This window comes from Eutrigla gurnardus, assembly GCF_963514095.1.
Source record: "Eutrigla gurnardus genome assembly, chromosome: 2".
NCBI classification, from domain to species: Eukaryota; Metazoa; Chordata; class Actinopteri; order Perciformes; family Triglidae; genus Eutrigla; species Eutrigla gurnardus.
In genome coordinates, this window is record NC_139916.1 from 25,059,301 (window position 1) to 25,131,389 (window position 72,089).

At 41.3% G+C, this 72,089-nt stretch overlaps 3 protein-coding genes and 1 long non-coding RNA gene across 6 annotated transcripts; 3 read left to right on the forward strand and 1 right to left on the reverse strand.

The window, feature by feature from the left end:
• Positions 1 to 3,084: 3,084 nt before the first annotated feature.
• On the reverse strand, positions 3,085 to 6,739 carry barx1 (BARX homeobox 1). The gene is made up of 4 exons (XM_084024254.1): positions 6,207 to 6,739; positions 4,873 to 5,158; positions 4,343 to 4,427; positions 3,085 to 3,558 (listed from the first exon to the last, which is right to left on the reverse strand). The coding sequence occupies exons 1-4, from the start codon at positions 6,406 to 6,408 to the stop codon at positions 3,388 to 3,390; spliced, it is 744 nt and encodes a 247-aa protein (XP_083880380.1). The 5' UTR covers positions 6,409 to 6,739; the 3' UTR covers positions 3,085 to 3,387.
• A 4,393-nt stretch (positions 6,740 to 11,132) lies between these two features.
• Positions 11,133 to 30,260, forward strand: ptpdc1a (protein tyrosine phosphatase domain containing 1a). Of its 2 annotated transcripts, XM_084024233.1 has the most exons (10): positions 11,133 to 11,330; positions 19,234 to 19,329; positions 22,704 to 22,875; positions 23,757 to 23,837; positions 24,026 to 24,144; positions 26,214 to 26,351; positions 26,827 to 27,902; positions 28,144 to 28,329; positions 28,930 to 29,040; positions 29,120 to 30,260. In XM_084024233.1, the coding sequence occupies exons 2-10, from the start codon at positions 19,242 to 19,244 to the stop codon at positions 29,231 to 29,233; spliced, it is 2,085 nt and encodes a 694-aa protein (XP_083880359.1). In that variant the 5' UTR covers positions 11,133 to 11,330; positions 19,234 to 19,241; the 3' UTR covers positions 29,234 to 30,260. The 2 variants fall into 2 exon arrangements, with proteins under 2 accessions (XP_083880359.1, XP_083880358.1); XM_084024232.1 differs by lacking the exons at positions 11,133 to 11,330; positions 19,234 to 19,329 and adding an exon at positions 22,105 to 22,579.
• A 1,563-nt stretch (positions 30,261 to 31,823) lies between these two features.
• On the forward strand, positions 31,824 to 36,093 carry LOC311026435. The gene is made up of 2 exons (XR_014598487.1): positions 31,824 to 31,860; positions 34,121 to 36,093. It is a non-coding gene; the product is annotated as an uncharacterized lncRNA (long non-coding RNA).
• A 1,875-nt stretch (positions 36,094 to 37,968) lies between these two features.
• wnt7aa (wingless-type MMTV integration site family, member 7Aa) lies at positions 37,969 to 48,963 on the forward strand. 2 transcript variants are annotated; one of them, XR_014597966.1, is made up of 5 exons: positions 37,969 to 38,494; positions 38,719 to 38,945; positions 41,998 to 42,269; positions 45,495 to 48,278; positions 48,341 to 48,963. XR_014597966.1 is itself a non-coding variant. In XM_084021324.1 (4 exons), exons 1-4 carry the CDS (start codon positions 38,424 to 38,426, stop codon positions 45,972 to 45,974), a joined length of 1,050 nt encoding a protein of 349 aa, XP_083877450.1. In that variant the 5' UTR covers positions 37,969 to 38,423; the 3' UTR covers positions 45,975 to 48,963. The 2 variants fall into 2 exon arrangements, 1 of the variants encoding a protein (XP_083877450.1); XM_084021324.1 differs by having other exon boundaries at positions 45,495 to 48,963.
• The last annotated feature ends 23,126 nt before the right edge of the window (positions 48,964 to 72,089 follow it).

The following is a 72,089-nucleotide window of genomic DNA, read 5'->3' on the forward strand; positions in this document are numbered from 1 at the left end:
CTTGAGGTGAAACTGAGAACGGTTATACAAGACGCGTAAATAAGAGGTGCACAAAGAAAAAAAGCAGAAGAAGAAGGTATTTCGGATGATTAGCAGGAAATTTAAGATTCCATAATTTTTACAAAGCAGTCAGTGAAAAATGAATGTAGAGTTTATTAAACCTCAGAGGCAACTGGATGCAACTAATATAAATATTATGAAGTCATAATTTCAAGGGTTATTTCATGCATGCAATAATTAAAAAGATGCCCTTTTTTCATCATAATGAGAAAGTCATACTTCACGGATATTGTAACCAATATTCACAGTGTTTACGCAGTAATGATGACAAGGAATGAAAGCAAACTTTAAATATAATGGAGGTGGATGCAGTTTTATTCCTTCATCTGAGTTCTGAGCCCGATTCAGTCTTCACATTTAGTATTTAATCTCGCGTTTGAAGTGAACGCTCTCTTGCTTTGTTCTTTAGTTTAGAGCACTTTGATGCACCCTGACGTTTGCCATATTATGACCTTGGTGATCTCACGCACTTCCAGCTTCAAGGTCAACGCCTTCAACTCAAAGTCATCGGGGCCCAAATAAAGCCTGTGGAAACCAGACATGTTGAACCGTAGCTTCTCAAAAACACTTAAAGCCTTTTTGTTTCCGGTGCTGGAGCTGAGCTTTTCATCACAGACAAGATTTAACAAACGTTTTCTGATGCAAAACAGACTGATGTCGTATTTCTGACACACTGAGGTGATAAAAGCAAACTTTATGCCAGTTTGGAAGAACGTTTCCTGCTATCAAATCCCTTCATCGTAATTCTGTCTACAACCTGTGAGTGAAACGTTTGCATTTCTGACATATTTACAGGCTGATCAGTTTGGACTTAGCGCAGAAAAGATTTGGTCATTCAATTATTGGACCATATTAATAAACTGTTTGAATTTTTAAAATTCTTAAAAAAGTCTTATTTAAGAGTGCCATCAAGGCACAATACTTATGTATTATGCATGTGTGATTTTAATATTGATCCGTGGGTTCTATTTTCTATCTTGTGTTATGTATTCGATGTATCTTATTTTTTATCAGGTTTGTTTTATTTTCCATCTCAGTCTCCATTCATCATGGGATTCTATCTATTTTTCAATGTTCATTCTTTGCCTATTTTCCCTTTATTGTAAACCACTTTTTTCTCTTGTATGAGAGGTGGTATACAATGAAATACATTATTATTATTATCAGAATTATTATTACTATTATGATTATTTTCAATTATTAATTTGTATTTATTTTGTGTGTGTCAGATTTTGGGGAAAGAGAGATGCTGTAAGAATGATGCCATAATAAAACTTGATAAGACAACCGCTTAAAAGTGCGTTTCCCCTTTTAACTGCGCTTTAAATCCAGATGTGTCGTCCACAGCTGCATCTGCTTTGTTCATTTACACAATCAATTGGGCGTTTTATAGTTTCATGAAAAGCGCGACTAAAGCGGATTACGTGAAACCAGGCTGCTGAGCTGATATGAGGCCATGTGACACTTACACTTGTCATGTTTCACATCTCTAGACGCGCGAGCGCAAAATTAATACTTTCGTTTCGTTTCCCTTCATCAGACAGCTCAGTAGCCGGACATATATTAACACCAACAATACAAACCAGAGGAGTGGAGGGAAACGAACCCGCAGCGACGCGCATTGAGGACTCTCTTGGGCCTGGAAGTGCGCACCGGCGGCTGTGGAGCGATTTGTTGTTTAGACTGTGATGTGGAAGCATTTCAACGTTTAGGGAAATAAATCACATTATTCTAAATTACCTTGCGTAAATAAAATACGATTCAGGATGAAAACGTCATTTCTAACAGACGCATTTTGGGTCTAAACACAGAACCCGCATGTTCCGATTATACACGACTGATTTACACAGAGTTTTGACAGTGTTGTGTTCTAATCTATTAAAGCTGGTTGGGTCTGTGGCGCGCGCGTGAGGAGGTATTACGGTTATAAGCGAAGGCCTCGCTGCGTCCGCGTGCTGTGACTGTTAACGTTAAAAACCTATTTCTTCTCAAAATAAAATAACTATCATGTCGCCTGAGGAAGAATTTGAACCACGGTTATTATTGTTTGAGGAACGTTAGGATTAATTTGCACATTGCACAGAACGAAAACAGCACAGGGAGGTTTTTAAAGCACTAATTATTGCAGAAAACAATGAGTTGAAGTTTGAGGAACAAATTGACGAACATGTGGAATGATAGAGATGTGACGGAGGAGTTACACCTCTGGGTCAACAATAAAATAGTTCAAATAAAATAAGTCTCAGCTGCACACAGCGAACTGACTCACAATGCCTCGGCCTCGTGAAGTGTGTCCATACCGCGCAGAGAGCGGAGTGGGCCGGTGGTGCTTAAATGTGTCGGTATCGATATCTCTCCGCCGCGAGGCAACGTTCAATGTTCACTCGTAAAAATCACAATCAGACCCGTCCAGTGAAACTGCTCTCACCTTTAAAACCGTATCGAAGTAGCTACCAACCAGAAAAAGTGACTGGTGTAAAAAAAAATCTAAAAATGGAAAAAGTGGAGGTTTCATATCTCTGCTGAAGCACAAACACTGTAGCACCTCGAAAAAAAGCTATGTAGCCTAACAGTGTAAATATAATATAACTATGTAAATTAAATTATAGCAAATGTGGGTATTCTGCCATAATAATAACACTTCAAATAAAACCTGAAGCGCTAAATGTTTCCTTCACCTGCAGCAGAATTGTTTTTAGAATAATTTTGAGGAAAGAAAAGACGTATTTCTCAGTGAGGAAGAGGCAGCATCACTTCCTTCCTTTCACACAACAACATAATGAACATTCGTACCAATGAATCCACATCTTACATGGAAAATCCATTAAATCAGGATCCATTTAAAGAGCCTGACTGTTGTTGTTGTGAAGGCCCTGATGACTGACTGCTGAGCCTGTCAGCTCAATCATCATCATCATCATCATTAAATACACTTGTACCGTACACACTGATTATCACATGCCTGCGTCCTTTTATAATAAACACAGAACAGTATTAGTGAAAATATATTTAATAATTAAACATAGTTACACAAAGGAAATGCAAATAAAACGGACGAGTGAGAGTGGATCCTTAGAATATAAAGGGTAGACCTACTGCAAAGGCTTGAGCTCCCTCCTCAACAGCATCAAGTTCACCATGAGGGGACAACGGAGAAAGAAAAAACACTGTCGGAGGGCGTCGGCGTGGAAACAGTTCAGGCTCCTGCAGGGCCTGCGAGTCTTTGGAGCCTGCACAAGAGGGTCCAGCTCCAGGAGCATCTGTGCATCCCAGCCTCGTGCAGGAGATCCACGGTGAGCGTCCCAGAGTCTCTGCACGTGTAGCATGTCATTCCTCCTGAGCGTTCTCGAGGTGGGAGCTGCTGGAGCCTTCGGACTGGCGGTCGGTGTCGGCGGCGGAGCGTTCCTGCTCAGAGAGCTGCTCGCTGCTGGGGATGGAGTTCTTCTTCGGGCGCCCTTTTGGCTTGGTGGGAGATTCCAGGCCTCCTCCCTGTAACACCTGCATTGTAAGGAAAGAAAGAAGAGATGTGTGACACATGGTTGAGGCACGGGACGATAGGAACATTTCATGTCAGGATTATCCAAAATAAAAATAATTCACAATATTTTCTCGATAATCATCAAAATGGGCCTTAAAGTTATAAAACAGAGTGGATTCACTTGACATTTTTTTGTGAAAAACAAATAATCTTAAATTTGATGTTCATAAATCATAAGGTGTCCCTGCATAAATAAAGTATGTATATGTATTTTGGTATCATGTTTCTTTTTTAAATCAGGCTCTATTTTTCACTTCTCTATCATGATAATGGACAGCTTTTACACTCATGATGATATTCACGGTTATCCCGATTATTCACCAGGGTTAACTTATTGTCAGTGGTATTTGTATTGCCATTAGATATTAGCCCATAGTGACATTTGACCTCTAGTCATCACAACAACACAGACAACACATTGTTTCACACAGTTGTTTGTGCTGTGCTTTTCCCACAATCCTCCACTACATCAACAAATTCCATACGAGCTCCTAAAAAGGTGGACTATCCCTGCAGAAACCAGCCTTTGTATGCTCCGTGACTGTGATGCATTCAGGCTCTAGTGTGTAAGTCTATAGCCATTCTACTGAACCACGTTTCCCATCAACATCCCTGTAAATAGAACAAAGGGAAACGGTTTCCTGTTCTGTTTGTTGTTGTATGCCTAACCTCATATAAAACGACCACTACTGCATCAACGCCATCGTCATCATCATCATCTCATCATCATGAAGGATAACTTACGATTTTTTTCCATTTCATCCTCCTGTTCTGGTACCATGTTTTCACTTGCAGCTGACTGAGGCCCAACGACTCTGCCAGGTCTATTCTGTGAGGAACAAATACATAATATATTTATCAATCAATCAATAATTCCACATCAGATCATGCAGATTTTGCCAACATCTGCATTTTGCTGTTTGGGCTGCTGATGATAATTCATCATAATTCGTTCTAAGTATTGACGTATGGGGATGCTTACGTCTGCTACGTGCAAACTATTTCACGTTATAATGCCCAAATCCACCAGATTAAAAAAACATGAAAATAATATAATTTGTGAAATAGTGGGTGATAACATAATGGACACATTTAACTTTCACACATGTTCCTACTTTGTTTCAGAATCCACATGTTTACATTTGGCTTCCCTTCAGACACCAACACAAACGTATTGTATTAGTAAGACTTTTCCTCGCCGTTGTAGGTGAGTATCTAAAGTAGGTCTGAGTCATATAAAATCAAACATTCGGTCAAATCTCCAGCAGACGCACCTATCAGGCGTGGACAGGTACTTCTGCTTCTCGAAGCGCTTCTCCAGGCCCATGAGCTGCAGCTCGGTGAACACGGTGCGGCTCCGGCGGCCCTTCTTGGTCTTGCTGCAGCCGTCGTGCTCCAGCTTCCCGCGGAGGTGCAGGTCCAGCGGCAGGTGGTGAGACGCCGCGCCGAGCTGCAGGCCCGAAGCCGCGGACAGCAGCGGGGAGCCGAGCGGGGAGCCGAGCGAGCAGGACAGCGGGGACATGGGGAACTTGAGGAGGCTCGTCTGGTCCGCTTTCAGCACTAGAGGGACAAACACGGAGCGGATTGGTTTCACGAACTACAAGTTCTCCAGGGTGCTGGTTTTTAACTGGTTTTTAACTGGTTTTAGCTGCTTTACGTGGAAGTCATTTATTTGGCCTATATGTAACAACACAGACCTCAGGTCAGAGTTCACAACATAACATTAGGAAAATACTCATCAGACATTTATGATAAATATGAACATGCAGGTCAAAGCAGCAACAACTGTATCGACCTGAATGACCTTAAACGGAAAAGACCCCCGTAGAATCATGTTGTTTCTACCTGTAGGCCTGTATCGTGTTCTATTTAAAACAAATAAAAAAACAGATAATGATGTATGATTGCGTCTGTAATTTAAATAAAGCAGGTGAGTATATATATATATATGAATAATAATTAAAGGTGTTTGATGACTTTTAACATCAATAACATTTTATGTGTGAACCGGACACTTGAATTAGTTAAACGAGGAAATCAGGTGGCGAAAAATTTTATTAATATATAAAGATTTAATAACGCAAGCTAAAATATCTTATTCTTCACTTTAAAAGTGTTTTCAAAAGTAATACGAGTAAACATTTCAATATCTCCCGATCAGGTAGGATTTTTAAAATGTTTCTGTTAATCCGAGGGGTTTCGTTATGAAACCCGACAGACAATCCTCACTTTCAACCACATATCGCATATTTAATCTTGTTTATTCCCGGCATGCATTTTTTTCTGAATACCAATAAAACGAGACATTTCCTCTTATTGACTAGGCCTACTTGAATAACAGACATTTACATCTGACTTATGATTCATTGTTGCTGTACGATTCTTTAAAACAGTTATCTTCCCGCGAAAGACGAGAAAATATTTTATATAGGCTATATATTTATTATTTGGAATCAAATGCAAGCTAAGTGGTCCTTATTATTACTATTATTAATATGAATATTATTTTATTAGTTATCATTAGTATTATTATGATTATTCCCTGCAGTGTTTGCAGCATTAAACCTCCTCACATTCACTCATGCATCCTTTCACAGCCGTCTCTTACCCAGTTGGTTGTGGAAAGGCCGGGCGGACAGGAGAGCATGGACCCCGAATTTCAGCAGCTCCCCGGCCGGAGCCGACGCTTTGTGCTCCGGGTGATCAGTGAGGATCTCCTCGATCATGAAACTCCGGTAGCGATGAGTCCTGTGGTCCGGCTGAACCTCCGGAGGATAGTAATGCGCCCCCATGTCCAGATGATGCTGCATGGTCTGGCCGTGCGGACACGAAGCGCGTACACCGATGATCAGCGGCCCCAGCCGGCTCTCATAGTCCCTCTGCGGCGCCTCTATAGTCCGGGCATCAACTGGAGAGCAAAGTTATCCTCAGGTCAGGTACGGGCCAGCCGACTCGAGGCCAGACCTGCTCCTCCTCGGAGAAGAAACGCGCAACCGAGAGCAAAGCTTTGAGCGAAAACTCCCGAGCCCGGCCGCGTTCATGCCCGCTGCGCTGCGCTGCGCTGAGTGTGTGTGCGTGTGTGTGTGTAGTATGTGTGTGTGTGTGCGAGCCGCGGAGGTCGGAGCTATTCGTCAGCCGCCGAGCGCGTCACCTTGGCAGTGAGTTGAGGAATAAGCTTTGGGTTTTATGGGTCTGGTCGCGTAGCTCCACCTCCTCTCCGGGCCAAAGCTGCATGCAAAGCCGCCACTCGATCCGCCTGGTCTGCATGCAAACGGGAAGGAAATAAGGACGGGCACTTGGAGTAACCTGCAGCTGAACCCGCAGACTTGTAGGGTTTGATGATGAAGAAGAGGGTGATTCTCTTCTAGTAAAGGTCTGTGGCCTTAACACAATGGGACGATATGGGATTTTATCGCGATAAAAAAACAACAACCTCATAATAAGTTGTTTGGGGAATTTAATTATTGTCGGGAGTGAATTGAAAATAGCTTTCATGGTGAAATAGTCTGATTTTAAAATATATATGATGATACATGATTCATGATCAACTTATTTAAGATGATTTGATGCTTTTTCACCAACAAAGGACGTTCACTAGACCAACACCTATCATGAGTGATACAATAAAGATAGTTTCTTAACATTACGTAAAGTAATACCAACGTGTTTTAGTGCTATTTCAAGAGTTACATTTTTGATCGGGATAATATGGTGAAATGCAATTATTTCGTCCATGAAATGTTCATATTGTCCCATGCCTACAATATGTTTTAATAGTATTACTATTATCAGATTTGGCATCAAATTACTGTGATAAAATACTTACTGTGTTGCTGTAGTGTTTCTGCATTGAACTGTGATTTTACCCATCAGATAATCAGAGTGGTATCCCACCATGCTTTGCAAAAGGTCAAACTCAGATTTCGTGTGTAGTCGTCTCTCTCTCCCACCTTCATTGATTTCACAATACAAGTTTAAGCATGTCAAGAAAATGATCACGATTATCGTTAGCCCCTTGACACGTGCGATTATGTGATATGATGTAATTGATGCAAAGTCATGACAGATGAATAAACCCTCAGCTGACGCTGTATCAGTGTTGTATCAGGCCCAGTGAAGCCAGTGAGGCCGCTCAAGGCCAAATATTTCATTCTAGAGGCTAAAAGAAGGAGCACTTATTTGGCTGAAATATTGTGAAACATCTCCCGAAGCATACTTTTAGCATGTCTCAGCCTCAACTCTGAGGCTGAAAACCTTAAAGAACCTTCCAATGCTCTAATGTTAGTGGTCTGTTTTTGTAACTATTTAAATCTTATTTTGTTGAACATTTTCATTCAAATATGACACACAGTAACATCACTGAACATGTTGGAAACTAATACATTTATGCGCATCACAAAAATGGCACCCTATACAAGCAGCATAAAATGGCATGTTGTAAAGAAGGAATGGCAATTTACTAAAGTTTTAAGTGGGTGATTAAGAATTGATCTGACCCCTTTAGAGACACAAGTGAGAGAACAGCATTTCCTAAAATAAACTCTAGTCTAGTCTACTCTAGTTTTGCCAATAAAGGAAAGAAGAACATGAATATTAGATATGATTATTCACACAAACTTTAAAGTGGAGCTGAAACAGCTTTTCCAGTGTGTGTATCTTCTATCTGGTGACGTATTTCTGGGTGAAGCAGGAGAGACAGGCGGGACATAACACTGGGAGGAATTTGATTTGATGGTTGAAAACATTAGCTCACGACCTTCTCTCTGTGATGCTAAAGGTTGCAGGTTGATTGATGGAGGGATATCATGATATTATTGGTTGAAATTGGTTAGCTGATGTGAGCATGCATCATGTTAGATTTTCCAGGAAGACTAAAACACTGGAATTTGATATAAAAATACAAAGAAATTAACTTTTTTGCATTTTTTTCCTGGCATATATTGTAGAATAGATGAACGATATGGCCGAGGATGTGATCCAAATGGGTTTAAAAGGGATTTTTCATTTCACCCAAATTCAAAGAATTAGGCGATTAGAGTCAACGTTTGAAAACAGTTTTGTTGTGTGACTTGCCATATACACTTGAGCTCTCATCATTCCTAATACATTTGCAAATGATCAGTGAATCGTAATCAGTGTTCATCTCTTCAATTGCACACTTAAACGATGTTGTTTCAGGCCAGGTCTGCCAAGGCAGTCAGATAGTTTGACTTCAAGTGCAAAAAGCTCTTCCAGTCCTCAGGGACAAGTATAATAATGGATTTGCTAAAGTTGTTCAAAGTGTGTTTTCATCTTTCATCTCTTGCTGGCTTTGTTTGAACACATCTTCCTCTGGTGGCCACTTGTAGAACTGCAGGGAGACTTTCCAGAGGAAGTTCATTTCTGTGCAATGAATGAAATACACAACGCCGAACGGAAATTGTTTCAACATGTTGGAATGGTATCAAATTTCATGTCATCATTATCCTGCCACAATAATTGCGATTCATGATATTATCGTGATAATCATCAAAATATGTTTAAAACTCCTAAAACAACACTTAGACATTAACATTTTGTTAGGAAATAAATATTTGTATTGCATCACAGCTAGAGACACTTTTTCTTCAGTGAACATCTTTTTTAGTGAAATACAATCAAATAATCTTAAAAAAAGATCTAAATCATAAGTTCTCCCTGCATGAATAACAGATAAATACACACACATATATATATATATATATATATATATATATATATATATATATATATATGTATATAATTTTGTATTTATTTTATTTGTTTTTATAAATAATCATAATAATAATAATAATAATAATAATAAAATCCTATATTGTCCCATCCCCAACATGACATGAGAGGTTTTAGAGAGTAAATGTGTATTTGCTACTCAGCGAATCCTGCACACTCATTCAGGTCTTTCCCTCACAGCTTTAGTCTGTAGTCCAGAAGTCGCTATGCTGATCTGCCACTTGCAACACTGCATCCAAATACTTCTTCACGCTATAGTTGCACATGAAGTGTAGATTTGATCAAAAAATCAACTGCGTTGCTCAAATCTTGTAACATTCCTGATGCCTTCGACGTTACATGCATACAAATTGGTGTGATATTCCTCTCAGGACATGCAATGAAATAACAACAAATGTAGCCATTTTGTCAGTGTTGTAAACTAAATGACCAGGCCAATATGTTGCTTTCACTTGTTTTGTATGTTAATTAAAATGTTAATTTTTTAGAGATTTCTGAACACCTTTACAGCTCACCTTTGGTGTGGCTATACAGGAAAATAACCTCCGGATCTGAAAAGTGAAGCCAGAGCTGTAGAGGTATGCTTAAGGGTGGGGCTCCCTTATTGACAGGTCGCTACCACGCTACAAATGCTGTTATCTACTAAGATGACTTTAACATAAGCTCTGAGGTTGACCTTGAATTATGAAGAAAACTTTGTTAACAGCTTCACACCAGAATCCAGATGGATCCAGATCCAGTAAGGTTGCTGCTCTGCTGCTGGTGTTCATCAGATCCACCCGTCACTCCTCGACAGTCCAAATATGGTCACTTCCTTCACTGGTTGCAAAGATTCCAAGATGGAGATGGCCAAAATCCAAAATGACAACTTGTTAAAAAAATAATAATTTTGGAAGCAATATGTCAAAGTTAAATAAACATCAACAATGAATTGTCTATGTGGCCCAGGAAAGGGATGTTTGGGGTCCCCTGCTGGAGCTGTTGTCCCTGCAATCCGACCCTGGATAATCGGTTGGTGATGATGATGATGATGACAACGATGATGATAAAATAATTGTCATTTTAATGTTAACTTTCAATAAATCAGTTATACAAGTATGGTATGGTGTGGTACACTTTGTCTATACACAAACTTCAAAACTGGTAAAAAAATGCTTATGACAATGATCCATAATAGAGGTCTCTTCTGCATGTTTGATATTAGGTACACAATCCAAGAATTTCAGACGAATAATGTGAAGAAAATATTTGTTTTTGCCACCAGATCCACACTGGGATGAACAGATTTTTTTTCATAAAATCCAGCCTTGTCTGTAACACTTAATAAGCAGCCACTAGGGTGCACCAGAGGACTTCAGAAAAAAAGGTACTAGCGGTCGTTTCTTTTTTTTCAGGGATGTTTATTGTTGCAGCCAGTTGCCACAGTAGAAATGTTAGAAGTAGATTTTTTTTTAAAGGAGGAACATATTTTCTTTGAAAGGCATATAACTGCCTCTATTGTCTGATGTTTTAGCATGACCGGGAACATTCTACATATAATATTGAGATAGTCAGGGAAATAGTTACAATATGTTTTTAAATGCATGGGGGTTTAAATAATGTAATAATAATAATAATAATAATAATAATAATAATAATAATAATAATAATAATAATAATAAAACGATTGGAAAACAAGGGGATAAGCGTCTAGAAATATGCATACAGCTGGATGAAACCATCCTACCAGCACACCACATAAACTGGGCTCACTGAGCTCTTGTCTGTGGTCACATGACGTAACTGGACGGCTCCCCATGACAACATGTCAGGTTGCTAAGTTAGCTAGTAAGCTAGCTGCACTTAGTAGACCAAATGATGTGGCTCGCGAAAAACCACGCTTTGCAACGTACCAGCGATAGATTAACCATGTGTTCTGGAGGATGAGTGGACCATATCAGTCACCGTAGAGACAGCCCCGGACTCAGGCGACAGGAAAACGGTGAGTGAGGCCTCCTCTAGCTACTATGCTAGCTTCGGCAAAGAGTACAGTACGGGGAGCTAACTAGCGTTAGCCTGCAGCATCAGCACCAGACGCTACAGACGCTACCGTTACACGGCACTCAACACGTTGAGTTATCGTTCGTCCCTAGAGACAAACTTGGTTCCTTTCACAGCACACGTCAGTGAGATTTAACGTTAAGCTAATGAACCAATGACCCTACGTGAATAAGCGAGCTGACGTTGGTGCATCTTGAAGATGCTTGTGTGCGGACTGAAGTGGCCAAACGTTGATTTGCATCCTCTCTGCTCCACTGTGGACACCGTCGTGACACTATGCTATCATGTTTACACGTGTAACGTTAGTCAGAGGAGGTGACGTGTCATGTCACTGTGAAGAAAGGCTCTCATATCATTGTTGAACAGACGTGTTGCTTTTTGTGTTCTCCTTCACCGGTGTCTTGGTTGAGTGGAATGTAATATTTGTAAATGCCGTCGCTCCTATAATAGACCTTTGTAACAGCAGGCTGTCAAAAAAGCATGGGTGTTATAACAGCACGATTGATGCTATTTATTACATATGTTTTGCCATCAAACGTCAGAGCCCTAATTACTATATAGTGTCGTGACATTTTATTTCAGTGTGTGAAGTCTACTGCGACAGTGTCCTTGCAAATATATTTAATAGGGAATAGTGAAGTAATTTCAGACAGTAAAGAATGTCTTCTGTTAAAGGTACAATATGTAAGAAATCTAAAGCAACTGGCCGTAAAATCATCCTAATATGTCATAGAGACTCAGAAATAATGGTCATATAACATACTGAACTCACCAACAACAACAGTACAGCCAAAATATTCGCATTTAAAAAGATCTTTTGCGGACCGCAAATCATGTTTATGTTTTGAAAACATGCACGTGGCGCCACCCACTGGTGTCTACAAATCATTGCAGTCAGTAGAGTCTCAGCTGCCGAGCAACCACGGGTTGCCAGTTCGACTGAGCTACAATGGCGGAGGCAGCGAAACCCAAAAGAGCTCTAGGAAGAAGGAGAGACTTACGCATTACTAATTATAACTCTACACTATGTTAATCAATCGCTGTTGACTCACGGAGCGGCTCCCGGGATCAACAGCTGAGTGGCGGCTTTTATGTCCGCGTCATAACGCTTTTGGTGCCTGTTTAAAACAGTAGGTTTACTTCAAAACGCGAGACGCTGTCAGAGCGTTTATGAACAGTGTTTTAGAGCTCCCCCTAAATGTTTCAAGTAGGCTTTCAGGTAATTTCGCGGCACCTTCCGGGTAAAAAAGACGTAGCCTACGGCAACATCTGGGATGAAAAATGGCACTGTTATTTAATTCCCGAATCCCATTCATTAACACAATATCTAATATCCGTTAACGATTTTTCGTTTTCCGTTTCTCCGTTTTTAAAACGAATAACGGGATACGAGTCATTTTTCCGTTTTTCGTTCTTTTATTTTGAAGCGAAAAACGGGAAACGACTCGTTATCCTTTTTGCGATTGTTGACTTCAAAACGAAAGTCGGATGTCCGCAACGTACACGGACCGTTTATCCACTTAATCATTGTGTGCATCTCTCCCCTGACCCTCCCAACAAAAATCCCGCCCTCTCAGAAAATAGTTCCGACGTCCATGAACAACGTTATTCATTTCGATCATAGAAACAAACGTTAGCAGCACAGCTAACGCTAGCATCATCAGCACTGTCCTGTTACGGGCATCCGGCTGTCCGTCCGCCGTCCAGCTTGCTGACGGAGGATACGCCAACAGCTCTGGCAACCTCAAGTCTGGAGGGGAGGGGGTGGAGGGGGAGGCAGATACGACTCGCCGCAGTGTTTTGAATTTGAGTGTCATACCGTTTTTGGCCACATTCTTACATATGGCGCCTTTAAAGTCCCAGTCGGCAACATTTTTTTGATCATATTCACCAAAGCCGACATTATTCTCCGATAGAACAACATAAATCATCCGGTTTTAGGAAAAAAAGGCGCGCGTGCACGTAGAGCATGTTTGTAGAGCGCCTGGATCATCCTGTCCAATCAGCACGCAGGGCTGTGTTCCTGCACACACAGAGCCCCTCCCCCCTCGGGTCGTTCCACTATCACAGGGGGGAGGCGGAGGGAAGTAGCAACAAGCTTCCAATTCCTCGTAAAAAACGAAACTAGGAGGTCCAAAACAACCAAGGAAAAGAAAACACAAAAGAAGGAAAAAAAGAAAGATTGCGACGGTGCCCGTGATAAAACCAGAGTCAACATCGGACCGTGTTTCAAAGGTGGCGTGATCTAAGGAATTTCAAAGGGCACGAAATCGAGGGGAAGGAGCTCAGTGGTCGTGGGGGAGGAGCGTGAGAATTGGAAACATTCAAAATCTGACCCTCTACCCGCCAGACTTGCCGACTGGGACTTTAAGAAATCCCATATTTTGCCTGGCTTTTGTCCCTTATTTTTTGTTTGCTGATTTCTTTTGGTTCATGTCCTCTGTTGTTCACTTTATTAGCTACTGAGAACACCTGTTGGCTTGAAACCAGGCAGCAACCAGTTTAACTCTTTACTGGCCATCAGGGGGCGACTCTTCTGTTTGCAAAAATGAGTCTGATTGCATGGAAGGCTATGAGAAAAATTACCCCACTTCTCACTTGATTTAGTACCTCAGTTAACATTGTAAACATAAGTTTATGGTCTCAATCTCTAGAGTCAAGTCTTCTTCAATACAGCATGATGTTCATTTAGTAGATTATGGTCCATATATACAGTCAAATAGACCATAAAGCAGGGTATGCTTTATTGTATGGCTACCTTGGGACACTACCACGGCCCCGCCAATGTTGCCGTACCATACTGGGGAAAACCCACAGCTCAAACAACTTCAACCATCATTTTTTGCCAAAGGTTTCTCAATATGATTAACCAAATACTTCTCCTCTGTCTATTTGTTAGAATTTCCCAGTCCCACTTTGCTCTTCTTGACCACAGAACATGTTTTAAAAAGAATGTTTTTTCTTTCTTTCAAGAAACAGCTCTAATTCTGCCAATCATTGTTCTACATTATGGTTATTTTATTTCCAATCTGGTCACGTTAGACCTTTTGTCCTCAATCCCGTGGCTACTGGTGGGATTCTGAAAGAGGATGATGGGAAGTGGCTTTGGTCTTATGAGCTGATTGGCAAAAATAAATACCAACGGTACTCTGTGTCTCCATGATTTGGTGAGGGATTTTGCTTCTGCCACTGTGACGGGTAGCAATGCTGTATTAATATGAAGGCTGTGTATTCTGCTCGTTTGTCCATTGTTCTGATCTTATGAATACATTTTATTCATCCATTTCTATTCAGTCTTTATTGGAAACATTTTTTTTCATTAATTGGTAGTTCACTTTAAACCCTAACTTTGCGCAAAGACCACATTGTCAACTCAAAGTACCTCTCCCCATTACTTAACTTGTTATAAATCACATAAAGTTGACGCCTTGAATATTCCCAGAATTTTGCAACCGTAGTTCAGACACATTCTGATTAAATGTTGTTTGATGAGCACCATATTTCTTTATTAACACACTCAGTGGAACTGGCTCTCACATCCAACACTCATGAGCAGCATCCGTGAGCGATATCTCTCAGACTTCACACCGTCTCGCTCATGTCCACCAACACACTGGACACGAGCGCATGGATCGGCCACAAATGTGTCAAGTGTTTCGGTTCATATGTTCTCAGTTAGTGGCTGAGATTCATTTGTAGTCGCTATATGAGCTCAGTTTCATATAATTGTTAATATTTGATGCACATACGTCACTTTGTCATGAAGAACACCTTCTCATTCGCCAGCTTGTTATCAAGAGCTTCCTACAAATGATGCCAAGTGGTGTCAGGCTCCGTTGGATCGGCTTCTTTCCGGCTGTAATGTTGGAGGCACTTCAACCAGTGTCGTACTACGTGTTGGTGTCTTTTTAGTTTGTAACAAGAAGTGTGGATTACAGTGTCAAAGAAGTCCAGAAAGAGTTGTGGATGGAAAAAGACAGGCTCTGCTTTTACTCCATCCTAACTCTTAGGGCATAGTGATATGAATGTCAGCTGTCTGTTTTTTTTTTTTTTATAATTTTTACATGGTGACTGGCAGAAAAATCACAGACCCAGGCAAATATACAGAGTCTATTTTTCGGATAGGAGCCCTTAATAATAGAAACTGCTGTCCTTGCATTAATGATTCCTACTTAATGCATAAAAAATCGCACACTGAACACCTAATAGGTGTTTTCACTTGTAGCTGATGTGTTTTGCATTGTTAACAATCGCACTTTTGAATGATTTGATTTGTTTTTCAGAACTTTTTTTCCTTCACTGTCTCAATAGTCCATCAAGGAAACATCAAAGACACATTATATTTTCCCTCCATTTCACAATTCCACCTCTCAGCACCAACATTATTCCTCTTTCACTTCACCATTGTTTGTAGTTGTGTGTAGGAGATCACTCCTATTATTCTAATTACTTTAGAATTATACTACTGCAACACTTGAATAGAGCAGAGCTGTCATTAATGTGAATAGAAACAGCTATGGTATTTCTGCTATAACTTTGTGAAAAACACCCATTAAAATATTATAGACTACTTGTGTCAGAGTTGCTACACATACGATTTTGTGTTACATAATTAGAATGATTTATTGTTAAAAAACAAACAAGAAAATGATGTGCAAATAACTCTGTACAGATTTCAACATGAACATTAAACATCATATCCTGCTCAGATGTTATTGTCAGGTTGTAGAAGTGTGTTTTGCAGTTCTTAACTAAATCGTGGTGAGATGTAATATTTTGGATTAAAGGGATAGTTCAGAATTTTGGACATAAGACCTATTTTCCAAGTGAGCCGGTGTGTTCGAGACGTCTGGAGATGTTTTCAAGAAATTTCATTCAGTTCTTCTAGTTGCCGAGTTCGCTTATGCTATGGCTAGCGCAAGTCAATCGTTCTTAGATAGCATGGCATTAAAAACAGTCTTGCCCACTCCACAGTGCACCCGAGGCAAATCCATTGTAACGGCAGACTATCGATGTACATATGTGTCCATTTTTAAGGTTTATGTCTCAGCAGCAGCAGCAGCGTGTCATACTTCCTAGTAGGCTATGGCAGCGGCGGAGTGATATCACCTAGCACTTATAAGTTACCGGTTCTATAATAGTTTGTTTACCTGCTGTCATTGCTACAGACGCAGAGTAGCCTGCAGTGCTAGTTTCTTCAATCTCACAGAAATGGACACTTTTGGAGAATATACTGAAACTTTTGAAGACTCTGATGAGGAGTTTTTTTCCACCCAAACCCAACCGTACCTGTACGAGCCTGAATATACAGAGGAAGAATTGCGCGAGAGGGATGCTCAAAGGGCAGAACGTGAACGAGCGTCTATGGAGACCGAGATAGCCCCCGCTGGAGCTGAGAACCGGGACCGAACAAACAGAGACTGGTGGTGCCAGGAGGGAATCCCCTGCAACGCGTCCGAGGGTTTACGGGTCTATGGACGGAGCAGTAGTCCGGGTTCGAGGTGCGTAATTGTGGCTTCGCGTGGCCGTGGCCTGCCCGGTGTTTGAGTGAGCTCCAAGGGCTTTTCACCCAGGTCTGGGGGCATAAGGGCCGGGAGTTCGGCGGTGTTTTTGTGTCTATTTACCGGAGGGATTCCCCGCAACGCGTCCGAGGGTTTACGGGTCTATGGACGGAGCAGAGGTCCGTCCATAGACGGGTGTGGGCGGAGAATTCCAGTCATTGGTTTTACCGATGAGAGAAATTGACGACGAACGTCATTTTCAGTATATCAGGATGTCCGTCGGGGCTTGCGACAACTGGCTTCGCCGGGTGGCTGCTCACATTAAGCATGGGAACTCGCACAATTCACCGGTGACACCGGCTGAGTGACTAGCGGTCCCCATTCGCTTCCTCGCATCAGGGATCAGTCATTTTTAAAAAGTTTTTTAATTTGTGTATGTTATTCACGGCACTTTCTGTGTACAATGCCCGACACTGCCCCCACGATTTCCGTTGGAACTGCAACGTTTGGTCCGTATCGGTACGCATCTGCAAGCTTGCAGGATACGGACAGAAATACGGACGAAATGTACGCAGAGAACGGATAGAAGGCTCCATCCGTATCCGTATGCGTGTCTAGCGTAGAGCACAAATGAGCCTTTAGAGTTTTGAGTCCGACGGAGCAAAGTAAAGTTCCGCTGCTGCTGAGAAACTAGTTCCTCAAAAAATGGATGATTCATGCGATGCGAGGTTAGTTTTTTTTTCAAATATTATTCTATCAACACAGATATGTACATCGACAGTCTAGTGTTTTAATGGATTTGCCTCGGGTGCACTGTGGAGTGGGCAAGACTGTTTTTAATGCCTGTCTAGCTAGAACCATTGACTTGCGCTAGCCATAGCATAAGCGAACTCGGCAACTAGAAGAACTGAATGAAATTTCTTGAAAACGTCTCCAGACGTCTCGAACACACCGGCTGACTTGGAAAATAGGTCTTATGTCCAAAATTCTGAACTATCCCTTTAATTCAAATTCACAGCACAGTATGAGATTTGATAACACATGGATGGCTATGACAACTATCATTATCCAGCAACTCTTTTAATCAGCCAGGAGGCAAAATAATGAGCAAGACCTGTTGTTAGTGTGAGCACATCACAGTACCAAACACACAGCCATCGTAGCTTCAGAGAGACGCCACTAACGTGACCTTTGGGTGTGTAGACTTTATAACATACGTATTTTCACAGTCTTATACTTCAACTGTTATATGACAAACTGCGACGTTGTTGACCTATAAATGTATCTTTAAAATTCACCAATGCATGGTACAATTCAAACAGCATCAAAACATTGTTTGTTTCTTGATATTGGCTACCATCCATATTTCTAATTAAATAAGGTCCAATGTTGGTCCACTGGTCCAGTTGGACCTCTCTAGAGGCATGACACCTTTTTGCCTTTCACAGTTGGGCAACTGCTCTCAACAATATGAAGAGAGATCATTTAAATTTGAAGTTGTTTGTGTGGTTAACAAGTCAAACTGGCTCATAAGCCAAACAGAGGAAGGAAAAAGGCAAAGATCAAGGAATCATTTTCCCATCAAAAAGTTAGTGTGTGCAGCGACCCTGCTCAATAGTTAATGGACCCCAGCGAGGAGCTGTGAAGGTGCAGAGTTTCACTCCTGCAACAGCAGTTAGCACAAGTGATGAGGCCCATTAGAGCTCTGTGTGTAACGTGAGAAAGGGTTGGTCTCCGCTGTTAAACTGACACACTGGGAGGTCTGAGGGACTCAACGCTGATATCGGGCTACATAAATCAGATGTGCAAGTCAAGAAGTATTGCTCTGAAGCTGCACAATAGCAGGTGGATGTGTTCACTTGAATAATTGATAAGCGTGGCATCAGCCCAATGAAACAGGAGGGATTTGTCTAATCCCTCCTATGCAGTTTAAAGTCCTCTCTTACTACTGAAATGGGGTTGTGGCTGAGTGATGATGACTCTGTTTCATGCTCATCTTGAAGCCTCCGTGTTGGAGCCGCTGAAGACGGTGTGTAACTCAGCACCTTGGATCTCAGATGTGCTCCCACCGTTGTCCCCGGGCCCTGCGCTCCAGCTCCCAGAGGTGCAGTGGTCAGGTTGACACATGAGCTGCTGACATGGTGGCTCACTTTGCACATTTCCCTCTCTCCCCTGGGTCACCTTGCCAGGCAACGCTGCTCTCGCTCCTCACATCTCATTTCCGCGGCACCTCGTTACTGTGTTATCAGCACGGCACAACCAAGGCTTCTGCTTGACAAACTGTTGTTCTGTTTTTCTTTCTCCGTCTGCCTTTGACACACAATGTTTATTCACACATTTCAGCCCCTGCCATGGCAGCTGGTGTCAGCATACTGAGTGACCTGCCTTACTCCACCAGTGGCGCTCGCAGTGGAGAGAACAGCGCAGAGATGGAGACAGGTAGGAGAGCTCAGCAACACAAACACAACACAAGGTTATTTCTTTTTATTTTGCACAGCAATGGCACAGGACTGTAGACTTGAAATGGTTTGACACAGTGAAGAGAATACGCCTTTTAATATCATGTTAAAGAAGAAACTGACTACAAGTCGGATAAGATTCTGGGTGAAAGGGTGGATGTTTGCAGGCCAGCTTTGCATGGAGACAAATATTCCAGGTGAGAAGATGTTATTCATGTAGCTGGACATGGATATGGTTCACTAAAAATGATGTTTACTAAAAAAGATGTCTTATCTGTGATGCAATGGAAAAAATGTTTTTTCATTAAGCACATTTTGATGATTACCGTGATAATATAGGAAATCAAAATTATTTTGGCCAGGATAATTGTGACATGAAATGTTCAAATTGTCTCATAGATATTGGTATTTATGAGGCAAGTGTATTATTTTGCATTTTTTTCACATCTTTTCAATCATTTTTTTTCTTGACGCAGTCTGAGCTGAAGTCGTTTATATAGATAGTTCGCCAATGCCTCTGCCACCAGGAAAAGATTAAAACAGTTTTGGTGTGAATTCTTGACAATGTGTCTCTGGAGCCGTTTTTCTAAGTTGGCCAGCTTTAAAAGTGTGCTTAAATTTACAGTGAAACATGTTGAACTGGTTATGAAACTATTCTTCTTTAGAGTTATTCTTAATGCTTGTAATTGCTGCCACCGTCTTCGATTCTGGCTAAATCAGAACATGCACCAGAAACTCCTTGTTCCTGCATTGAAGGAAGAGAGGCACGGAGAACCACAACCAGGACTGACGGTGCTTGGAAACACTACTGACTTTGTCCACAGGGAGTTGCTTTAATGAATGAACAAACAATGCACAACAAATCTGTAGACAACTATTCTATTTTTATATTATACAATTGAAACTCTAACAGTAACACACGTAAGTTATGAGTTTATGTAATGAGTACAATGACTTGGAATAAATGAATACCGTAGGTTTTTCCGACTCCATTACGTTATACATTACATGATGACGTTTCTTGTTTGCTTTTAGATCTTATTCTGTAGGGTATCTAGTGTTTTTTTTTAGGGATTTAGCAGTTTTTCTCTATCGGCACACTCATGCTTTTCAATGCTTATCTATTACCAAGGAATATTTCCCTGTCTCAAATATAAAGTGAATTAACCTCCTTTTGACTTTCTAAAATGTTCCAATAATTTTTATCTATTTATTATTAGTATTTAAAATGGTAAATGGCCTCATTTATATAGTGCTTTTCTCCAAAGCGCTTTACAGTAATGACTGACATTCACCCATTCACACACACATTCACACACCGACGGCTGAGTCAACCACGCAGGGCGACAGCCAGCTCGTCAGGAGCAATTAGGGTGAGGTGTCTTGCTCAGGGACACCAGGCACTCAGCTAGGAGGAGCCGGGGATCGAACCGGCAATCTTGCGGTTGCCAGCCAACCCGCTCTACCTCCTGAGCTAAACCCCCCTATTTCTTTGTTCCAATCTTTTTTAAAGCAGAAACAGTGTTTCTCTGGTCCTGATGTTATGATGGCGTAATAACCTGTGCAGCCAGTCATCTAATGCTTTCTGTTGCTGCAGCCCTCTCTCATCTTCCCTACTTGTCAGTCCGCCTGCTGCTCCCACACACTGACAGCCAGCACGATCACTTCACCTATTGGCTTCAGTTAGATGGTGTTCAAGCACAATGTCACTATTACAGATATATCAGCTTCTCTTAAACCAGTAAATATGACATATTCCATTGTTCTTGCTCCAAGCACTTTGGTATTGATATTCAAATATACAAAAATGTATATTAAATGAACAAACAACCTCAAAGGAGAGCTACGCATATTTTCAAAATTCATACATGTTAGTCTTCTGGTATAAGACAATCCACAAATATTAGAGAATGTTAACAACTCTCCCAAATCTAGAATCTACCATGCTAAAACTCAAATTAGTGATTTGTGTCCAAAATCATTCACTGATTTCCTACTCTCTATTCACAATGAGGGAGTTCTATGTCCCGGCACACTTCTGCTCAGCCATTTCAGACAGAGTGATCAGATCTCAGTGTGGACACTGGAGACACACATTAATGTAAACAGGTGTAAATGTAATCAGGTTAAATCATATCTACATACATCTCATAGGAGATTTATTTGAATGCAACACGTACGAGACTGTTATCACCACGTCACTTTCCTGAGAGACTCCTCGCCGGTTGGAGATAGGTAACCATGGTAATCTGTGCCAACCTTGTGTGACCAAGCAATTATTTTTGTGATTCATAACTCATTTAAAAAATGTATCACACCAAGCAGTGTAATCTTAATGACATAATGTAAAATGACGTTGATGCTACAGATTAATTCAGGTTATCTTCCCCTTTTAATTGTTATTGTTAGTAGCAGGCAATAGGTGTAATATTTTAAAATGTATGTGTTCCATCTAGTAGATCCAGCTTTAAATGTGACCCTTTTCTTGCTTTTCTTAGTTTATTTTCATGATTAAAACTGAATGTTGTCAGACAAAATAATCCATTTAAATTTGGAAAAAACTTTCAGGAAGCTTTTGTTGTTACATTGATTGTTGACATTTTTTAAACTAAAATACTTAATTAGTAGAAATGTGTTATTGCTGATTTGGTGAAAAGGCTGTTTGTTTGTGAAGATGCTGTGTGTTCAGGGCGGTACCTGCTCTCCACCAGCTGAAGGGCGTTTTCCTCTTTCTTTTACACGCCGCCTGCCTCAGATCTCTCTATTTGTGTGTGTGTGTGTGTGTGTGTGTGTGTGTGTACGCACACGCAACATTCGCCCCGTCTACCTCCCACTGAGGACTTTGGAGATGGTTGTCATGGTGACACTTCAAATGCTGTTGACGAACTGATCAGTTCCATTTGCCTCTCTTTGCCAACGGATGCTTGTTGTGTGCTGTGAGTCACTGCGGGCACAGAGCTGTTGAGCCAGGAGCTTTGAGTTAGTGCAGCAGCAGCAGCAGCACAGCCCGCACCGTGAGATGCAGCTGCACCGAGGACGCCGCGGCGTCTCCGGGGAGATGACGGGCAGCCTGAAGGGGAACAACCGCAGGCATTCTGCCTCGGACGTCCTGCTGGAGGTCCTGCAGCGCAGACGCAGCTCTGCCGTGGAGATGCTCTCCTCCTCCTTCCACAGAGTCATGGTGGCCGTCAGCGTGAACCAGCCTCCAACTGAGCGCAGGATCAGGAGATGTAACCACACTGAAGACATCACTCGCATTTAGGGCTTTGATGACGCCTGCTGCAGGAAAAGCAGGCACTGAGTATTCAAATGATTCTGATGTTTCTTTTTGTTGTCGTTTTTTCTTCCCACCAGCTACCGCTCGGGTCCCGACAGCAAAGTACACCAAGATGGGGGAAACCCTGAGGCACGTCATCCCCGGTCACATGCAGTGCTCCATGGCCTGTGGAGGGAAAGCCTGCAAATACGAGAACCCCTCTCGCTGGAGTGATGAGGAGCAAGCCGTCAAAGGACTCTACTCGTCCTGGTACGTTGGCCAGTCTTCATACAGTCCTCCGTTCACATCCTCTCAGCGCTGTGCTCGCTCACTTAATTGATTACATTTTTTTCAGTCAGTGTGGTTCACATTAGGTTCACATCAATAGTTACATGAAAAGCCAATACATTTGTTCCTGGGTTTGTTTTGCACCGTGGTCTGGGTGTTTAAAATGAAATCATTGAACCAATGAACTTTAGTTTCAGTGCATTAGTATGTTTGCAGGGATGCCTCTTTTAATTCAAGGTGAGACACCACAGGCAAAAACTTTGAAGCTGTTGAATGGGCCAAAATCTAAAAACTGAGATTTTGGGCCAATTTGTCAGACTAGTGGTAGAAAAACATCTAAAATACACATTGAGGTGTTTATTTTACTACATTTTCTATTTGCATCTGTAGATTTCTCCAAAATTCACCAAAGGTTAGCATTAGACGATGCATCATTTGCATATTTAAACATTTCAGAAAATTTTGAAAAAGAAAAAAAAAATGTCTTCAGGTAAGTAATTATGGTATTAGTTAATTTTCCTGTAGTCTTCAAAGCGTATGTAATTTACAATCCAATCTTTAAAGGGCATTTTCTCTAAACGAGTCAGAAATCTCCACGAGTGATGCAAAGAGATATCCAAACCCCCTCTGCAAAAACCTTTGACGCTAATATGTCAACAAAATGAAACAAGAGACAATTGTGAGCCTGGCTTTATCTAATGTTCATATTACTGAAAATGTGTGCAAAATGAGTAGGTTTTTGGTGTATTTTTGTGTCTCCTTTGAAGTTAACGCTGTTAACAGTCCTAATTCAACATCATCTTTTTATGATTTTGCCATATATAACACAACTCCCTCTAACGTGTCATCTTCTCCACTTACAGGATTACTGACAACTTGCTAGCTATGGCAAGGCCTTCTACTGAAATCATAGAGAAATATAACATAATTGAACAGTTTCAAAGGTACAGTAGTCTCCTTTTTTTCCACACCTTTGAATCTAAGATGAGCATTTGATTTATTTGATAGTTTATTAACATTTAGATTAACATTGGAATGGAAGTTGGAGCCTGTAGAATAATGTAGATGCTGTGTGGGCGGTTGACTGCTCGGATTGCTGTGCACACTCACACGGACCTGTTGCTGTGCTCAGGTGTGGTTTGAAGACGGTCATTAACCTGCAGCGGCCCGGAGAACATGCCAGCTGTGGCAACCCGCTGGAGCAGGAGAGCGGTTTCACTTATCGACCCGAAACCTTCATGGAGGCAGGCGGTGAGTGTCTATATCCCTATAACACACCATATACTGTATGTTGTACTAGATGTCACAACAGTTACATCTAGAAGACTCCACAAGTAATACCTCTGTAAGCAGTTTAACTACAACATTAACAGAAACATCTGGCTCGCTAACAACAATCCAGAAAGAACATGGATGATTCGTGGGCTACAAGCAAGACAAAAGTTTAAGCATCTTCACAGGCGCTCACACTGCTCCCACAACCAAACATTCATTCATCCGATCAGAGATCAAATGCACCACACAGTAGCGGTCCCACCTGACACATGAAAGACAAACAGCAAATTTCCATTTACCTCCAGTTTACATTTTCAAAGGGGACAGACTCATAGACTGTATGAGGTGGACAACAAGGTGAAATCGCCCATCTTGGGTTTTGACTATCCCTATCCCTATCTTGTTATTTTGCAACCAGAAGTGATGAGAGAGTGCTAAGTACAACTGAATGCTTAAATAAGAAACAATTAACTTTCATGAACTGAACAAACACTGTGAAAGGGTTAAAGTTGTATCGGGGTCCTGGGGCGCTGAGTGGACAGCGTCCCACTAACCTGCCTTCAAAAGGCTAATAAGACATTCTCTGAACCTAAATAGTTGTCATGTTGCTTCCATGGGAAAAAATCAACAGTGTTTATAGGCTTGTATTGATTGATTAATTGATTTTATTTCCCCGCCCACCGAGAGCTCGCAGACAGGCTGGGAGCAATAATCAATCATTGTACACACACCAAGTGATCCCCGAGGGATTGGTTGGCAGTTTTGATTCCTCTTCCCAAGGCACCTCATCAAAGCATCAGCTGGGATTTTAATAGTGCGGTATGTCATTTGGTATTAAAACCCCATCTAAATCTTTATCATTCAGTCCTTCACTGTTTACATAATTGATAAAAAACTTCAAGTCGTGACATCAGTTATATTGTCACTTTCAACACAGCACAAGTCTGACTGAATGCCACCAGATGAATATAAAGGCTGCAGCAGCACAAGGTGAAACATGAAGAGGGAGAGAGATTAAATCAGGCTGTAACCTCCAGTTCTGAAACGTGAAGCCAGGCTGAAATACCTTAAACTTGCATTCTCTCTGCTGGCGACTCCTCTGGTTGCAAAACAAAGTCTGATTGTATAGAATTCTATGAGAAAATCACCTTTCTTCTCTCTGTTATTTGAACACTTATTACATTGTAAACATGAATTTATGGTCTCAATATCTCGTTTCAAGTGTTCTTCAATACAGCATGATGTTCATTTGGTAAATTAGCATCCATTTAGAGTCAAATAGACCAGACAGCAGAGTATGCATTAGGGCGCAGCAACCTTGTGATTGATAGGTTGCTACTGCGGTGTCTCTACCGTCGCTGCCAATGCAGTTACCCACTAAGATGACTTTAAGACTTAGCTGTAAAGTTGACCTTGAATTATGAAGCTAACTTTGTTCAGTTTGGTTGCAAAAGTTCCAAGATGGCGACGGCCAAATTCCAAGCTGGAGATGGCTAAAATGAAGAATTCAAGCTTCAAACCTGTAGTCCACAAACCAATAGGTGATGTCTATAGCGATGACGCCGTCCACTTCTTATACACACGTCTTTGCTTGAAATGAATGTCTTGTTCCGCCTCCTAAGATTACTGTCAGATGTTAACATCTCAGTCTTATTTCTTAGTTCATAAACCAAGAGACTGTAATGAGAGCTCATTCTAAGGTGTTAATGTCATCAACATATTAGCCATGTTTCCCCTCATGGTGAGACTCTGAGAAATGTAGTGCATGAGCATTGTGGATCTTTCTGTACATGTGCCATCATGTCTGAATGACAAGATTGAAAATGAGAGAAATAACATTGATTTTGTCTGTGGTTCTGTTGCATCGATCTTGATCCTCTCTTCTTCATCATCAGTCTGGCTGTGTTATAGGAATGCACCGCTACACTACCACACCACTCTTAATGTAAAAGACAAAATGTGACAAAATGTCACTACTGTGATGGATGGATGAAGTGTATTATGTAACATCAAGCTCTGGATTCTTCCGGCTTTGTGTATTTCAGTTTATTACTACAACTTTGGGTGGAAGGATTATGGTGTGGCCTCTCTGACTACAATCCTCGACATGGTGAAAGTCATGTCATTTGCTGTCCAAGAAGGGAAAATGGCTGTCCACTGCCATGCCGGTCTCGGAAGAACAGGTTTGTAACACCGGCAATTCATTCCATGTCTCATTCATTGATTTGTTTTTGGTTTTTAATATTCTGTAGCGTCCCAGTGCTGTTCTTATGTATTCAAACCTGAACATTAACATTTTTGTCAAAGTACGCATGTTTAAGCATCAAAATTGTATTTTCTCAAGCACTTCTTAAAGGTTTTCCCATGTTTGTGCATGATGAAGCTGCTATGTATACAGTATCCTATACACATCCTTCTAGTCAGTGATAGAACAGCTTCAGGGCTGTCTGACAGCGAGGTCAAGTAGTGTCAGACGGCCTTTTCAGACTGGAAACTATAGCTTTAATAGCGCACTCTTCAAAGCTACCAGACTTGCTTAACAAAACCAGTCATTTTACCTTGTTGAATAAATTCCTTTGGTACCAGATGGACTCGTCCTTTAAATCCCCATTCATGTTTGTAAAATGTCAGTCATGTATTTTTTATTTCATCCTATAGGTGTGTTGTTGGCTTGTTACTTGGTGTTCACGTCCCGAATGAGCGCTGACCAAGCCATCCTGTTTGTGCGAGCCAAGAGACCCAACTCCATTCAGACCAGAGGCCAGCTGCTCTGTGTGCGGGAGTTCGCCCAGTTCCTGGTCCCCCTCCGATGCGTCTTCTCCTGTGCAGAACCCAAAGCCAGTGCCGTCACCTTGTCCCAGTACCTTAGCCGACAGCGCCACCTGCTGCACGGCTACGAGGCTCGACAGATGAAGAATGTGCCAAAGATCGTCCAGCTGGTGTGCAGGCTCCTCGTCGACATCGCGGCCAACAGACAGGCGGTGATCGAGGAGGAGTGGCTGGAGATCCCCGACCTCACAGCCGAGGTAGAGAAGACCGTGTCCCAGCAGGCCCTCCAGCAGCTCGGGAAGGAGATGAGAGGGAAGGGGATTCCTGTTCCACCTTGTTCATCTCATCCTCTCAGTCCAAGCGCTCTACAGTTCAGACCTCCTCATGATCAGCCTCTCGCCAGTGATAATGACCTCGACTCCCTGTGGACGCAGCAGATCGTAGAAAGCCCTCTGAACGCCTCCCTGTCCAACAACAGGAGTTACAGCGATTCATTCCTTGACAAACTTGGAAGTTTGAAAAGTCTGAGGAGCAACGACTTCCTAATCAAACCGTCCTTGTCTCACAGCAGCCTTACAGCCTGTATCCTTCCCACATTTAATGACCTCTCTCAGGACATCAGCAACATTCAGGGCCCCGAAACAGAAGCAAAGCAAGACATGGGATCCCCCTTATTAAAAAGGCAACTACATAAGGGGCATCAGAGTTTGTCTTTGGATCTGTCTGAGCAGGGGAGGAAATCCCTCTTTAACGTCCTCTCAAACAAGAGCAAACTGGTGACCAGTGAGGAGCAGCCAGGGGTGGATGTGTCCGTGGGAGGAGCAGGTGGAGTGGATTTCAAAGAGATTCCCTTCATCACCTTCCAGTCTGAGCTCTCCCCAGAGAGCAGATATCTGCTGGTGGCCAAAGCTCTGGCCATGGATCTGACGGACACGGATTTAACCTCCAAGGTCTCACTGTGGCAGGTAGTGTACCCATAAATACTAGCATTATGTTAGGGCTGGGCAATGCGATATCTCCATATGTTCACATTTTCTCTAAAATAATGTGATTTAACTGTTTGCTATGTATGATCATGTGAGTGTGATCATTCTAGTAAACTCACTGAGGGACCACAGCTCCTATCTATATGACATAGATCTAAACCTGCAACCTGTTTGCCAAGTGCCACTTCATTTCAATCATGCTCTTTGTTGTGATGTGCAGGCGGAGCTGAACTCCAGAGAGGGAGCGTGGGAGAGGCTGTGCATGGAGAGAGATCCTCTGGTCCTGTCCAGTCTCATGTGGTCGTGGCTGGAGCAGCTCAAAGATCCAGTCATCAGCAGCGACGACATAAAAGCCCTCAGCGGGAAGAATGTCAACCCACAGAACGCCCTCGACTCACTGGAAAAGGTAGCCGGCCTGAATATCTTCCAGAGCATCACTGCGGCTTTGTTCCAGGCAGCTGCTCCACACTGAGTCCAGTAACACAGTAAAGCAAGTCTTAGTCCCAGTTTCCTGCTTTCATGGTTGACGTCTTAAAGGCACAGTCCACACCAACACTATCTCCATGGAGATGGACTTCCATGTCAACACATTCCTACAGTTTTGGACAAAAGAAAAAATGATTCGCAAAACACAACTGTCAAGTCTGTAAAGATGTCTTACAGTCATGTCGTACAGTGGTCTCATATATGATTACAATGTCGTGATTATGGGATAAAACCGATACCACAACAATATATATTTTTATACTTTCTGTAAATGAAACACTCATAGCCTAATAAGTAAACCGACTATGTTTCTATTTTAAAGAAATGTTGTCACTTTTAAAGCAAGTATCTGATATGGGCTGCTGGTCACCACTTGAGTCACGTACTTAAAATAGTAACCGATGCCTTCACTTGTGCTTGGACTGTCTTTAATATGTGTGATTTATGTGACACTTCTGTATCGCCTTTAAAACAAAAGTGAAAATGTTCCATGACGCGTCCTTGTCCTCCCCGCTGGCAGGGCCACAGACTCACGCTGCTGTGCATCCTCGACTGTGCTGCTCGTCTCCTGCCGATGCCTGAAGAGGTGGAGACGAGCTTTCTCACCCAAACAATCAAAGTGTTTACGAAGGTGAGCATTGCAGTGCATATCGAACATATTAAGATGTGGTTTGCATGCAGGAATGAGCTTTTGTCCCTTTCCTCTCCAGATTGACCCCACCTCCAAGAAGAACGAGTCTTTACACACAACACTGAAAGCGATCCTGACTCCGGTTCTTCACGAGCTGTGTGACAAAGCTGTGGAGGAGAACGACGACTTCTGATCCGGCCTTAACAGGACCCGGTGTGACCAGAGGAAGACTTACAGACACTCATTCTTTGGGGCATTATTATATTTAAAGCCAGTTCCTTGCATCAGCTACTGCTGAGATCTGCCAATCTTTAGTCCTTCAGAATATTTGAAAGACATTTGAAGGTTTGTTTTTAGTTGTAAGCTCTTATAGACTCTACGCACTGCCATTCTTTCTGTTAATGTGCCACTGTGCTCCGTGTGAAAGCATTTGTTTGTCAGTAATATTTGTGTGGGACTAGATGTTGCTATTGTTAGGAAAATGACTGAGAACCTTCTCATGATGATAATCTAATGCTATTTACATGTTTGACTCGGCTGCCGAAGCTGCGGGTGTTTGTTTTTTATTTAAAACCAAATATGTTTTTACACTGTGCAGATGCTACGACATGACTTATTTATTCAGAGCTTTTTATTTGAAATACAGCAAATTGGTTGGATAACTATAACCTGAGGGCAAGATGTAATGCTGCCTCGTTCACGTAGAATGTGGAGTGATTTCTGAGAGTCAAATGCAAACTGCGGCTACTGTTACGGCAATACAAATTCGACAAGCCGCAGCACATTTGCATCTCCAATCAATTTAATGTCTTTAATACCACGTGCACCAAAAAATACAAAAGCAAAGCGCTGCCTGCCTCAACTTAACAGACCTCTGCCTGGACTCTGCTGTTGTGTGTTACATCGCCTTGCTGTGTGTGTGTGTGTGTGTGTGTGTGTGTGTGTGTGTGTGTGTGTGTGTGTGTGTGTGTGTGTGTGTGTGTGTGTGTGTGTGTGTGTGTGTGTGTGTGTGTGTGTGTGTGTGTGTGTGTGTGTGTGTGTCGACAAGAGTCACCTTTCACCTCAAATGTCTCATATACGGACACAATGTAATGTAGATCTGCTGAATGTGGAACACTGATAATAATATGAAGGGCATGAGACTTACTGTGGGTGATTTTCAACAAGTACTATTTTTTCATTGTGACAACGGGCTACTTCTTACAGAATTAAACACAACTTACGGCAAGCTGTGTGACGTGTGTGTAAATGTCTTTATGGACTTTTTATGACGTACTTAGCAGCAGTTCAGCCTGCAGCTCAGAGAGGAAGGAAAGGGTGCCTCCTAGTGTCTTAACAACTTAACCCAGGGGATCAAATGGTGTCATCTCCAGGCCAAAACTGTAACTGCACATTATTATGACTGATTAAAGTCTCAGGAAACTCAGCACATTGATTATTGTTAGCTTATGAATGTCAGACAGCCCGTCTTCTGGAAAACAATTCATATAATCAGAGAAGGCGTCCAGATGATCCATACTACAGTACTACACAACTGTCACTTTGTAACACCAGTTTGACTCCGCCCACAACATTTGTCATCAAGGTGTAAAAAACACAAAAAGCTGTATTGGCAGAAATGTATTATAATACGATTACAGGATCTTCAGGCGTGTTTGGACTGTACTGACTGGAATGTTTCACGTCTGCCACAAACAGTCTATCAGTACACAGGCTGTGACATCATATATCAGCTTCTGTGAGGACAGCTGTGTACCATCATGCACCAGGATACAACAAACCCTACAGCACAACTCAGACAGCTGCTCTAAAGACAGTGGAGATGGTTGTGGATTTCAGAAGGAACGCAGCCCCTCTCTCCCCCCAACACCCCGTGTGACTCCCCAGTCCACACTGGAGTCCTTACGCTTTCTGGGGACAGTCATCAGCCAGGACCTCAAGTGGGAGCAGAACATCAGCTGCATCACCAAGAAGACACAGCAGAGGATGTACTTCCTGCAGCAGCTGAAGAAGTTCAAATTGTCAAAGGCATTGATGGTGCACTTCTACACCTCCATCATTGAGTGCATCCTCACCTCCTCCATCACCATCTGGTACTCTGCTGCTACTGGCCAAGACAAAAGCAGACTGCAGCGTATCATCCGCTGTGCCGACAAAGCTGATTGGCTGCTACCTGCCGTCCCTCCCGGACACTGAGGTGAGCTGGGAAGATCATGGACGTTGCATTATTTCTTGCTAACATAGCCCAGTAGATAGATGAATTACACATTATTACTTTAAAGCATGGTATGAAACATTTTACTTATTTGTGGGCTTATCAAAATCTATAACAAGGCTCGATGTGATAATATCAATGACGATATTAATATTATGATACCAGGTACCACCACTGCCATTCACCTGGTGGTTGACCAATTGCAAGAAATGTTCACGAATCACAATCATACACACACTAAACTATAGGCCAATGTGTTACTGCATTCTGAAGAGATACTGGCTTCAGAACATTTATATCCTGCATTTCAATGCGACTTAGCATATTACATTTCTTATTGCTACGATATTTAAGTTCTCAACAATGCACATGAGATTACGGAGATAGATCCAACCTCATTTTTACTAACATTATCAAGACCAGGAATGAAACATTTTTGTTTTTCACTGCAGGAAATGTAATAAAATAAATAAGGGGCATGCGACTAGTTCACTCCGAAACAGCAGGAGGAAGTAGCGCGCCTTTAAGTTGGTTGTAAGCGGCGCCAACAACCCACGAAGAAGACGCAGTCTGAGGGTGGAGGAGCGTTTCGACATGGCAGTCAGGTGGGTAGTCTGTATTAATCATACATTTTTTAAATAATACACCTCAGTGGCAGGGCACGTTCTCTTTAAAACGCGTTTTCATAACAAATGGTGTTATTTGTGTAGCTGAAGAGCCAACCGCCGTGCTGTTAGCCGACGCTTGCTTTTCTGGACAACCATGCTGGAACGTGCTGCTAGCTAGCTAGCTGTTAGCTCGCTAGGGTTAGCTAGCAAGTTGTAAGGAGTGGTTAACTGACTTAGCCTGCACAGTGCGCCGCGGCGAGTAGAGCAGCTTAGAAATGCTGTTCGTTGCCACGTTTTGTAGAACTTTCCTCATGGCGGAAACCTCAAAATGAAGCGTTGGACTTCTTGAATGCCCAGTCACGCTGGCTAGTGATCAGAACTAGCTAGCTTGCTAGCTTCCATTGCCTGTTGAGGGAGTGTCGGTCCAGGTCCCAGTGTCAGGCAGAAACCTTCAGGCTGAACTGAATTCCGGCACATTATCGAAATAACAGTAGCCCCCACGAAAACCAGTGCTTCCACGTGATTAATGGTACACATTAGTTTCAGCTTCCTTCATCAGGACAGTCTGAGGTTAAAGTGGGTGTTAACATTAGGGGAAGGTGGGCAGCTGGACATGAGCCTCTCCTCTCCTTTTGGGCTTAATCAAAGTGAATCCTGCTGGCTAAGACTGTTCTGTAGTGTACTGGCATTGGCTGATTACTGCCCTCTTTCAAGAATGGTTTCATGTCCTCGTTATAAAGCTATTCATGTCTCGAGCAAACTGAATAATCCCTCGCGAAAAAACTAGTGGTCAATGCACCAACGCACGTATATCATTATGTTTTATGTAATTATTTAAGCTACATAGCCAAGCATGATCTAATTTAAGATTTTTGAAATGGTTTGCTGCTTCCCCTGGTTTTCATGTTCAGTTTTTTATAGTCAGATTTTAAGTCATTGCTGGCTTCTCTTAGTGTAAACGATTTCCTTCATAACCATTAGTGATGGATGGAAATAAACGGTCCAGATCCAGAATTATTGTCCTCAAGCAATCACCTGCTCAGTTGAAAACGGGTTTTTATCCTGACTCATCTCGTTAAAAATGTAGCTATTAGATGACATTTTAAACACCCCGTTTCGGATCCCCATTATCTGCAACTCAAACGTCCATACGCAACACAACATAATATAACATGAAACGAGACATACAAAACATTTAAATGCATCAATTTGTATGCACGTGTTCCAAAAAAGCACAACCAAATAGACATATCAAATAAGATTGGTCAAATATGATGTTAATTATTGTTAATGTGTGGATTTTTTAGCAGTCTTTTCAAATTTGCCTCACTGAGTTCTTCAATTATGATAGTAAGTGCATAGTTGACTGATGCTCTATACATTACAGATCTGCACACTGCATCACTTTTAGGTTTTTATTTGACTAGATATCCTCTAGTAGCCTGCTGGGTTGTGTGGCTATGTTGGTCTTTTACATCATTGATTTGTGAGTACAGACAATTTGGTTGTTTGCTCTAATAGATATTCCTAAAGTGAAGCTTGCTGCAGCACCACTGCCCTTTCCCCCCAAACTTAAATAATACTCATATAATATAATATATATAATTTCATAAAAATGTTCTGTACTTATCTTAGGGATGTCAGGGGCTACTGTTCTGCTCTACTTTAGTCCAACTAAAATGTTCAGCTACAACTTTAGTGAAGATACAACCCGTTGAGTGTAGGCTTTGTTGCCAGCAAGAGTGTTGGATTTCATAGACTGTTGATCTAATTCTCTCCAACCGTACATCAGTAGCTCTGGGTGAACATGAAGGTTTTTGAACTGAGGTCAACAATGTGTATGTGTCATCCAGAACATATTTGTGCATTTCACAGCGAAATAGTTGATACGCTGCCAGCTGCTGTCCGTGGTCCTGAAGTTCAAGTCAACATACAGCTTGGCCTCCATCGTGTTGGTTTTTCGTGGCCTTTTATCTGCATGAACTGGCCTTGAGCAGTCTACAGTTCATCCTGTTCATGCCCTGTTGAGCTCTGCCATATACTCAAACAAACCATTAATGTTCATTCTGTAAAAATGTGGATCAGTTCTTGTTGGCTCAGATTATAGTAGCTTGTTACCACATAAAAACAGATCATTGTGGATGAAGACTGTTCCCAACTCCAGAGTTGTAAAAGCTTGCATTGTTCTTACCTGCTGGTGTAATTTAATCTATATAGAGCCTAACTTCTCACCACCCATGTGACCTTTTCTTCACAGTCCGAGGTCTCAGATGTCCACCCGTGTCAGATCAGCTGGTTCAGCTGGTGTCCAAAGGAGTCTCGTCATCATTAACAAGACCACGATCTTCACTCTCACTGCAGGAAACGGCTGTGGTTGCACTGTGGGATGAGGTAGTAGGTTGTATAGTTTTAGGGTCACACCCGCACTGGGAGATAACTATTCAACCTACTGTCTTTCTCAAAGTGCCAAATGCACGTCGCCATCGACCTTCAAGTCTTCTAAGTCGATGTTTCCAAAAGACACTGCTTTACCTCCGTTGCTCACTCGGTGTGAGGTAGTAGATTGTATAGTTGTAGGGCAGTGATTTTGCCCTGTTTGGGAGATAACTATACAATCTATTGCCTTCCCTGAGGAGTTTGCATTTCTTCAGTTTTATTCAGTCAGAGACAGTCTGTATGGAAGGATCTTCTCCTTGGCCCTCGCCAAGCCAAGCACACCTCCATGTGCACAACTACTTGCTATAGTAAGACCCAACCCAAGCTTTCATGCTTGCTGTACTCTCTCCCTGTCCTCACACTGAGGGTGCTGTCAGTAACCCACCCTGACACACAGACTCCACCTTGTTTACCATGCATTTTGGGTGGGATTTTTTTTTTTTTTTTTCATATCTCCACCATTCCTTCATATCTATGGATGTTGTTTTCTTAACCTCAAATTTTTTTTGCTACTTTAAAATGTAGCTTACAACATTTTGGGTGAATATTCCTGTATTTTTTTCATATTATAATTGTAAATCTATTGTATATCCCAGGACAAAAATTGCAATGGCACTTTTTTCCAATATTGTGCAGCCAGACACTAGACCCAAAAGGCTGAGGCCTCGTCCACACATGTATGGGTATTTCTGTAAATGTAGCTTCTTCTAACATCCAATGTGTGTGCTGTTATCAACTCTGTGAGGCATCACTAATGAGGCGAGCATCAACATAGTCATGAACACATCATTAATGTACAATAACTCTTACTATATTGAAGAACAGCTGCATGCCCTAGAGAGGTCACTGCTCTCAAACACTCCCCACTCCGGGCCCCTGGTGAACATGTGTCAGTCGGTTCTCAGCAGCAGTGATGACTGAACTTGAAACATTTATTTTTGGGGGGTTTCTGTTACTTTATAGTTTCCTCGAAGTTGTGATGTAGTTTCAGTTCAAATGGGATCTGCTGTGATGATTTGATTTGCTGTATTCATCAGTGAAGATGGTTTTCAGTGTAAACAAACAACTGTAATAAAATCTGAACTGAAAATTTTACTAACCTATACTATAATTTACTATAATAACCTTACTCTAATTGCTTGCTTGTGTAACGTCAAGTGTTTAAGGGCACATTACATGTATAAAGGTTTTTTTTTTTATTGAATATTAACTTTAAATAGAGCCATCCTTTAATTCATATTTTCCCTGATTACTACCAAATTACATAACTCGACAGAACTTAGTTATATTAGGCTTGTATCATGAACAAGTAAATGTTTTTTCTGAAATGTACATGGTGAGTACATATATTGAGTAGGTTGTAGTACCTCAAGAACTCGTACTACCTACAAGTACCACTGACACAGCTGTTCTCGCCTGGCTGACTTCTGTTAGGCTCTTTTTTCTTCTAAGAATGATAAAAGTATATGTCTCAGCCAATCAGGTGCAGCAGAACTGACTGGAAAATGATAGACATGTCAATCACGGTCAGTCTGGCGCTCGCGACTGCTCGGGGCTTTAAGGACTTAAGTCAAATAATTTACACTGCTCACAGTTTTGGTGTCAGTTTGCGTGCTTTGTGTTATTGTCCAGTACTGACCAAAAATAATTTAATGACACTAGTTGGTTGATGAAGTGTGTCCTAAAAGTCTGAAATGATAAACTATTTTACATCACATCCTCATATTATAGGTCATATTGTTCACCTCTTAAACAATATATGTTGAAATAAATTACAAAATGTTCATATTTTTACATCAAAATCCAGTGTTTTATTCTTCCTGTAAAACAAAATGACACGTGTTTACATAAGCTAACCCATTTCAACCAATAATATGACATCCATCAACCCATTTGTAACCTTTAGTATAGAGCTGGAGAAGGTCAGGAGCTAATCTTTTTAACCATCTAATCAAATTCCTCCCAACGTTGTGTCCCACCTGCCGATCCTGTTTCACTCAGAAATACGTCACCAGAAGATGGATGGTCTTGAAATGGTTTCAGCTGAAGAGAACGTGATGCGTTGCCATAAAGAGCCCTTATATGCCAGACATTTTTATATAGATTTGTTGATTTTAGTTTATATACACACTCCTGATTAAAGCTCATTCATCCAATGAACATGAATTATTATTATTATCCTCAAACTGGTCTGTGTAGCCATGCAGCTTTGAGCATGCAGTTACACAGTTCTGCCAATAGATGGTGTTGTAGTTCTTTAACTTAAAAAAAGAAAAAATGCTCATAAATCGGAGAAAATCTGACTAATGGCTGCCGTTACATGCAACACCTTTTATTCCTGCTGCTGTTTCTAGATTTATTTATTTGTTTTTTACTTCTGCTCCCTAATATATATGTTGGTATTTTCCATTCTAATGAGGGTTGTTTTAGATGTATTTGCCAGACAGCCTGGACACTGGCCTTGTTAGTGGTGAGATAATTTATTTTAGCAGAAGTAGAAATATTACACATTAATAATATGTATTATGACTACTTTTTAAATTTGTAGTTTAGATGTAAAGAAGTCAACAAATTCAGTTTTTAAGTTTAGTTTATTTTGAAGGTGTAAAATAAAAAAACAAATAAAATAAACTGCACACAATACCAAATAAATTTAAAGTAACCATACTGACATTAACCTTCCTAACATTAACCCTTACTGTATATACATCCCAAATATCCACCATGTCTATCATACATCTCAGTTACCTCACATTCATCCTGCCTATACCTCTTAAGAATGATTATTTTGTACATCCCTTAAATGTGCTGAAAGTATCAAAAGTAAAAGTACTCAATAAACTTAATGACTGGTTATTTTTTATTAGATTAATTATAATTAAATTACTCTACTGGATTCTTTTTGACAGATGCATTAAGAAGCATTTTAAAGGTGCAGCTGGTAACTACTTTATTTTGTGTTTTTATCTCTACAAGTGCATCATATTTCAAAAGATGTCGTTCTTTAAAGAAACTACTCTTTAGTCGTCAGATACGTGTACAATGTTTCCCTCAAGTAGAAGCATAACGTAGCATTAAGTAAATATACTAAAGTAAAATACAAGTCGGGGAGACCGGGGTAGTTTGGCTCACTTTTGAAGGTCACAGAAACAAAAAATGGATCATCAAAATATTTGTGTTCTTGAACTGCACTCATCTAGGCCTACTATGTTAATCATTTAAGTAAACATTGACTTAAAATACAATATATTTTAAAACAATGTAAGTGAATATATTACTTAATGTAGTTAATAGACAGGAATCCACTTCATTTTGAGTGATGGTAGCTGGCTAAACATAATTACATCACTGAGTTGGTTCTCCAATCACCCACTTATACAAAAGAACCCGTAAGCTTGAATTGGCTGCTGGTTAGAATACTCTAACAGAAATAAAACCGGAGAAATAAGAATGGAAAGTGTGCCAACCAACCCCGACCACCTACATCAGATGAAATGCCACCATTAATCGGTTTAGACCTGAAGCATCGCCGCACATGTGATGTGATGCAGATGAGGGGGTTCGGGACCGAGCTAAGAGGGACACGGGTGGGAGGGGCGTTCATCGTTGGGGAGAGGAATACAAAAAAAGGTGCCGGTAGTCCGTTTGTCCGTCAGACGTGAAGTGAGCGCGGATGATCGTGTGGTGTCCGGCAGAGAGCTCATGCCGCGCAACAAGTCCGACAAGCCGCACGCTTGACCCGTCTCCTGTCTCGGCTGTACTCGGGTCCGCGGCGCGGAGGGACCCGATGAGCTGAGCGCGTAGCTACCTGCAGGCTGCTCGGAGGCAGATCCTCCTGCAGAACACGCCCTGATAGAAAAAGGTAGACGCGCACCCGCCGTCCGCTCACTGAGGAGCCGAGCTGCTTACCTGCCGACCGCAGCCCCAATGCCCCAGCACGGGCGCACACCGCGGGACACGCACCAGATGAAACCACTGGGTCTCCGCACACGTCGGTTCGTCTCGAGGAGCTCTATTATTCGCGCGTGCAGCTCGGAACACCTGGACGCCCCGCGGGCCTCGGCGGAGAAATAAGGCGAAGAGCAGAGCGATCATCCGCCGGCTGGCTGCGCCGAGGGAGCACCATGAGTAGGAAGACGCGGCGCTGGATCTTCCATTTTCTCCTCTGCCTCGGAGTATTGTATCTGAAAATCGGGTGAGTTGGCTTGTGCAATTTTTCACATTTCAAAGACGAGATTTTAAGATTTAAAACTAAATAATGCTATGCCGGACTCTTGAGAGAATGCAGGGGCCCTAAAGTGAGCTGTGGGTTCTTTCTAACCACAGGAATGTCATCATTCATTCAGTTATATACACGTGTGGTAAGTCAGAACACCTGCAGAACTCCCATTTTTTTTAAACCTTTCGCCTTCACTGCAGGGGTCTGTCATCGGTAGTTGCGCTGGGAGCGAGCATCATCTGCAATAAAATCCCCGGCTTGGCCCCCCGTCAGAGGACTATCTGTCAGAGCCGACCCGACGCCATCATAGTGATCGGAGAGGGGGTTCAGATGGGGATCAACGAGTGTCAGTTTCAGTTCAGACATGGACGCTGGAACTGCTCGGCCCTGGCAGAGAGGACCGTGTTCGGGAAAGAGCTCAAAGTGGGTACGTTGCTCTTTGATTCCACTTCAGCAAGCTGCTCACGGGAAATCCAACTTATACATACCCACTATACCCACTTATACATATACCACTATACCCACTTATACATATACCACTATACCCACTTATACATAAACCACTATATCCACTTATACATACTCACTATACCCACCTATACTTACCCACTATACCCACTTATACATACCCACTATACCCACTTATACATATACCACTATACCCACTTATACATAAACCACTATACCCACTTATACATATACCACTATACCCACTTATACATACCCACTATACCCACTTATACATACCCACTATACCCACTTATACATATACCACTATACCCACTTATACATACCCACTATACCCACTTATACTTACCCACTATAACCACTTATATATACCCACTATACCCACTTATACATACCCACTATACCCACTTATACATACCCACTATACCCACTTATACATACCCACTTATACATGCCACTATACCCACTTATACATACCAACTATACCCACTTATACATGCCACTATACCCACCTATACATACTTACTATACCCACTTATACATACCCACTATACCCGCTAATACCTACTCATTATACCCACTTATACATACCCATTATACCCGCTTATACATACCCACTATACCCACTTATACATACCCACTTATACATACCACTATACCCACTTATACATACCACTATACCCACTTATACATACCACTATACCCACTTATACATACCACTATACCCGCTAATACATACCACTATACCCACTTATACATACCACTATCCCCGCTAATACATACCCACTATACCCACTTATACATACCCACTATACCCACTTATACATACCCACTATACCAACTTATACATACCACTATCCCCGCTAATACATACCACTATACCCACTTATACATACCTACATACTGGCTCTTTAGTCATGTTGAATCAGCCTTATTTCCTTACATTATTAATGGACTTCTGTGAGGTTAAATGAATTGTATTGCTTTGAGCTCTTATGACTGATGTGAGTTATGATTGCTGCTGTTTGTGAAGGTGAGAACGCTTCACTTCACCACTGAGTCCTTCCAAATGAACACACTGTTGGAACATGTCAGCATGCATTGCTCTTGTCTTGACAGTAAGCGCTCACACGATTGTTTATAACAAATAGTTATGACTGAGAAATAAGGTATTTCATAGATTTTTTTCAAATTGCTGCATAACATGACACCAATGCAGCATGTTTTGTCCTGACTCGCATGTTATCTTTGCTTGTTTGCACCGTCTACGCAAGAATCTGTCCGAAAAAACAACCCGTTCCTCCGAGGTAGTCGACCTCTGACACTTGGAGGAACGTCTGTGAGCCCCGACGCTCGAGACTCTGGTGGGAAAACAAGCCGCAGATTTTTATCCTGTGTGTGTGTGGAACAAGGCTCGAGGCGATGCTCGCTGCAAAGACGGGACTGCGGAAATAAGCACACACTGGTGCTCCTCTGGCTCCGGGTTCACCCCGTCGTCCCGAGCTCGGTGGCATTGTTGCGTCTCGTATGAGCCTTAAGTTGATGCTGACCGCTGCATTGTGGTCCATCAGATTGTCTCCAACGGTGTGGACTTCTTCCTCTGCAGCATGTGTAGTTTTATACTTGAGGTCAGTTCACACAGAGATGAAGCTGATTGTAATGCCTCGGGTGATACATTGGCATTTGATCATTATCGTGGCTTCACACTGGAGTTGTAATCATGTCCTCCACCTTTTTTACACGCTATACTACAGCTTGTAGCATCCACTCTCAGCTAAACCACCGTCATGTATGTTCATAAAATCCTCCACGCCCCCCCTAAAAGCTTCATGTTCAGACAAGTACTCTCTTCTAGGTTTACAAATTTACCTCCAGGTCCTGCAGCTTTGCAAGGGAGGCCTTTTTTTTAATGTAGAATAATTTCAGATCTGTTTTAGAAAAGAGCTGCGCTTTAAAAAAAAAAGCATTTCCTTAAATTTTAATTTTCTGCATCGCTGAATCCAAATTTTAACCCAAGTGGTGGAGGTCCAGGTCGACTCGAGCCAGCTGCTCTGCACCCATTGTTTTGTTTCAGCAGACTGGAACCAGACTGGAACACTGATAACTGACAGAATACATACATTTGGGACTGTGTTGGCAATGATGCAGCAATGTACAGTATTTTGGCTTTGGGATCGAGTATCCCCCCCCCTACCACCACCACCCCCCCCCCCCCCCACCCCCCACTGCCAAGTCAGCTTCTTGAAGTAACTCACTGTGGCTTCTCTACTGGCTGCAAGGGCAGATCACAGAGTTGGTTTAATATCTCAGGTTTACACATTCAATGCCAGAACGCTCCCGTGTTTAATGTTCTGACAGTACGGCTCTCATTGCTCCACAGTGGCGCTAAATGTTGGAGAACTATGACCATAATGTTTCTGCAACTTATGGTCATTTTTGGATCCTTTAAACATGTGCTCCAACAGGAGTTATCTCCATTTTAATAATAATAATTTTTTAAAACAGCATTTGACCCGAAGCATTCAGATTTATGGAGTGGAAATCCATCCATGTAGGGAGGCTCTGCGTGCCTCTCAGATGCACCTCGCAGGGTGGATCCCATGTGTGACGGCAGTTCGGACGAGAGCCAAAAATGATGCTGAAACATTTTGTGATGTTTTATCTAAAAAGAAAATCTTCTTTACCAATCACATATACTTAACACATTGACTGTTCATTGGTAAACTTGCTCCTCATATTTACAGACTACTGGTAGTTAGAATCCTGCAGGTTATTTCATCTCATCAGAAACACAATGAGTCCAAACCGCTCCATTATATTTTCTGCACGATCCAGAGTTTCCTCCTGTATCTGTTTTCGGAGAGCTTGATTGAGGAACTGCACTTGGCTCGGCTCGTGTATTTTATGATTTGGTTTGAGGCAGCTATGTCAGGTATGTAAGGAGTCTTGACAGTGCCTGAAATAGTGAATCCTGCAATTGTGATTAAAAATGCATTTTCTCTTTATCACAGGCAGTAAGGAGGCCGCGTTCACCTACGCTATCATTGCTGCCGGGGTCGCCCATGCAGTCACGGCAGCCTGCACCCAGGGGAGCCTGAGTGGCTGTGGCTGCGACAAGGAGAAGCAGGGTTTCTACAACCAGGAGGAGGGCTGGAAGTGGGGCGGCTGCTCTGCAGACATCCACTACGGCGTGGGCTTCTCGAAGGTGTTTGTGGACGCCAGGGAGATCAAGCAGAACGCCAGAACGCTCATGAACTTACATAACAACGAAGTGGGACGCAAGGTGTGTTATTCTGTGGTCTTACACTTAGATTTATTTTAACAGGTCCAAAACTACACTTTATTTCATGTTTCATCATAATCACGTGACAATAAGTCATTTACAGGAGAGTAAATGGAAGAGAAGTGTTTTGAAGTAGATGGAGTTTGCAGAAACAGACCAGCACAGGAGCAAAGCAATGTACCACCTCTAAATGTAAGACTGGTGCTGAAGAGATAACTTTGAATTCAGAGCATATCTATGATTGAGGTATTGCCTCCACACGGCCCTCATCGTGGCTACACAAGTTGGGCTCCAAATAGTTCTTCTATTTTTAATATTATATAATTTTCTTATATACTTTTCTCATGTTCAAGCATTAGTAAATACTCAAGCTTTACACATGGTTGGTTGATTAGCTTATGGGTAGGATTTTGGTAGAGATCTCAGATTGGCTGCTTGCTTGTTGTTGCGACAGTGAGAGAGTACATCACCAGGACGAGTGTGAGTTCATGCCTGTTTAGAGAATGTGAGTAATGTAGAGTTGAGGGGTAACAGTGTCTGACAAGATGCGGCGTCACTGTATGGGAGCGAATTAGCCAGACTGATGGTGTTTACCAGGAGACAAACGCAGGAAGCCAAACAGCAGATCAAGAGAAACAGCGGGACTATCCACTTAATGGCACCATAAGAAAGCAGTGGATTGGAAAAGTCCCAGCATGAGAGATCAGTGGAAGCCCCAATCCTCCAGAAACCTAACGATGTCGTTTTGGAGCATGTTTAGTTTTGTTCGAGCACCTGTTTGGAACTGTTTCACTGTGACCATTTGGTCCGGGGAAAAAACATTTTTGTTTTCTTGGAAACATAATTGATTGTGCAGTAGTTGGGTGGGAATGTCTTTTAGTAGGAGAGACAGTTGCACGGAGACGGGTTGTGATCCCATTGTAGAGAACTCTCATCTCTCCGGACTAGAGGCTTTGGGGATTCATATTTGAGGTCTGGCATGTGAAACAGCGTGTGAATCTCTTAATATACACTTTCTTAACTGATACCTCTGTAATTATCGCCATCATGCTTTCATGTTTAATTGGAGATCAGTTGTGATTTCTGAGAATTTCTGGAGAAGAATCAACAAAGTGAATAAGTAGCGTAAAACGGTGCCACGGAGGTTAACAGGGGTTCTGTTAGACAAACATTTCGCTTCACTGGATGCGGTGAATTAGACGCTTGTCGGGTCTCGGAGGGCACGGCCACGCTAAGCGGTACGCATCCAAGGATTTTGACAATTACCCCACGAGACTCCAGAAAGTCTGAGGCCACATCAGAGTGGGATCATTAAAAAGCAGGGTGAGGCTTCTTTAATGCCAGCGAGGGTTTCCCGCTCACCGAGGAGGAAGGAGGAGGTGAGCTGATGTCATTCAGCCCGAGGCTCACGGAAAACGCACCGGCTGCTTTGCCGAACGCACCGAACGGTTCCACTCCAACCCTGAAAAGGCCTTACGCCGCCACCGCCGCCAGTCTGAAGAACTTGTAAATGAAGCCGGCTTCTGTCTGAATGCATCGCCGCGTACAGACTCATTTTATTGTCATCACATACAAAGTTTTGTGGTTGACCGGCCTGTTTTTCTTTTGCTGTCGGCCGTAGTGAAGCAGTCGGCCAGGATACTGTCGATGAACCCAGATTGCTCCGCAAAGGGACAAATCATTTTATTATCATATTCTACAATTTTACTTTGATTATTTAAACCAGGTTAAATGCACAATAAAGCAAATGTCTGGCATGGAAAATCAGTAAAGAAAAAAAAAAAACACCAAACAGATACTCACTTCAAACATTGAATTAAATCCAAAAACAGCATCTAAATGTCTGCTTGTTTCATGTTCATCCGTCAGATATGTTGTTGTATGCTGTTGGAACAGCGGCTCAACTTCTACAGATTTCAGACAGGATCACGACAACAGGTGTTTCAGTTCAACAAGTGGCCATGTTAACTGGTGACTTTTTTTTATATCGTTAATATTATAATATTACTTTATACTCCACTACATTTATTTGATATTTAGTGACTTTAAAGATTCAGATTATTATTAAAAAATATAAATCAACATATACATTTTACTGTATTGTCATCGATGAAACTACCCAGCTGTATATAATACAGCCTTTACCAGCTGCAGCATTAATGTTTGAATGCATCAGTAACTTTAATCCAATAATATCTATTGTTCTGAAATATGAGCAGAGGTGTAAAAAGTACAGACATTCTATACTCAAGTAGAAGTAAAGATACTTGTGTACAAAAAGACTGGTAAAAGTAGAAATACTGATTCAACTGTTAGTATAAAGTATAAAGTAAATCACTTTGAAGGACAAACATGTACTCAAAGTATAAGGTATCAAGTAAAAAGTATCCCTATGAAGGACATTTCTACTGGTTGTGTTTTTTCAAGGCTAACTGAATCTCGGGTCATATTAATAAGAAAAAAACAATCGTTAATTCCCCTCACATGCATTAAAACCAAAGTAACGAGCCTGTTTTGATGAGTAGAAAGTACAGAAATGTGTTTTAAAATGTAAGGAGTAAAAGTAAAAAGTACAAGATAAAGTACAGATACCTGGAACTTATTCTTAAATACAGTAACAAACAATTTTTTCTTGTTACTTACTTACCACTTATTTTTTTTACTAAAACATTTGTACTTGTACTGTACTGAAGATTTTGTATTTCTACACTGTGGTATTACTACTACTACTTCTACAAGATCTGAGTACTTCTTCCACCGCTGCCCAACATGTACCTTCCTTCAGAGCGTTTTAAGATGTTTGTCAGTTTTTCAACAGGACCAACGTGAGCCTGGAGAGATGTGTGTTTCTGCCATGCGTGTGTTCAGCCTGTCTTGTAAAAGAATAGCACATACATAGCTACTGGCCATAGGGCGACGTACTGTAGCAGCTCGGAGATCTCTGGAATGCTTACATTCATTTGGAATGCTAGAAAACGTTTGTCTCAACCTGTTGAACTATTCATGCAATATGTTAGACCGAGTATTTCTGTGAACTCATATGTTTCTTACTTGCTCATTATGCGAAAACAGCAGAAATGTGTGCAATTCTTCATTTTGATCGTTCGGAGGTGGAAAACATCGTAGATTGATGTCAAAGTTGATCCAAGCAAATTAAAGTAAAAGCAACGTCACATGTCAGCCTAACCTTTAAAACCTTGCTTCCTCTCAACGTTTGTGCTGCAGGTCCTGGAGAAGGGCATGCGTCTGGAGTGCAAGTGTCATGGCGTGTCGGGGTCCTGCACCACCAAGACGTGCTGGACGACGCTCCCCAAGTTCCGTCAGCTGGGGTACATCCTCAAGGACAAGTACAACCAGGCGGTGCACGTGGAGCCGGTGCGGGCCAGCCGCAACAAGCGCCCCACCTTCCTGAAGATCAAGAAACTCCACTCCTACCGCAAGCCCACGGACACGGAGCTGGTCTACATCGAGCGCTCGCCCAACTACTGCGAGGCCGACCCCCTGACCGGCAGCATGGGGACGCAGGGTCGCCTGTGCAACAAAACGGCCCTGCAGCCCAACAGCTGCGACCTGATGTGCTGCGGCCGAGGATATAACACACACCAGTACTCGCGCGTCTGGCAGTGCAACTGCAAGTTCCTGTGGTGCTGCTACGTGAAGTGCAACACCTGCAGCGAGAGGACAGAGGTGTACACCTGTAAATAGAGCTATTTATTGGTCGCGTGTCCAGACGCACATCTGGGTTTCCTGTGGCCGATACGCACGGCGTGGAGTGACGGCCTTGAAGTGTTGGCAACAATCATGACAACCAGTTCCTCCGATGTGTGGTGATTTTACTGATGCCAATGGACATCTGCCACGACACCAGACTGCCTAAATTCCTGTTTTATTTTTTAATTTGAATGCCCCCCAGGCTTGACTTCTCTGCAGGCTGCGCTGGCCTGTTGGCATGACTCACCTCAAGCAGTTTCTTTTATACACTAATAATTTATTAAATGAGAAAAACTACTGATCATTTTGAAAAATCACTGTTGACTAAATCTGGTAAGGTTTTAAGGTTGGTAGACGTCTTCAAGTGCACTTAAAAGCAAAGCATCTTTTTTTTAACAAGACAACTCACACACTGGAGCAGAAAACTGAACGTGAACTCGACTGAATGACGTGTTTGGGAGGCTGCAGCTTATGTGCATTAAGCCTAGCAGAAGAACATTAAACTACTGATCCTGGGCTCGGTATGATTGTATTGTTTTCTACTTGTTTTTTGTCCCCCGTCGCCCCAGTTTGCTGCTAGTTGTCTGGAACGTTACGGGGTTTGCGACCGAGCAGCGATATTGACTCTTCTTCAAGTTGACGGGAGCAAACGCCAGCTTCCAGACATAAATCCCCCTTAATGTTGGTTGATAGAATATATTTTGTAAGAGATTATTTTTATATAATATTTTTCTTTTATTTATTTTCTATCTCGATGTAAGATATTTTCCCTTAGCATTTCTAACTGTCCAGTTATTAAGTTTACCACTGAAGCACTGGTTTAAAAATGTGCCTTGTTCCTCAGCAGCAGAATATAATATTGTTTTAAGGAAAGGTGCCGCATTGTGATTTGTTACCCATTTCAAGAAGCTTCAGACAGGCTAAGTCCTTCCACTTCTGGTGTCCCCCGTGAGACCTTATTTTGTAAAATATATGTAAGAGACAAATCTATTTTAATCACGTTTATACTTGTCTAATTTAAAAGATCATTTTGCAGACAAAGAAAGTCGCAGTTTTTCGTTGCACCATTTCGTTTTGTGTGAAACGGCTCAGTGAACTACATCTCGTCTAACGCAATGCACGTCACTGCAGTTAGCTTGGCTAGCTAGCTAGCTAGCTTAGCTACGTTCCATCACTAATGTAACTTTATCTTAGCTGATGTCTTTTATCCAGCGACTCTTTTTATCAGCCGGGAAGAGAAACAACATTACATCCTGGTACCAAACAAACAGACCCGCAGACTTTTGGGTGTGAAGTCTTCATAATTACATAATTTCACAGACTTATACTTCAACAGTTATATGTCATTCTTCGGCTAAGAGACTTTCTTGACTTGCAAAATGATCTTCTAAATTGACAAACCTCATATGTGAAATTCGCGCCGCAATTCAAACACAATCAAGCATTGACTACGTATGTATTTTACTTAAATAAATAAGGTCCCATGGTGCTCCACCAGAAGGGCCGGGACTCTCTATAGAGAGACAAATTTCACCCCGAGTTAATTCTAACTAATTTAACTGGTGTACAAACAACAAATGAACTGATGTAAAAATCTACAGCTAGTATGAATGTTTAAGCGTGGTACACCTGCGGTATTAGCAGTGATTCTTCGTTGTAACTCTTCTCTCCCTTATCTACGTATCTACCCAGTCTCATTGTCATCTCTCCATCTTTGTAGCTGTATTCTCTGCTGCCTAAACAATCCTCATTCTCATGAGCTGCCACATGTAACCCACAAAGGTCTTTAATGGTGTTTGTTAAAGGCTGCTTAAAACAGAAACATTTATTTACAAAAAAATGTATGAACCTAAATAAATATTAGATAAAAAAAAAGAAAGCTGGCCATCCATCGAGACATGAACCACATGACCAACCTGTTCTCACTCCCAACTCATCACATCTGATCAGGTGATACCGATGGTGCTCCACTAAAACACATCCATGTCATTATTAGACTTCATAGCAATTGTTGAAGTATGAATAGCAAGTAGCCCCCTTGCTTTCACCTAGGAGACCGCTGTTCAGGTAGTGTGTGAGACCACGTTGATGTTGACTTATTTTACCGAAGCATTGTTATGTAACTTCTGTACTTATTTGAACACAAACCACAATCATTTCCAAAATCTAAGTACTTTTATCACCAACTTTGGAAGTTTATTTTGAAAGGAGACTGTGCATGTAAGAAGCGGAAACTAACGTCCCTGACGTGTCCAAAACGGCCTTAAAAAGGGGACCTGGAGCATCATAGTTGGAAGTGTAGGGCCACGGTCAGTATCTGATGAGTTGGGTTGACGAGGTTCAGGAACAGAATCTATAAGGTTCACAGCTGTACCACAGCTGTACTTCCGTACTAGGGCTCATGTCATATACTGGCCTATTAGAGTAGAGTGATTGAGAAGAGATGGACGCGGAGTGATATTTTGACATGATCAGTTGGAGTCTTAACCCCTACGTGGCCAGTTTGCTATTTTTTTTCAACATTGCTTAAAATAATGTGCCTGAGTTTCTGTACCGTCTCCAAAACAAATAAACAAAGAATGAAATAGAAGTTTGGCTTTAGATCAAGAAATATCTTATGGGGAATGAACGAATGGGACAAAGAATCCAGACTGATATTGTTGTATTCGAAATCACTCACTCATTCCCGACTCCCTGCTTTCTATCCAGGGAGTTCGGTATGTCATCTGCAAACTCTCGGACACTACTTGGGTAATTTTCCTTAAGTTGCGTCACTGCTGTCGCACAATCAAATGTGTCAGATCAACAAAAAATTGGTTGTACTTACTTAGATTGTACTGTCGCTAATTTTGAAGGTGAATTGTGGAAAACTTCCAGTCATTATACATTCGAGCAGCACTACAACATGGCAAGCTCACTATATAGAGTGTAGTGAATGATTTCGGACACGCCTCAAGCATTCAATCCCAACTTTTTATACTTGACAGTTTTTATACCTAGTTGCACGTTCCAGTCTGTACGTAACAAGTAGGAAGGTGTGATACTTCAAGTCAATCTCTACAGGGACACCAGTGACCAGCTGTGATTGTACAGTACCATGAAAGCTTGATGATAGTATAGCGGGCCTTCAGGGTAAATAGGGTTTGGATTATAAAGAGTATAAGTGAAGTGCCTCATCAAAGCTTTTTCTTCTATGTAATTGAACTGATGGAATCATGTCAACCAACTGCTGTCATGCTCTTAAATCAGAGGTCGCTGTATTTCAAGTGAAACCGCAGTGTCTTTTCACTCATCGTTGGCTAATAAATGTTGTCTCAGAATGAACAGAAGGGGGTCATTTTATATGTAGGACACATTTTTCAAGTGTAATAACGAGGACGGATCAGAGTGAAGTAGGTGTGATTGAGGGTTGCAGTGCAGAGGCCGCCTCAGCCTCGTGTGTGCGTGTGTGTGTGTGTCTGTGTATATCTGTGTGTGTGTCTGTGTGTGTGTGGGAGTGTGGAGCTGCCAGCTGATGGATTACTCTGACATCTGCTTCATTCACTCCTCAACAACGTTGCTACAACAACCACACTGTGCCCCCCAAAAATGCTCTTCGTCTCATCAAGAGGCCAGACTGCCCATTAACAAAATGGTAACCATGCAAAACCCAGATAAAATTTGGATGCTATTTATTTTGTGGAAATGGCAAATGGGACGAAAGCAGGGGGGCTTTACAATTGCAAGGGGATGATGTCAAAAAGGGTTTCAGTGTGAGCAATAGAAAAGGTCTTCACCGCCGGAATAATCGGCACAAAACATTCCTGGGCTAAACTTTGCCTCAATAGAGTGACGCTTTGAAAAGGCAGCTGGCCAAACAGCCTGGCTGAGAGAAACGCCAAGGCTCTGTCACTGAGAACCCAGAGAGCACCGGCTCGGTCCAGGCTTCACTTTTCTAGTCACCGGTCTAATGAGACGCCCTCCAACTCCAGAAGAGAACTGATACCTCTATTATCTTTCCTCATTTCACTCACAAAACCGTACCTCTGTAAGGGACGAGATGATTATCCTGGACAAAACAATTGCTTAAAACTGTTAAAATGGCACTTAAACATACATTTTGTTAAGAAAGAAATATTCTTATCACACATCAGACATTTTTTGTGACATTTCTTTTTAGTGGAAAAACAATCACATTATCTGAAATAAGATTATCATAAATCGTAAGGTCTCCTTGCAGAAATCAAGGATAAATGTATTTGTGTGTCCTGTGTTTTTTCCAGGCTCTATGTTTCACTTCTCCACCATGACAGCAGCTAGACAGCTTTTTCAAGTCACTCCTGACAATATACGATTATCCCGGGTGTTCTTTATTGCGTTCCACGCTGAAATCCTATATCGTCCCTTCCCTACGTGTATATCTGTCATGCCGGTTCCACTTCCTCATACATAACCCTTTATAAAGGGTTAATTGCAGTTATTTATGTATTTTTATTTTTTAGTTCACTTATATGCGATTTTGTTGGGCAGTGTTTGCTGTTGTGAAAACAGCTTTGTCTCCTAAAAATTATGTTTCCACACAACGAAACTGCATTGTGAATCTAGTTTCCAAGGCAGCTTATTTTGTGATGGATTATTACTCCTGACGGATCACAAATTATTTTACAAGGGAGTGGTGGACAGCCGAAACAGCACAGCAGACTGGTGTTCGTGTCTCGTTGGAACCAAGAAGTTTTGTTGTTGTTGTTGTCATTTTAAGCCAAACCATGATGGTTTGAAACCTAACCAAATTGTTTTGTTTTGTGCCTAAACCTAACTATGTAGATTTATAGCATGTTTTACTTTGTTAGTAAACCACATGCTTCAAACTGTTTTAAACTGCAACCATTTGGTCCCGAAAAGGATTTCTCTGGAAACCAAATTGAGAGTGCAGTTTAGTTGTATGGGAACATCATTTTGAAGAAGACAGAATTGTGTGAAAAATATATTCAATATTAAAAATAAACAGAATTTGGCTCCTCTGGTTCACTTTCACAACAACTTTAGCCAATATGATCTTGACAAGTTTGATAGTATTTTCCCAAAAGTACCATGTATACTATACCACTGTATGTAGATAGTATTTCAACTGTCAAGGTGGACAAGAGGTGATGTGGACAAGACGTCTTTAAAGTTCTCTGAAAAATGGAAATGGGTGGTTGACATTAAATTGCCCTTTTGAAGTTCCAGGCTGCGAACACAAATACATTAAATTTCAATTTGGCAGAACATGTTATGATATTCATGCAATTCATCAATCACTTTTCACTATTGTCAACCAAACCTAAAAACACGCTCATATTGTGGGACTGCCCCCAGCATGTTACACAAAGTTTAAACTTAGAAAAATGAATGCAATTCTCCTCAATAGTGTGTGGAATAATAACAAAGATAACTGTGATCTGCAGTCCAGGATTAATCTTTTAAGGCCCTTTGCTCAAAAGGAAATGGATATTTTATGGATTGACACGATTGTGATATTTAAACAGGCAATTATTTGGAGAACCTATGGGTCCTTCTTAACCAGGAAGTACAGACAACATCTCAGAAGCACATGGGAGAGTCACAAAAGTGAGTTTTCTTCAATAAATCACTCCCACTTCAGCACCATTTCCAGTTTGCCTTTTACTGGGATGCTTTCCACATACAAATACCAAATATAAATGAGTGTGATAACATTCAAATCTATGTTACCATGTTCAAAGTGAATCCAACCATGGTGTGACACTACATGGTTTCATATGATCATTATTTATCCAAGCCAACAAGGTATTCTTTTATGTTCATGCAGTCAGAGCCAGAAAGATACCAACATAATACAATACCTTCATGTATTGTTGAGTGGTGAATAAGAACAAAATGGTGGACGATATCTGGACCAAACTTTGTTATTTTTATTATTTAACTAGAAGAATAATGACTTTTTGATGTTCATAACTGCTAACCTTTGCTTATGGCTTATTGGAAAGCAAGAAACCCATGAATGCTTATTCAGGATAACAATATTTCTCATTCATCAGTTTGTCTTTAAAATGTCACAATATTGCACCAATAGTAATTTCCCCAGGCCAACATGATTCAGTTGCTTCTTTAGTCTGACCAACAACCCAAACCCTAAACCCATTAAATCAGCATTAAGATAAGATAAGATAAACTTTACTGTCCTCAACAAGACCGTACAGTAGTACACCAAAGATGCAGTTGAAAAATACATGTAAAACATTGCACATGCTCATAAACCCATAATAAATAATACATATAACACAATTCTGAACTAACAGAGCAAGGATTAACCTGTTCTCTAGTAGTAGTGTTATAGACGCTGGTGTTTTTATAGTGTTCTGAGAATCTGCATTACTTGCATTATTTACACATTATTTATGATGAATACTTTCCTGCAAGTGTGATATTGTGAATTAGCCCCAATGTGCATTTATGTAACCATTTTTTCAGGGATTTTTGTTTCTATAAAGAAAATCAATAGTAAGTTGCATCGCTGTTTGCAATCACACTTTCTTTCATATACTGGGCCACAAGTCTCCAGTTTTAGGCTCCATCTCACTTTGTCAAACATGCTCTTTAGTTTTATGCCAACTAAAAACCATGCACTTCCTGAGACAGGCTGAACCGGACCGCAAGTGCAGAACAGCACTGACTCATCCTCCAAAGACCTCACTGTTAAAAACCACATACAGAAACGCCATCATGGAAGCACTAATGAACTGCTTCACGGTGTTTTCCCTATAAACACCAGTACGTCACTGCTGAGCTTCCAGGTGTGTGATGTTGTTCAAGGAGTCCTGGATCTGCCGGTGCCAGTCTTGCACCTGCGAACACCTGCATTGTGCCGATATTTATAACTGCAAGTCTGCTAGATTTGTGATCTGGCTGCTATTTCTGCAGCTGCCTGTAGACCGTAAACAATGTGGGGAGATTAGATTTGTGCAGCTTGTCATTCTCTAATACAGAACTTTGTTGCTGGCGCTCCACTGCAAATGGCACTGTGAGCTGACACACTTGGAGAGATTCTTTGCAAGAACGTTGATTATTTAAGACAGGGGCTGCTTAATAACTATCATTACAGCAGTACCTTGAGAGCGAGGGCCAATCGGGGTCCAAACAGAAATCTCTGCCAACAATGACGTCGTTGGCGAAGAATGAGACAGAAACAAGGTAGACACACATTTCAAAAAACCAAAGGCTGTTATGAAGATTTTAATTGAACGATGCATGAATCAAACAAACATTTCATATCATTTACTTTAAACACTGCATCCACAATAAATCACAATTTGGCACAGAAGTGATTGAATAGTGAGTGATGTGTTATTTGTTTGCTATAACAGGCCAAGGTTGGGGCTTGCCAGATAATGATAAATCTATAGCCCCGAGCTAATCTTCTGCTGTCTGGCTGTAAAATGTTTTCACTTCTGCAATCGTCTCACTGTTAAAGCAAATGCAATCAAATAGTTTGTAAAGGTGCTTTTATTTATTTTTTACATTTTCTTTACACAGTTGTGTTGAGTTTTAAGTAGTTCTGGCCTTACTGTTGATCTTTTAATTTGAAAAAAATAAATAAATAAAAATACTTTCTCACCTACCCCTTGTGGCTTTAGCCATGCAGATAGTTTGATTTTCATTTGATCAGCTTTTGACATAGTTTCAATATTGAAAAATGACATTTAGAAAACTCTCTTCAGAATCGGTTTCCAGGGTGTAGAAAGTAGTTTATTAGAATTTGTGGAAATTCATTCAAATATGTCTGTTACGTAACTGGCGTTAGTAAAAATCCGGAAGTTAAACTACAGCAAAATAGCTATGTTAACCTGGTGTCACACAGGACACGAACAACCATCTCCTGGGTGAAAGTCCTGTGTTTGTTTGACACAACCAACCTCCTCTCCCCTGGCTTCATGCAGGCTTTCTCTGCCTTTATTTATTTTAAACCAATGCTGAAGTGCTGTAAACCTGCATTCATTCACCATCAGGGGGCGACTCCTCTGGTTTGCATGGAAGTCTATGAGAAAATGACCCTACTTCTAACTTGATTTATTATCTCAGTAAAGATTGTAAAGATGAGGTTATGGTCTTAGTTGCTAATTTTAAGTCTTCTTCCATACAGTATGATGTACATTTAGTGAAGTATGATCCAATTGAGGGCCCCAGACTGAGCTTTGCTATTTGACGAGTTGAGAGAGAGAACGGGTTGCAACAGGCGTGATCATGGCAGCCATCTCAGGATTATATTAGGATGGACTATCTGGTGTCCTGAATGACTTCCGCTTTCCACTTGTTCTGATTTCGCTGCTGATCTCACCTGAGCGAATGTGGATGCAGCGCTCCCGTGATATTCGTGACAAAAAAGTAATTTTGTAAAAAACTACACAGAAGACTATATTTAAAGGATTATAGGTGTTTATAATGTTGCATTCAAGCCAACTCCCTGCTTTTTCCCTATCTCAGTCTAAACGGAGATCAGTGTGTGGAGCAGGTAAAGATCTGCTGCCATCGGCATCGAGGCGTCATGTACTTGTGCTGTGGTTTTGCGCTGAGACATGAAGCGGTGCAGGAGGTCCCAGGCCCCTTTTGTTTCCTGCGCTGATTGACAGGCGGCTTAATCCCAGGGAAGCCAAAGGAAATAACATCAATATGCATTTAATTACCCTTTTTCTCAGGCTCCTGCAGGCCTTTCTACCACATGTGTGGCGTGTATCTGAAATTACACTCCACGTATGAAAAGGGATTAGAAATGATTCTCGTGCTTGTGTTAGCATGCACCTCATACCAATTTGTGGAGTTTATAGAAGAGTGTCATGCTGTTATTAGAGCTTACAGAGCAGAGGAGCTAAATTATGAGTTGTCCCTACAAAGGTTTACATCAGACACTACACCCTCTGCTCCTTTGACTGTAAAAATGTGTGAAGAATGCAATAATGACACATGGCGTGCACCGTATGAACCGCTGTACTGACAGCACATGGGAGGTATGTCCCTGTGGCCATGCTGACATGAAAACCAAATAAGCAAGCATCAGCTACACAAACGACTTCCTGCTTTACGCCCAGCGAGCTATAATTTGCAACCAACCCCCCTTCCCCCAAATAAAAGGATGTGAAAAGTCCTTAAAGCATATTGAGCCATTATGTGATGAGAAACTGTGATGTCTGAAGCCTGAAGCAGAGCGTGGGCGTGAGCGGTCGAACCGACAACGAACCCTGTTTTAGTTGAGTACATGCACGGCACGGTTATAGAGAGAGCAGGTATGTTTAAGTGACTCATAAGTTCCTGTGCAGAATTTGCTCTTTCTTGATGGTTTCATCACCTCGCAGCATTCACAGTTGATTAAGGCCGAGGAATGAGGTGGATCATCCCGCAGCAGGGACGGCAGCTGGAGGAACCTGAAAACAGCTGTGACAGTCATGCTACAATAAGTTTGAGTAATGAACAGCCTGATGACAGACTAATGCTTTATCAATATATCCAAAGCAATTGTGCCCTCTTCAGATGCTTTGAGCGATGAATGAGAAGTCTTTAAGGGAACTAAAGTTGCACGGTGCCCGAGCTTGCATTAGAGCAACAACCAGTGATGTTTTCTGATATTACAGATTTTGCTTTTTGGTCCACTGAGCACTAGATGTCTTTTCAACCTGCAAAGACAAAGATTTATTTGTGTATGTGTAGCCTGGATTTGAGACATCATTAAATTGCATAAAATGTTGAACGACCCTAAATCACCCAAATGTAATCTAGAGATCGAGACGTCTGCACTGCAAAAACAGCCCTTCTAGAAAGAAGTAAAATATTCTCATATTCAATCAAATTATCTTGTATCAAGCAAAAAAATCTGCCAATGGGGTAAGCTTTTTTTGCTTGACAAGCAATTCTTAAAATAAGCCCAAATTTCTTAGCTCCGAAAGACTAAAATGAGACTTTAAACTAGACAGAAAATCTTAAACTAATCCAAATTCTTCTAAAACAAGCAATGAAAAAAACACTAATTCAAGATTAAATTACTCAAAATTAGAATTTAAGTCTCTTTACTAATTTAAGAAATTACACCTTAATCTGGGATTGATAATGAGCATAAAAGTAGTTAAAATAAGACATAATTTCTTAAAACAGCATAACAAATATAAAAGTGATGTCTTAAATCAAGATACCACAACTTTCTCAGTTTTTTTTTTTTTTTTTTGGCTGGAGTGCCATGCAAGCCTTTTTTTTTTTTATTATGAGAGAGACAGTGTGGAAAGGGGAGATAGAGGGGGAAGACACGCGCGAAGGAGATTGCCGGGCCGGGAGTCGAACCACTGATCTCCGCGTCGAGGCTGAGCCTCCGTACATGGGGCGGCTGCCTTATCCCCTGCGCCACCGGCTGAGCCTCCGTACATGGGGCGGCTGCCTTATCCACTGCGCCACCGGCTGAGCCTCCGTACATGGGGCGGCTGCCTTATCCACTGCGCCACCGACCGCCCCAGTTAATTTTTTTTATTAACTTTGCATTGCTCAATTCAACATCCAAAAAAAAAGGGCACATCTGCATTCCAGATCCATCATAATCAAACAGATTGAAAAGCCAGTTTTGAACCTCACTATCAAAATAATAATACATCAGTTATTGTAGCAGCATAGCAACTAAACATCATGTTGCAGCTGGTTTGCAGCATAATATCCCATATGGTTTTCAATCTCACCAAGCAACTGTCCTGTAATGAAAATGAAAATATTAATAATAAAAACTTTTGTCCTTGTTTCATGGCATTCTTGAATTGAGATTTTGTGCAAATGGTCTTACTCTTAAAATAAGGCAAATAATCTTGGTGCCCCGCTGGGTTTGATCGTAAAACATTTTTATACTCTTTTTCTGGTTCATTCTAGCTCAAAATTAGCTGGAATATCTTATCAAGAAAAAGTAAGGCATACTTTCTTAAAATGAGATATTTTTTCTAATGCAAAACTTGCTTGACAAGATTAATATTCTTTTTGGACAAAAAATAAGACTTATTTTCTTGATACAAGGCTTTTTTTACTTTCTTGAAATTCCATTTTTGCAGTGTGCAGCTTGCAGCTTTTTTGGGGGGTGTGACTCGGAGTGCTCGGTCCTCGCTCATTGACTCCAGAGAAGTGTTGAAGAGTTCGGTTGGAGTGTTCTTAGTATATCCAGCATCCAGATGCAATTGAAATGCAGTCAATGAGCCACAGCCTGTAAAGGTTGACATGCAACCTCTGGGTCTGAAAAGTGAAGCCGATGCTGAAGTACCTTTAACTTTATAGCCAGCAAGGGGCAACTGCTCTGGTTGAGTCCAATTATATGAAGGTCTATGAGAAAACGATCCTACTTCCCACTTGATTTATTACCTCTGATAATAGCTATTAAATCAAAGTACCCTTTAACGTCAACTTTGACTAAAACGTCAACTTGGAGATGCACTAAAATGTCAACTTGATGACACTAAAATGTCAACTTGATGACACTAAAATGTCAATTTGGCGACACACTATCAACTCAATAACACGATAAAACATTCACATGGACACACTAAAACATCAATTTGATGTCACATGCCCTGCAACAATCTCACAACACAACAGAAACTGTTTCCAGGGGACATTGAAAAGTGACACACTCGTATGGGACACGCTTGGGTGGTTGAGGATTATGAAGTCGGGCTGCGGTAGAAAAGTGAAGAAATGTATGCTAGTGATGTGGATTTCCGCATGAAACAACAATGTGGTGAAGATTGACTCCAAAAGACACATCTAACACTTTCCCTGGTTTGTTGCATGCAGGTTCTAGAAACAGCTCCAGCTGTGTGAAGTAATAACTGAGGTCCTCATTTCAGCTGCTGTCACACTTTACAATAATAACGCAGATCAATATATCCATCCATCCATCCATCCATTTTCTACCACTTATCCTGTATTCAGGGTCGCGGGGGTGCTGGAGCTGATCCCAGTTGTCATTGGGCGAAGGCAGGGTTCACCCTGGACAGGTCCTATATCAATATCAGTATCAATAATTCCTATGTGAAATATTGCAATTTCAACCAGCTCAGTTATATCTTACTTTTTTGACTGTTTTATTACTTATTGGAGGTCTATCTTGCTTTTTTAACTTATGCTTCTTGTTATTCCATTATCCCCTTTACCGCTGGTAAATGTCCAAACCTCGGGATTAATCTTATCTTATCTTGTCTTAAACGTAGACAACCCAGTGAAAAGTGTATATTTATGCTGATCATTTGTTAATTGACAGTTTGCTATACTTACTGTTCATTTTATTTGTTTTAGTTTTTTGTTTTTTTACTAATTTCTTACATGTTCGAAATAAATAAAGATAAAGTGACTTTCCACACATATTCATCTACATGAAATGTTGCTAAATCTATGCCAAGATAGGAATTTGTCTCCATGCGTCAGCTTACCGTCTCCGTCAACAGTTTCTGTTGTGATGTAAGCTTTTTCCAGTGGTTTTCTGAATTCTGTGTTTGTGTTGACAAGTTGATGCTTTAGTGTGTCCCCAAGTGGATGAACATTTTCTACATGCTACTCGTGAGGTCGAGTTGGTGAACACATCTTTTCATTTCAATATGTTTTCTTCATTTTCAGTAAATGACCTTTCAGGGCCACCGTAATTTGGTGCTCAGTAGGTAGTGTACAGTGGGTTTACTTATTAACTTATTAGAGCTTTTTCACTGAAAACAGCTGTTTGCTGCCCTTTCCACTTGTTTTCATATTCATTTAATACATTGCTAATATCTCATATAGCCGCTAGATTACAAACTATTGTTGATCAATTCTGGTGATTGTGAAAGCAGCAGTGGTTCACCAGACCAGACTCGGTTACATGTGACAGATCAACTCTTCAGACCTGTCTAACGTCTTCCTCCTGAGAACCGGGAGGAAACCTGAGCTTTGTTTTGCTCAGAGGTCTGGGTGTGCTCACACTACCTGTGCAGGACCTCGCCACATGTTATCTTTACGTCCAATCGCCTGTCTGTTTTCACGTATGCATTGCTTTCGGTTAGGAAACTATTCCGCTTGCATTCATCAAGCACATATCTTTATGAGCTTCATGAGGAATTACTGAGATAAGACGCGCTCATATTGTAAATGTGCACAAGTCTGGAGTTTGCACCAAACCGGCATGCTTCAACAGTCTCAGTGATAGAGCTCTTAATCACAGTAGAAGGCAGTTCCAGTTTTTTTTTTTGCAGAAGCAAACTTTCATTTCTGCTCTCCGAACCTGCACAAAAATGTGTTTTGACGGGTTTTTTTGAGGTTCATTGTGAGGTCACAATGCCATGGATTTATAAACTGTGGAAACTAGGAGATTAGTACAATAATGATGACTGCGAAGGCTTAGTCATCCACGCTGGCAACATTATTCCAGGATTGGATTGGTGAGCTCTCCACTTTAAAACGAGTTTTAACAAGTGACAAGACATGGATTCTAATGGGGAAAAAAAAGACCTCAGCTAAATTCTGTGCCAAATTTCAAGCTTTGGAAGCCGAGGCAGCCATGACTACTGTTGTCTGTGAACGTTATGCAGCTCCTTTGTAGGTCTTTGTGACATATTAAAAGCCAGATTGCATGTCAGCTGTCTGGGTAATGATACTGCAGAGAAAACAATAGCGACAACAACATTACTGTACCTGTGGGTTCAGTGACCTTTCATCTCGCTGCAGCCTCTGATGTTCAGACAAGGTCTGGCAGAGGTTAAAAGGGAGACGGAGATCAAAACCTTCACAAGATCTATAATGCAATTACACTCTGCAACTTCTTTTCGGGTTAGAAAGAGACTCTCTTGTACTTTTTCGTCCTTGAAGCCTGCGAGTAGTAGCCTACTGGTGGGATGGGTCAACCGTTTGTTATTGTTTGACGAGCAATTACATAAATCTTTTAAGGCGAGCAGAAAGCCGAGCCACTCTCACTTTTTACCAAGTGTTTTTTTCAGCCCAACATTCCTTTGAATTACGCCCACATTGGACAATTCTGAAAGTCACAGTCCTGGAAAATAAGGTCCTTTAAAGGAAGTTTGTGCTGGTCAGGTGCTGGATAAGTGAAATACAAAAAAATGCAAAAAAAAAAAAAAAGACAAGAAAAGACAATGGCTGGCAAAGAAATAAATGTTAAATTAAAATAAAATATCCTTATATAATATCTTAATATGAAATGTCAGAAACAATAAATGCTTTTTTCATTTTCTAGGTTTTGCAGAAAAACTGTTATTTTACAGATTGTTCTTCAATTACTACGAGCTTCAATAAAGTGATGGCACTAAAATATCTGCAGAGAAAAATGTCTAATTATAAGGTGACGACCTGACTTTCAAGTAGGTGAGTAGAGTTTGCGTCCTGCGTTTAACTCTTACCACTATCTAAAGCAAAATAATTCCTTCTTGGAAATATGCCTACCAACTTTACTTTCTAGCAAGAGTTAGATGACATAAATCAATACTGTTCTCCTATCTGTACGATAAATGCAAAGCTACAGCTAGCAACTTATTAGCTTAGCTTAGCATTAAGCACTCAACTACAAAAAATGCAACATGTGACACAGCCAGGCTAGCTGTTTCCTGTCTTTATGCTAAGCTAAGCTAATGTTATATGAGTGGCTGATGGCTGCAGACATAAATGTTAATGACTGTAGACTTGAACGGACAAATATGTGAGTGGTATCGATCTTCTCCTCTGACAGAAAGCTACTGAACGTATTTCCCCACTTGCTTTTTCGTCCTTGATCTTTCCCGTTGACCACAATATGAACAAATATCGTGTTATTTAAAACGTAAAGCCACAAATTGTTTCTGTCTGTCCTGACCTCTGTCAATGCTGTAATTTCACTGTGGGCTGTGATAGTGTGTACATGTAAATAAGACAATGTAGTAAAGTGCTGCACCTGGTGAATGTAAAAAGTTAAACAAACACATGTAGGATCTGAGCTCACATTTCTCAGAAGAAGACAAATAAAGGCTATTTCTTCCTTCTGCTCCCTGAGATGTGCATTCTGCTTTCCCATGGCTGCCTCATGTTGCTTGTTGCTGTCCCCCCTCTGTCCTTGTTTAGACAGCTTGAGGCCTCCTCATGAAGGGAAAGTTGATATTTATGCTGAGGCTTTCCGACTGACCATAAGCAGGAGGAGCTTTTGCCCAGACTCCGGCAGCCTGCCACTGATACAAACTTTTATTCATACTTTGACAAACATCAGACAGGTTCAGACAGTGGCTCTCAGATTAAACAGGTGAGGTTTTCTCTGTGGATTTTGTATCCTGCAAGCGCTGGCAGGCTGCTTTGCCAAAACGCTCCACTAACACACATTTTCCATGGCGCTCGATGCTCCTCTTTTTCCAATTGATCTGTTCCATCTCTATTTAGTGTGTTCCAGTGATAGCTAACTGCAGGAGCGGATCCCTGCTGCCGCCTGATTGGCTCAGAGTGTAGTTCAGCATGAGGTCAGAGGTGTCCGTCGGTGTCATCCTCCGCCCAGAAAAACACAGCTGGCCAGACCAGTGATGTCAGACCGAGGATGATAATTAAATAACTGATGCCGGCCAGGCTGACTGACATGGAGCTAATAAGGTGTGTGAAGATGAGCATGAAGCAATGTAAAATAACAACGCTACAGTGCATTGGTTGCAATATATTATTAATTAGGTAAATGCATGCAGACAATTCATGTTTTGGCACATTTCCAAAGTATCTGTTAACACATCTGACAGGTTGTAAACAAGCCAATAATTATGTCAAGAATATAAGAATATAATTATTTGAAGGTGAGTGTGCCAAAAAAGGTCTTTTGATTTAGTTTCAAAATGAGTCTGTTTGAGTTTTTATTCCCAGATCGCAATTAACGATGCAATGATTGTATAACCAAAATGAATGATGGCAAACTTAACAAAAATGACAGTCAAGATGCAATACTCTCATTTAACAGGTACAACTTCTAGTTTACAAACTTTCTTTTCAGCCATTTTGGTGCACGTAGACACACCCTGCAAACATAAATCAACAGCATTCATTTTGTGTTTGTGGCTCCTTCATAAACAGAAGCGTAACATTCACTCACTCTTTTAGCTCTGTTTTTGTCTCCACCAGCTCCTGAAAGAAATACTGGCTGTTACATAATGTGTCTCAGGATGGTGCTGGGCAAGTTAGTGTTCGTAGGGGAACTGCAGTCAGGATGATTCTCTTTGGGTTAGTCACGATGCACAACTCATTTGACCCATAATAATGTGGACATATACGACTACAGCATCTTTAGTCTGTAGTACGTTTGGACCATAACAACAACCCTCGGAGGAAGCAGCCTTGCGGCCTATATGTGGGCTGCGACCTTTGAAGACCACAAACCAGGTGGTCTTCGAAATGAGATGATGTGGTCTACACAGGATTTCCTGTCTGCGTCACCAGCTGTTCCCGCTCCGGTCGCCTAGCAACCAGCTGTGGTTGACAAAAAAGAGCATAGAAGAGGTGACTAATGTTATATGATTAAAATGGAGCCTGTGGTCATATTTTATATTCTTTTAATTAATGATAATGAGGATATGCTTCATGATATATTTCAGGTGAAATGTTAGAAATCAAATTGTCACCGGCACGCAATGAATCCTGGGAGAAGTTGGGCTGTGAAGGATCCATCTGCATTTCTCAGCTACATTAGAAGGAGTCTTGGAAATGATGGAGCCTTGTTGTGATGCATTCGGCCTTCAAATGCAGCCTCTGAAGGATGCAGCCTTTAACTTAGGACACAGCTACAAGTACTTGTTTGTGTTTAGATGGTTGTTTGTGTTTAGACGTTACGTTCTTCTGGGTAAATGTCCTGTTTTTGGACCCAACCATCCACTTTAACGTTGTATATAATTGTCTTTTAAGTTACTATCAAAGAGTGAGTTAAAACAATGGTAATTGATCATATGACCCACTAATTCAAGTGCTTGTACTTGCTGCTTTGCCCAGAAAAAGGATCTCCGTGTATGTGGCGACATTCCCATGCAAAATTAAATGGCGCCCAGGTGGAGCTACTCACTGAAGCGTATGCTGCGTTTCATTGTATCGGTAACTTCCAACTTCTGAGTCAGGCTCCCTCTAGTCTAAAGTGTTTAATTACATTTCATAACTGCTGACTCACAATGGAGGATCATCAGCCAGAGAAAGAAGACATTCAACTTCCAGTCCCAAGAAAAAGAAACAAAAAATTAATCGAAGTGAAGAAGGGCAAGAAATCAAGAAGCAAAGTGTCCGCCAACGAGGGAAAAAAACAGGATCACAACTGATGTCCTACAGTCGACACTGTTCGGCTTCCAAAGGAACTCTGGGAGATGAGGTCCAAGAGGCCCTGCTGCAGTTATATCTACCACCAAAGAGGCCGCTAGAAGCAACGTATCTCAAATTTGACTGAGAACAACTTTAAACTCCTCCCCATGCAGACTTTATCTCCAATTATGCTACATCTGAATTCCTCCTCTTCTCCTGCAATAACTACAGCCATAAGGTGTCACAGTTTGACGCATAGGGCCACTGACTAAGCTGCTTTATTGCTGTATGGACAGTATGTAGGCACCCAGGTCCGCGCAGAGATACCAATTTGTTTTGGTCCTGACAGCACTGAAAATCAATAGCAATACATCTTTACCCAAAAATAGTGTCCTCAAAAAGTGTTCACAGTGAGGTCTCTGCATTATAATTTAGTATTTAACATCTAACCATGTGGGACTTACCACTGAAGTGAGTGTTTTACATTGGCTGAGCCAAAACTTCAATGTTGTATATTGCTGCGTACAGAACATTATAATACTACCGTAGCAATATCATCTAATCAACGGTTGTCACATACATTGCCCTATAAATACACATTGCAGAAGGAGGGGTCTTGGAGATTAATGTTGAGCTGAAAAGGCCTTACACGAGTATCTATTATGACTGATTTCCCAGTGAAACAGGATCGGCAGGCGTGACATAACATGGAATTTGATGGTTGAAAAGCTCACTACGTTCGTTAGCTCTGTGCCACACAAAGTTACAGATTGATTGATGGATGGATGTCATGATATTATTGGCGGTAACTGGTTGGTACGAGCTGATGTAAACATGCATCATAGTTTGTTTTTCAGGAAGAAAAATATTACAATTTGGTATAGAAATAGGAAGAAATGTACTTTTTGTACTTTTTAAAAGCATATATTTTTTAAATAGGTGAACAATATGACCAGAGATTTGATCTATAAAGGGTTAAAATTACTTTTTTCATTTCATCTCAATTTTTAAAGTGCAGCCTGCTGGTTTATAAAACACAATTGAAACAGTACAATTGAAAATATCTAATTATGCAACTTACGTTGAAGTGTGGAATTTTTTAAATACAACATGGGAGAGATGATGGTGACGGAGCGGCAGCGAGGAGTATGGCAGGAAATCCCTAAGAAGCATCCAAGAAAAGTTTCTGGAGTGGATGCTCCTGATAAAAAATAAGGAACTTGGCATTCAGAGAAAATGATTAATTAAATTTAAAATGATTGCAGCCAGCTCACCTGCAGGCATGTGTGCCAGTGCAGGAAGGTCGCCACGGACACCAGAAACCACAACTCTAATATACTCCCAAACACAGAGAGCTTTCTGGGGCCGAGAGGCTTAATCAGCATTGTGTGGACTCGTTTGGCAAGGCCTTTAATGTTTTAACAGACTTTCATTTATATGTAAAAGTCCCACACTCCAGCTTTAAAAGGGAAAATCTGATCAGATCCAGCTATTTACAAACTCTTCCTTAATTTCTGGGCCACATGATAGGCCGAGCCGGCGGAGACACAATGGCCGTTTCTCCCCCTGGAATAATGTAGTGCTTCTCTGGAATGCTTAGCAGGTTCCTGGAGGCCATTCCCCATTCAGCAAACAATCACACTGCCAGGTAATAAAAGAAGCATTTGTGTGATATGTCAGCAGTGAGCGCAAGACTTAAAAGCAGAGAGATGGTGTGGCAAGATTGCATTCACGTTTTCTCCCGGAGGGGAAAGCTATACTATTATTACCAGTAACCATTGACACAGCTACAGTACGGCTTTGAAATCAAATGTGGCAACGGCACTGTCAGACGATACTTGTGCGATCACAACTGCCATAAATTGCAGTTCCTGAGTTCCAATGACGATCTGGTTACAGCTGCAGGTGCAACAAAGGCTTGTCCCCTTGTCGAAAGCCTTCATGTGTCTGACAGGTAAAATTATACAGAAAAATATGGCTTGTCTTGTTTTAAAACTCTTTAGGGTCAATTTACAAAGACCAAGTTCAATGACTTCTGCATTCCGTCCGGTTTCACAAAATTTGGTGTAAATTTACTTCAACGTCTCGTATGTTTGATGCAGAGTGCTTGAAACTGTCAATCAAACGTATTTGTTGCATTGGGGATTGAGGAGTTTGAGGTTTAGTGCTGACAGAAGTCAGCCTGGTCTCCTGAAAATAAGTCGCCACAAAACTAAACTGCATTGTGAATTACGTTTCGAGGTGAAACATATCTTGTGGCGGATGACTTTTGCTCTTTTCATATCACAAATCAGTTTGAGTAGGCGGAAGAATGGTTGTTTTATAGGTCGAAAAACACCAGCAGAATGCTTCCTGTTCGAAACAAGTACTTTTGTTGCCTTTTTGTTTTTGTCTTGGTTCCTTTTCATTTTAAGACAAACCATGTTTTTTGCCTAAACCTACCGATGTTTTGTATCATATTGTTTTGATTCGATGCATTCTGTAGGAGACAGGGTTGCAAATGTGCTTGCTGTTGGTAACACGTGTGTCAAAGCTGAAAAAGAAAATGACAACAACTGCTCTAATTTGCAACAAAATAAAAATTCTGTCAATTGTCTTTTAACTTCACCAGGTTGTGTGAAAACTTCTCTTACTTGAGATCCTACAAGGGGGGGGGGGGGGGGGGGGGGAGAGAGAGACATGTCTGTACATGTGTGTTTTCTACATGCTCTTTAAAACACATGGAAACACACACAGGTTTGTTTTGTCTCATCTGCCTGTGGTGTAACCGTGAGCTACAGACTTATTAAAGCCATTCATCATTTCAGCCAGCGCAGACTGTCACAGCTGTGGCGCAGTAGCCGGAGGACAGCGCCAACGCGGTATGTGGTTTGGAACGATCAGCATTTGTTGATATTCCTGCCTTGATTTGGATGAACTTTTTTGAAGACATTATGCAAACTTCTCTGCATAAACTGCTCGTCATACGTGACCACAGTGTTTCCACCGTCTGAGGGGAAGCAGGCTCTATGTTTCCATGTGTTGTCATGTACATAATACAGTAAAACACTTAAGAACTTTCATGTTGAGGAGGAACGTTTCATCTCTGCGATCACAGGGAGCACACATGGTTTATATATACATAGTTATAATTGTCCATTGCATCATAATTTACCACTGAGCCCCCACATCTGGATCCTAAGTACATCCTGCTTAAATAATGACCTCATCATTGTGTTGGTGCAATTATGTCTTTGGCAGATCGATGGGCACACGGTCATTGTCCGAATAACAAACTCATGCTTTCCTTTATAATTAAGTCAGATGAAGCTGTTGACGCATTGATGTCAGTGGAACAACCTCGTGCATTAAGTCTAAACCCGTGACGACGTAAAGATGGAGAAAAAGACACGTAGCGGCAAATCAACAGGTTATTTCACAGAAGGTAAAAAAAAGTTTACGAGTCTGATTTTTTTCCCCCTCAGAGGGGACGCTTCGTTGATTTACGACTAAAGTGTTCTCTATGAATGAATGTGTGCGCCTGTTGACTGCTGGATTGTTAAAGTTAATCCTCTTAGTTCCAACGCAATGTTAAACAGTGACAATGAGGCCCGGCAATGTGGCTATCAGGACCGATCTCATGGCGCTGGAGATGCTAAACAGCCTGGTGTGTTGGGTTAGGCCCCCAAAAAAGAAGAGTGCGCCTTGAATGAGGCAATATTTTTCAAATTGTCTGGCCGGTGAGCGATGATAGAGCTGCCTGTCACATTTTTCTCCCTGACTACAGGGGCTCCCTTTCAGAGGAGCCCTCCGATGCGAGCACCCTTCCGGCCTTGTTTGCATTCAAATGTGATAAAACTAAGAGGTGACTTTCCCCCACAGCTGGGACGAAAACGGATTAGGTCAAAGTGACAGGCTTCTTGGCGATCCTGCCGCGGTGGCTACTCACGCCGGGGAAGAAAAGAGGCCTCACTAAGCTCAGCTTTGGGAGCCAATTGAGGGAATTTGCTATCCCTTTCACACTTCCAGTGTTCCCAATGGCAGCTAGCCAGCCATGGTGACCCGCTCACAGACAAGGTTAGTCATTCAGCACAATCTCCTCCCAATGCCAGGGGGCGATCCCTCCCTCACCCCGGGCTCTGACTCCAATAATGTGGGCTTTAATTTTAAGCAAAGATATGATCGGTGTATGTGTAGTTTTTTTTTGTTTTTTTTGCTCTGGCATGAGACTGAAGGAAAAGTGAAAGCTATATAAGCATCTATTTCACAAACATTGTGATAATAAAGTGCACATTTAGTCTTTTCACTGCCATTGTTAGGTGCTAGGAAATAATCACTTAGGAGATGAAGTGCTCTTCCCGTCCACATATCGAAGTGTCCTTGAGCAAGACACTGAACCCTTAGTTCAACCCGATGGGCAGGCCAGCGCCTTGCACGGCAGCTGTGTGTGTGAATGGATGAATGAGATGCAAACTGTAAAAGCTCTTTGCCTGATAGAAGGTAGAATCGTGCTGCATAACCGGAGTCCATTTAATAAATAACAAACAATGAGTACTTTACCATCATTCTGAACACACGTTGAACTGAAGCAAAAACTAAGAGACAAACCAGCAAATTGAATGAATCAAACAATCAACTTTTAGGTGAAGTACATCTAGTGCTTAAATGATCCTTAATCCGGTTTTTGAAATCTTGTATCCAAGTTTCTAATGTCTCTGTAGCTCACACTAAGATCTATAAACTTTATTATGAAAGACGGATTCTAGAAATGATGCACCTATTGTCCGCAGGAACGGAGGTTGCAACTACAAATACTTTTCAGGAGAGAACATAGATAAGGAGGCAGTTCATGTAATATGTATACTTATACAGAAAAATGTCCTAAAATTCCATTCAGAGATAGTTATTAGGAGGGCAACCCAACTGTCTCATACATACTGCAATGATGTGTGCGGAAACCTGAATTAGAGACAAATCATAATGGTAAACTGAATCGAACATTTTCAATGTACATGTAAAATATTTTAACATTATCATTATTTAGTGATGGTGGAAGCACAAAAAGAACAAAAACAGCATTTGTCTGTATAATAGAAACTGAATTTCACTCTGAGTTTCTTTAGACACACATATGATGTTTCATAGACAGGTCACATCATCAGCTGTCACACACACACACACACACACGCACACGCACATCATGCTGCATCGAAGTGTTTATTTGCCAATAGACCCGTACTCTATGGTTGTTGCCCCCAGATTACAAGCAGCTGACTGTCCCTAAAGCACAGTTTGTTTAAAGCTTAGCTCTCTGTTGACTTTGGCTTAATCCATTGCAAGACACAGGATGCTTCTATTGAAAAACAAGCAAACACAGTTCCATTTACAAGCTACGGGACAGAAGTTCACATCGCCACATGTTGAAGATTGTTCTTTTTTTTTAATACCACAACTTGATAAAAAATATTGGTCCCGGAAGTAATGATTTGATGAGTGCTGAAGGACAACAATTTCAAGATGATCATACTAAATAAGGGTTTTCATGACTCTATGTTAGAATATGTTTGTGCATACTTGGGTTTATGATCAGAGCCCTCAGGAACTGGGGCGCCATCTGCAGGTTCACTCTGTCTGAGGGCTGAATTTCATTCTTCATAGGGATCCCTCAACAATGTGTTCATTCACACGTCTCATGTCCTGCAGGACAAAAGAAACAGTTTGCTATGTAATGTTGTTGGTTGTATCAGTGACTGATGCTGTAATGCTGATGTATGATAACTTTACTTCACCCAAATTAAAGACAGATCATCAATCTGCTGTTGCAGTTACTAGTCCATACTTTATTAAAACAAATACACAAATTAAGGTGAAAAAAATATTTGTAAATGGTTGATGACTGTGTCTTTTTAATGATGCTTTAAATGCTAATTCATTATGAGGGTCATGGAATGACAATCAACTGTTGAACTGATCAGTGCTGCAAGTGGCATCACAAGCAAAATCAAACAAACCAGAAAGGGCAGTTTAGTAGACAGAATCGCCTTGAGACATCTGGAATACAAAAATCTTTTTATTGGTCACACCGTTTTAATTATTGAATTTACTGAATTTATGATTTGGTGATTTATTCAGATTTATTCAATTAAAACTTAAGAATGTTTTGATAACCCCTTACCCTGTCCTCATCCACTGCATGTTAAAGTATGTCATAAACAAATCATAAACTGATATCCTGTACAAAAAGGGAAAAAGCATAGTATATCATTAAAAAGTAATAAAACATTATTAAATATAACATATGCCATTGAATGTCATAGTATAGTGTGCAATTAAACACAAAAAAGCCACAGTACTGTATGTCATCAAAAAAGTAATTCAAGTCATATATGTCATAAATAGTAATAAAAAAAGTCATACTTTTGTATCTTTTAAAATGTCATTAATAGTCAATGCAATAAATAGTAAAAAGAAGTCAGCGATGTGATGAGAAATAAATAAATATAATTTTATCTTATTATGTTCTCATTCCTTTAAGGCTAATTGTAACCAACAATAATTTAATTGCAAACAGGGCAGTGGCAGCCCAAACACACACACGACTTTATACCATTATATCTGGTGGAAACATGAGTTCATGGTCTCATTCATTTGGCAAGGTTTTTTGTATTTTGATGAGGAGTATGTTTTATCGGGTATATTATATTAGGTCAAATATACCCAATGTTAGTGATGGTGTTACTAACTGTAACGTTAGTGTTCTAGGGTTAAAGGTGTGTTTTGTAGACCCAAGCAGCGCATCAACCTGCAGCAGATGTAGCATCGCCTCTGGCTCACGTAATCCTGCACCGCCTGCAATTCTTTGGAATTTTTTTTGCATACACAGGGCTCTCAAGTTTAAAAAAAAAAAAGATTATTTTTTGGCTGGAGCGCCATTGAAGCCTTTTTATTCCTTTATTCAGACAGTGTGGAAAGGGGGAGAGAGAGGGAGAAGACATGCGGGAAATGTGTCAGGGCGGGAGTCGAACCCAGGACCACCGCGTCGAGGACGTTGAGCCGCTGTACATGGGGCGGCTGCCCTAACCATTGCACCACCGGCCACCCCAGCTTGCAAGTTTGTACCTTAGTTCAGAGTGAGACTTTGGCTGAAGGTACGTGTCCACAGGCAGTCTATGTATGTCTATGTAAGAAGCCGTGTAATGCCTTCGCGTCCCGGCGAGTTTCGAGGGGCGCCGCCTCCCGCAAGCTCTCGAAAATCTTTTAAACTGACTGTTGTCAATCTAAAATAAAGACAGATTCAGCAATTGCATATCTTATTTCTCGCATAAAATGTTTTCAGAAACATCCATCCATCCATTGTCTACCGCTTATCCTGTATTCAGGGTTGCGGGGGGCTGGAGCCGATCCCAGCTGTCAGTGGGCGAAGGCAGGCTACACCCTGGACAGGACGCCAGTCTATCACAGGGCCAACATGTAGAGACAGACAACCATTCACGCTCACATTCACACCTACGGGCAATTTAGAGTCATCAATCAACCTATCCCCATCCTGCATGTCTTTGGACTGTGGGAGGAAGCTGGAGAACCCGGAGAGAACCCACGCTTACACGGGGAGAACATGCAAACTCCACACAGAAGGGACCCGAACTCCAACCCAACCCGGGAATTGAACCCAGGACCCTCTCGCTGTGAAGCGACAGTGCTACCCACTACACCACCGTGCAGCCCTTTTTCAGAAACACATTTTGGTGAACTCTTTTCGTAAAATAAGAGAAATCATACCGGTAATTTGTCTGCGTGAGAAATACTAGATGTGGCGTGTGATCGTGTGAACAGGTTGAAATGCATGTCTCATGCCCAATGCGTGAGACTTGAGAGCCCTGTGCATACAGCCAGCCGTCACAAATAAAGACTGTGTAAAGCTAACTATTTTGATCTTGAAATACAGCGTGGAGCTAGTGTTAGTTTGGAGTTAGCTAGCTCAGAGTTAGCTAGCTCAGAGTTAGCTAGCTCAGTGTTAGCTAGCTCAGAGTTAACATCAATCCAATAGCAAAAAAGTAATTTATTCCCCCTCAGCAAATTAAATTCTAAAATAAGTTTCATAGGTTTATATTTTATATTCTGTAGATGTCTAGTTTAAATTTTTATTTTGGGTTGAAAAGTTAAAGTTTAGTACATAATTTCTTTGCATAGGTGTTCTATTTTAACACCTTATGCATATTTAATATTATTTATTACATTTTCATCAATATGAGAGCTTAAGCACAGTGAGCACATGTGAGGTTGAAAAGACGTCTTGCACACACAAGATAATTCACAATAAAAATAAAGTTATTCAAAATGATATTATTTTTTTTCATATTTCATTATTTTTTTTACAATATAAGTACAAATAACGTGCCAGCCTGCATAAAAACCATCAACATTGAGCTTAAAAGGTCCAGGGGAGGATCCCTGATCTACTGCAAACATGAACCAGGATCCAAATGTTACAGGTGTTTCAGACGGAGACGAGAAGGAAGCAGGTAGAGGACTATTGAGAGATCAAGGTCACAGTTCACATCTGCACCTGGTGGCCTTAATGACATAAATGATGTGAATTATAGGGCCAATGTTTTATGTCTTCTTTCATCACCTGCATATAGCTGCACTTTGTGCTAAATGAATGTCTTTATATGGAACGTGCTGAGAGAAGGAACCTCGAGGTGAACACACTGAATACTTCCAATCATCTAATCTGCAACAATGAGTCTTGCCTCCACAGCTGCTTTTCAAAGCAAAGTGTCTAAGTGACTAATGCGGACACATTTTGTCATAAATCGGTGCAGTATTGAGGGAGAACGCTGCAGACGGCATTACGGG

Excerpts from the sequence above, each read along its gene's own strand:
- barx1 (XM_084024254.1), bottom strand. The coding sequence starts at position 6,408 with ATGCAGCATCATCTGGACATGGGGGCGCATTACTATCCTCCGGAGGTT. Across the intron at positions 5,159-6,206 it reads GCCTTTCCACAACCAACTGG|TGCTGAAAGCGGACCAGACG; the intron begins GTAAGAGACGGC and ends TTGTCCCTCTAG. Across the intron at positions 3,559-4,342 it reads GGATGAAATGGAAAAAAATC|GTGTTACAGGGAGGAGGCCT; the intron begins GTAAGTTATCCT and ends CTTACAATGCAG.
- ptpdc1a (XM_084024232.1), top strand. The coding sequence starts at position 22,369 with ATGCAGCTGCACCGAGGACGCCGCGGCGTCTCCGGGGAGATGACGGGC. Across the intron at positions 22,580-22,703 it reads TGAGCGCAGGATCAGGAGAT|CTACCGCTCGGGTCCCGACA; the intron begins GTAACCACACTG and ends TCTTCCCACCAG. Across the intron at positions 29,041-29,119 it reads CAATCAAAGTGTTTACGAAG|ATTGACCCCACCTCCAAGAA; the intron begins GTGAGCATTGCA and ends TTTCCTCTCCAG.
- wnt7aa (XM_084021324.1), top strand. The coding sequence starts at position 38,424 with ATGAGTAGGAAGACGCGGCGCTGGATCTTCCATTTTCTCCTCTGCCTC. Across the intron at positions 38,946-41,997 it reads CGGGAAAGAGCTCAAAGTGG|GCAGTAAGGAGGCCGCGTTC; the intron begins GTACGTTGCTCT and ends TCTTTATCACAG. Across the intron at positions 42,270-45,494 it reads ACAACGAAGTGGGACGCAAG|GTCCTGGAGAAGGGCATGCG; the intron begins GTGTGTTATTCT and ends TTTGTGCTGCAG.